Here is a 60,948-nt window from a genome sequence, read left to right as displayed (position 1 = left end):
GCAGGAGACGGGACTCCGGGCGACACTTATCAGGTGTCGCTCTGTATGTTAAGACCGACCGTGGTGTTTGCGAAGGGAGATCGTAACAAATCCCATTAAATGTTCCTTCCTTTAACAAATCATTTTACTTCTTAAAATATGTAATATCTAAAAGTATTTCATTCCATATTTTCATTCTTCTCTATTATAGTCCATTGTTGTGCAGTGGTTTTCAAAACAAAATGCACAACTGTCTGTGCACAGTTTAAAACAGGAGGAAGCTCATTGGTAAAATAATGTTGATAATAATAGTCCTAAACAACTTCCTAGGAACACCACATTACTCTTTAAAATCTGAATAACTTCTTTAATAACATAACATTGTCACATATTAAACAGATAACTTTTAAACCAATGCACACAGTAACAAGTACATTTCTGACATTTCAATTTATCCAGCAATTATTTATAATCCTTTACATAAAATGCTGAGCTAAAATTTAACAATACGACTTACAGTAACTTAATTTTAATCAATTTGTACACATACTACTGCCTAATATTGATCTGTAATTAATATGTATACATTATATATGTAAAATGCGTCACATCCTTTCTATTGAAGTATTGGTATTGCCAATTGTGCCACATGATGAGTAATGTGAATCTGTATCTACAACAACATGTGTGTTTGTGTGTGTGAGCATGTTTAGTCTATATAAAAAAATATTGTTTAAAAATTATTGTTTACGTATTAATTTTCAGCCATATTTTCTGGTCTCAGTGATATATTTCAGGTTGACAAAACTCAGTATGGGTCATCAACACGATGCCCTGAGGTAGCCTGAGTAGTTTCGAAACAGCGCCCCCTTGTGGAGAATCTTTTTTTCCCCCAAATGCATTTAACGCTGGGTGTAGTTGACTTGATTTCATTTTTTTTGTCTCCTGAATCCTTTGCCAAGTCCAATGATACGAAACTTGCCAGGTTTCAATGTATGGTTTGTGCAGCATTGTAAAAAAAACATTAGCTGATGTCTTCAAAAACGCTAGTTCGGAAACATAGGTCGTATACATGTGGTGAAGCCCAATTGGAAAAATATCCAATCAAAGTCAGGTGTCAGTAATTTTTTTAAATATTTTTTTTATTTAAATGTCTGTAACTCCAAAACAAAATGAGATATTGTCACCAAACTTGACACACACATGTATGGGTTCACTCCGAGGACTCTCGGTGGTGCTATAATATAAAAAACATGAAATTCCCGTTGACTTTAATACAGTATTAAGATAAAAAATAGATGATTCCTTTGTTTTAATAACACTTTGGCATATCATTCCAAAACTCTGTGTGTGTCTTCGGAACAAGTTTCTGACCACTCTGACCACACACCTCATTAATTCGGTCACAGCAAAACCTATTGGTCAAAAGTGATACATTATAATATATAGATTTTTAGATTTAGATTTTTACTTTATGTATAATTCTTATATCTATTTTGTCTAAGTTTATGTTTATAGGTTTTTAATGGTTCAGTGTTGCAGCTGGTTTCTCCCAGCCATGTTGGCATTTCTTATTTTCTTCTTTGCGCTTGGCACCGTAATTGCTGCTTGCAGCTATATTTTACATTTGAAACTCTTTCAACATTGATCTCATGCAAATGTCTTTTCTCCAGTGTGAATTCATACGTTTCTTTACGCTTAATTTTTCTGTGAAGCCATTACTGCAGTGTGAATTCTCATGTGGACTGTAAGTCTTTCTTTTCGAGTGAAACTCTTTCCACACTGTTGGCAGGTTAAAGGTTTCTCTCCAGTATGAACTCTCATGTGAACAATAAGGCTTCCTTTTTGACTGAAACTTTTTCCACACTGTTGGCAGGTGTAAGGCATCTCTCCAGTGTGAACTCTCGTGTGGTCTTTAAGGCTTCCTTGTTGACTGAAACTTTTTCCACACTGTTGGCAGGTGAAAGGCGTCTCTCCAGTATGAACTCTCATGTGGACGTTAAGGTTTCCTTTATGTCTGAAACTCTTTCCACACTGTTGGCAGGTGTAAGGCGTCTTTCCAGTGTGAACTCTCATGTGGATTTCAAGGTTTCCTTTATGTCTGAAACTCTTTCCACACCATTGGCAGGTGAATGGGGTTTCTCCAGTGTGAGTTCTCATGTGTTCATTAATGTTTCCTTTTTGACTGAAACTTTTTCCACACTGTTGGCAGGTATAAGGCTTCTCTCCAGTGTGAATTCTCATGTGGACTGTAAGTCTTTCTTTTCGAGTGAAACTCTTTCCACACTGTTGGCAGGTGAAAGGTTTCTCTCCAGTATGAACTCTCATGTGAACAATAAGGCTTCCTTTTTGACTGAAACTTTTTCCACACTGTTGGCAGGTGTAAGGCATATCTCCAGTGTGAACTCTCGTGTGGTCTTTAAGGCTTCCTTGTTGACTGAAACTTTTTCCACACTGTTGGCAGGTGAAAGGCTTCTCTCCGGTATGAACTCTCATGTGGACGTTAAGGTTTCCTTTATGTCTGAAACTCTTTCCACACTGTTGGCAGGTGTAAGGCGTCTTTCCAGTGTGAACTCTCATGTGGATTTCAAGGTTTCCTTTATGTCTGAAACTCTTTCCACACCGTTGGCAGGTGAATGGGGTTTCTCCAGTGTGAGTTCTCATGTGTTCATTAATGTTTCCTTTTTGACTGAAACTTTTTCCACACTGTTGGCAGGTATAAGGCTTCTCTCCAGTGTGAATTCTCATGTGGACTGTAAGTCTTTCTTTTCGAGTGAAACTCTTTCCACACTGTTGGCAGGTGAAAGGTTTCTCTCCAGTATGAACTCTCATGTGAACAATAAGGCTTCCTTTTTGACTGAAACTTTTTCCACACTGTTGGCAGGTGTAAGGCATATCTCCAGTGTGAACTCTCGTGTGGTCTTTAAGGCTTCCTTGTTGACTGAAACTTTTTCCACACTGTTGGCAGGTGAAAGGCTTCTCTCCGGTATGAACTCTCATGTGGACGTTAAGGTTTCCTTTATGTCTGAAACTCTTTCCACACTGTTGGCAGGTGTAAGGCGTCTTTCCAGTGTGAACTCTCATGTGGATTTCAAGGTTTCCTTTATGTCTGAAACTCTTTCCACACCGTTGGCAGGTGAATGGGGTTTCTCCAGTGTGAGTTCTCATGTGTTCATTAATGTTTCCTTTTTGACTGAAACTTTTTCCACACTGTTGGCAGGTATAAGGCTTCTCTCCAGTGTGAATTCTCATGTGGTCTTTAAGGCTTCCTGAATGAGTGAAACTCTTTCCACACTGTTGGCAGGTTAAAGGTTTCTCTCCAGTATGAATTCTCATGTGGACAATAAGGCTTCCTTTTTGACTGAAACTTTTTCCACACTGTTGGCAGATGTAGGGCTTCTCTCCAGTGTGAACTCTCATGTGGTCTTTAAGGCTTCCTCTGTGAGTGAAACTCTTTCCACACCGTTGGCAGGTGAAATAACTTTTAGTTCCTGTCTTTTGAGCTCTTTTTTGTGAGGAACTCTTTTTAGCCTGAGTCGATCTTTCTCCATTCATGAAGTCATGATGTTTATCATAATGGTCTTCCTCTTCTTCCCTTTCATAAAGTTCATGATTTGCTTCTTTCAGTGCCATGAGATCTAGGGCAAAAACAGACATAAACAATTTAGACATTTAAAGCATCATTACTAGAGTATAGGGTAGTGTGTTAGATAACCTAAGGATCAAGGGTGGGCAGCTTTGGTCCTGGATGGCCACAGTCTTGTAAGACGGTCAAAGAATATTCAAAAGTCTAATATATATTTGATTAGTTTTAAAAAACAAATTTCGAAGGTGAAAATGAAAATTCACTTTTTTTTAAAAAGTGGAAAAAAACGCCCGCGGTATTAGAGGCGTGGCTGTCTGCTTTGCTAGTGGGTGCGCGCTAGTGCACTTGATGGGACTTTCACACAAAACGCGGAAACGACACCGCTGCGCATTCATTTCAATGGCTTGCGCCATGCAACGACGGTTTGTTGCAGTGTCGAACAAAGTGCATGCGCAGCGGAGCGCACTATTAACGGGCTTGCGCGCATGCGGCGGTCAAAGTTCAAAATATCCGTTGCCGCTACTCTCTGTGACGATTACCTGCGCGGACAATAGAAACGATACATCGAAATGAGCACGGAAAGCAAAATGGAAGGACAGCTTGTAGTGTGCCCAACAAACTGTCGGACAAACTGGCGGACACCGCCTCTGCAGAAGATGATCAACACTTACTTCTTCACTGCCCGTTTAGCCCCGCTCACCGATTTGCACATGTAACATAGGCCTAATGTTAAATAAGATCAAGCTATAAACGAGCAATAAATGCCATTGAGGATTACTATTATTCTGCAGAGCATGAGCTCAACAGAAATGCTACATGTAAGTAAGTGTTCATTCTAATGCCTAATCTGGCACCTTTGAATATAAGGAATATAAGGGACACTCAAAATATTTGTAATGTACCACACAATGTATGTTATATTCAGTGTCTGCAGTTATGTATGTGTATGAAAGGTTCTCAGACAAACATATTTGGGTCATTCTGTGTTTGCATGTTTGCATGGCTGCAACTCAATTTGAAGATAACTTAATAGATTCTAATTCTTCAAACACTTTTTACTTTTGGTTCCTTAACTTTAAAAGCCCATTCATTTCCAGAGATATAGGATCTCAATGTTAGCCTGACAAGCCAGACCCACATCAAGATGTTTGGTCTGGAAACTCACCATAGACAGGGCTCAATCCGAGGGGCGGGATAAACGGTTGTCTTTCAAACTCCCTCTGCACGCGATAGGATAGCGCTACACCAACCGGAGCAACGACGGTGAAGGGGAGCTCGCTGACTGATTAAACATTCGCCGTATCCGGTCGGCTAAACTCCGAACACATCTTCCCTTTTTAAGAATGACTTCAGTGCCGCTCTTTGTTCTTTTCTCAGAGGAAAGCTTAACTCCAAGTCTTCCGGAGGCGCGGGCAGAGCTGATTCGAAAGACCGCCGCCGTTCGCCAGTTTCTCTGTTGACTAGAAGACTGTGTTACTAGAAGCACGCAAACGCAACTCGGTCGCCGTCATTATGGCCCCGCCCGCCAACTCTATAGCCTACACGATGTGATTGGGCCGTCCAGATTCTGAGGAATACAGCTCAGATAGGAATTGAGAGTTCCTAGACGACACTTGCGGGCAAATTAAATTTGCTGCCGCTAGGGTGCATCTAGATTTCTAGGCTATCTCAATGTGGCTCCACGAGTAAATCTGTAAACATTTTCAATGGTGTCATATTTTATGAACAACAAATAATGTTGAAACTAGAAATTTATCTTTTTTTTTCTCTGTCATCGCAATTGAGTATTCCTGTCTAAATGTGCCATCAATACTATCTTTCCCATATTGGGTATAAGTATTAAATATATTTCAATATTCTCATTCTTAATAAACTTTTCTTTTGTGACATTAATTTTAAAGGCCCTATATGGTTCAGTCCCATAGATATAATGTGGCTCCATGATCAAATTATTGATATATTTATTTTCTACACCAAGGTATATTAAATATCATCTACCTCTATTCAAAATTATAAACTTGAAAGTATTTTTTTTCCAATCTTTTTTTATTTTGTCAGGAAGATACATAGATAGCATATAAAATTTTAAAGCATATAATTGAACGTCTTTGAAATTTCAGCCAATCATTTTTTTTAAACAATGGCAATTACATTTTTTTTAACTAAAATGTTGTTGCAACCATGTATGAATAAATGAAAATGCATATTTTTCAATTAAACGTTTGAATACGCTACAAGTTACTTTAATATCAAATGTTTATTTCTCTATTTAATTGCATTAACATACAAAAGTGTAAGACGACATCCCTTTTTTTAATCACGTCTTCCCTCAGGGAGATCGAGTACATGCTTTTTTGCATGGCTGAATGTTGGACTCATGAACAATAATCACGTTGTTTGCATCGCCCAAACTGATGGGTCTTAAAGCCCTCCGCGAATGACTATGTCCACAAATCAAACAATGATTTGTTTCAAAGGAAGCTGATGTCAAAGTTAACGGCCAAATGTATCACTACAAAAGTTCACAATGCTGCAGGTGAAATATAATGTGGATATCAATGGATAAATATCTTTTCGTCAGGTTAAATACTGATAATTGATCCCTCAAACCCCTTTACTCTCTACTAAACTGTCAGACTCGCACATCTGTCATGTTTGTAGTATTTTTTAAACGTTTTTAATGCTTTTTCCTCACGTTTGTAGTTCTAAACGAATACTTGTCCAAGTCGCAATGGGATGTGGGCAATATCAGCCGTTAGAGTGGGTGTCGATACGCACTTTAAATTCTGACCGCAAATAGTAAATCATCCGGGTATCTTTGGAATACTCTTTTCAGCATACTATGATTTGGGACATACTAATTCTATTTTCGAATACTATTTAGGATGGATAGTGTGTAAATTGGGACACAGGGTTTGTTTATGCCAGAGACTTCCTAGTTCCTAGAATGTCACATGGTCTGCCTGTTCTTTGTTTGTGCGCCAAACAGGTGCTGGTCATAAAATTAGAATATCATCAAAAAGTTTATTTATTTCACTTATTCTATTCAGAAAGTGAAACTTGTACATTACATTCATTCATCACACACAGACTGATATATTTAAAATCTTTATTCACAGAAATCAATCGGCCTTAAAGGGATACTTCAGCGCTGGGAAGATGAATCTGTATTTAAACTGGGTCATCAATGTAGTAGAAATGTGAAAATATTTTTGAATTTGGTGCTTTCTAGACTGAGAAAAGACAGAAAATGTATTTTTGTCTCATGGGGATGAAAGACTACAATTCCCAGAATATTTCGTTGCCCTTTGAGGCCATTCACAAAGCCACCAACTTGATTACTGTTACTGAGTTGGAGAAGACACTACAATTAAAAACTGAACGTGTCTGTTCAATATAATGAGTGAGTCACCGCGCGAGTATCACAGCACTGAGCACTAACTCCAGGAGTCAGATAAATGAGCTGATGAGCTCTCGTGATGAGAGCTGAGGTAATCGCGACTACACTCACGGCATACATTCACAACGCGAGTTCAGTCTGGCGCGTTTCAGTTCATGCCTTTGCAAGCTTAACTTTTATAGAAATTAATTTGAGAAGTTAAAAGACTTGCATTGCTCACCATATCTCCGTTTAAATGAGTGCCTGTAGCTGCGAGCTGAGCTCTGAGTGTGATCTCCATCCCCCATGTGAGGGTTCAAAACATGAGGAAATGGCTCCCTCTGCTGGCTGTAGTCTTTACCTTTGGCCAAACATTTCTCCTATGATGCAAATATCGTCAATTTGCATCATAGGAGGAATTTTTCCAGAAATAAAATGCAATAATCTCTTGTCTCACGGGGATTTGAGGGGGGAAAGCACAATCATTTGAATATACTCCAGGGTTTCTACTGATACAAAGCCATATGCTAATCGCTGAAGTAACCCTTTACGTAATAAACATACCTTCATCTGCACAGATGGATGTGTTCCAGAACATGTTCTATGTGTTTCTTCATTTGCATCCACATTTTGTGCAAATTTGATATCCTCCAGGACGACAATACGTTATTTTTTTCTATATTCAAAGTATTTCCATATTGGCCAGTGTTTCACAAAGGCGTTTTGCTTTCACCTGGGTCTGCTTCACTGATGTCTGTCTTGTTCGTCTCCATCTGATATTTGCGCGCTTGTTCTCTCCCGCATCCTCTATTCAATAGAGTCGTTTCCGAAAAGCGTTTTTTTTTCACCCCTTTGCATTTTTTATTTATTTTTACTCAGTAATGGGTGTGGTTAAAAATGTACCAAAGTACAATAGTTTAATCAAAATGTACTTAAGTGGACGTAAAATAACAGATTTTTCAAAACTACTTAAAAAAGTAGAAGTACACAGAAAAACTACTTAATTACAGTAACACGAGTAAATGTAATTCGTTACTTTCCACCTCTGTTGGCCAACAATCTCACCGGAGCTTAAACCCATAGAAAATCTATGGGGTATTATGAAGAAGAGGAAGATGCGATATGCCAGACCCAACAATGCAGAAGAGCTGAAGGCCACTATCAGAGTAACCTGGGCTCTCATAACACCTGAGCAGTGCCACAGACTGATCAACTCGTGGCATGCTGCATTGCTGCAGTAATTCAGGCAAAAGGTATTGCCAAATAGGTATTTAGTGCTGTACATGCTCATACTTTTCAGTATGTTTTCCTTAGTTGCCAGTTATAATCATCAAAATTAAAAGAAATAAACAGAAATATATCAGTCTGTGTGTAATGAATGAATATAATATGCTAGTTTCACTTTGTGAATGGAATTAGTGTAATAAATCAACTTTTAGATGATGACTTTTATATGATCAGCACCTGTTTATGGACTACATGTGCGCACCACCCTCCGGCTGCCAGTATGAACTAAAAACAGCACAGCAGCGTATCCAGCGCTCATAATGATACATCTGCGGATTGTTGGTAAAGATTAAATAAATAATGCTTCTCTGTATAGAAATTTGACAGACATGTTTTTTATTCATGGGAGCAGATGATGCGCATATTACAATCAAAAGGTACTGACGGTACCGGTTTTCATATTCATAACTCCTGACACTTTAACAAACTATGGTCACTATAAGACTAGTAAGAAAAATACTACTATTATTTATTATTTATAAGAAATCTTGGTATCTTGGTGGTGTCAGTGGGCCTTGCAGTATTGATTCGGAGAGGAGGAGGGCGGGAACTAGGGCTGTAAACAAATATTCTAAATTCAAATATATATTCGAATAGTTTAAAAAAATGAATTCCGAAGGTGAAAATTAATATTCGAATAATAATAAATAAATAAAAGTTGGAGGGGAAAAAACGCCCGCAGTAGAAGAGGCGTGGCTGTCTGCTTTGTGAGTGGGTGCGCTAGTGCGCCAGAGTTCAGGGACACGTCACACAGGAGTCACACTATCAGGCACAGCGTCACTGCTGGAAGATGGCAGAAAGTGCAGAGCCCAAATCGCCCGCAGCAGCGAAAACGATTTTAACCCCCCAAAATCTAAAAAGCCATGTCTGGAAGTACTTTGGATTTTGGTCGGTAGGAGGTAAAATTGTTGAGCCGCAAGAGTTGTATGCAAGCTACAGTTAGCATAACATTCGACCATGAGGTAATTTCTTGTGAATTGTGTGCCTCATGTCAAGGAAAAGTTCCATGTTTACCACAGCACAGCTCGCTCGGAGCGTTCAATATGCTATAGAACAATATTTGTTTCAATGAAGCGTGCTATATTTGGGACAAGAGTTGTGACCTTAAATTGCTTGCACAAAACCCTAGATCAGCACTCAAAATGTGTTTGTTCATTTAAACAGTTATGCGCAGAGAGCGTGAAGGGGGTCACACACCAGACGTGCACATTATATATGTGCAAGCTCAATTTTGAATCGACTTCTGACAGACTAGCTGCATGATGGGTGTATCTTGTAGCGACCCCCTTTCCTAAGTCACTGCGGACAGGCACCGAATGCTGTCACCGGTGTGCGTACACTCATTGAAAACAACGTGTTTGGATTTTAAAGATGTGGCGCGGCGCTGAGCTTCACGTCCGGTGTACGACCCTCTTGAGGGAGAGGGCGAGAGTGAGGTCTGCGGTCTTAGCAATTAGTTGATTTTTTTGTGTGTCTGTAATACGGTAATATGTGTAAACTTAAAGAGACTATCTATAAAAATAGTTGTCTCATTTGTCCTGTTATTGATGTAATGCACGTTATTGACAAAAAGCGCACCCAGATGTTTGTTTATTCGTTTTGTTGTTTTTTTTAGAGGGAATATTCTAACGTCCTTTTTGAGCAATTTTGACAACCCTAGCGGGAACCACTGGCCTAAGATATTAATGATTACGAATGTGTGTTAAACTGATTTGCCTTAGATGTTTATCAGATGTTTGTACACTGTTTTCCAGATCAAGTGTTCTCATACAGACGTACCTGTGCTATGTGGGAGAAGTCTAATAAAAAATAAATCAATAAAAACTTCAAATTGCAAATGAATTCAACCGAAAGCAAGTAAAGCTCATTTTATAATCACTGAAGCAGTCAGTTCAGTATGGTACTATAAATGAACAATGATACATTTAATAACAGTAGAATATTTAAATCGCATTACTGTATAAAAAATACATTTCTAAATTATATTTGAGTTTCAAATCTTACAATCTGACCACAATCACTCAACACCTGTGGTTTCATGTGCCTGTGTTTATTAATTTATTATTGGTTTAGTTATTTTATATAATAAATTAAAATGAAGTAAACTTCACTAGTTTATAGGAGTGGCTGTTAATAATAGATTTGCATAAGTGAACAGAGAACTCTACACAAGTATCTCTCTCTTACCTGACGCTGATATTAAAATGGCCAGTCTTTACAGTTTCAGCGATTTGGATCTATATATTGATTGTATATGTCATTTTTTCATCGGACACCATCCATATTGAAACTAAATGAAAGCATGCTGAAGACTGGTGTGTCAACAGTAGCTCAGGTAGGTCAAAAAACGCATGAGGAGAAGTGTTAGGATAATACATTCAGCAATCACAGACACACACATTCTGACAGGATTAGATTTTAGGCATTAGATAGAAGGCACCACGCCTTTAAAATTCAAACACGTTCAATGAGTGTACACACACCGGCGGCAGCATTCAGCGCCTGTCCGCGGCCACTCAGGAAGTTGTTTAAAATCCTGCTGCACCACAGAGAGCTTTTTCAAGGTTTTATATTAAATTTATATTATATTTCCCTCAAATCGTCAATGTACATACTGATTTAACCCTGTGCTTTTTTAAGCATGTCTTTTTGTTTGTTTATTTTGCTCTCGTAGAATTGTTATCCATTCACACCATTATATGACTGGCACACAGCAACGGTTGAAGTTAAAAAAAACTTCATTTGTGTTCTACTGAAGAAACACTCCTACATGTTGGATGTACTGGGGGTAAGCAGATAAAATCATTTTCATTTTTGAGTCAACTAACCCTTTAATGTTTTATTTCTAAGACTAAAAGCTACTTAAATGTTTTAACTGAACTAGGGCCTAATCCTGGTTTAGTCTAAGCCCTGGGGCCTATTGCACAAAACCAGGATAAAGGATTATTATATCTTGGGGATCCTGGCTTAATGTATACGCTAATATAGTGTTATTTTTCGTTATTGTAATTATTCTTGGTTTGAGTGTGCCTACAGGGTATGTACCACGACAGCGGTGTACTAAATTTTGCATACAGATGACAAGATCCCCAAGATATCCTGGCTTAATCCCTTATCCTAGTTTTGTGCAATAGGCCCCTGTCTGTGAAACTAGGCTGTGATATTATTAGTAATTGTACTAATCAATGCAACACAATAATAGTTTCATGATTAAGTGGCCTTTATGATAATAAAAATCCCACCTCTCAGGGCTAGCTAGTGGCACCAGTGCTATTGTTCTCAAATATTAGTTTAGAGCCCCAAATTATGACTTATTTATTGCTTGTTTTACCATTTATTTACTGCCATTTATGTTCAGGGATGTTAAAATGTTTAGAGTAAGGAGATATTGGGTTTAATTTTAAGCAAAATAATTTTGTTTGCGCTACTTCAGTTTCAGTGGACACCTTTAATAATGATGAAATGACTGAGTTCAGTTTTGAGAATGAAACCAACCTGTTTGTTCCTCAGTTTCTTCATCTTTCACACTGAATATTTCTTCAATCTTTATGTCTTGACTTTCCTCTTTAATAAATGCCATCTTTATTTCTTCAGTCTCCTCTTTAAAAAACTCCATCTTTATAATAGTGTCACGTGAATCTCAGTCACTTCTCCAGGAGTTTTTCCTGTGGTTGTCCTGTTTAAGATGAGAATAATTAACAGAAAACACTCAAAACTAAATCCAAATCAGCTCTAGTTCAGTCACTGGTAAAAGAGTCAGAGAGAGTTAATAGACTTAAATCATCTGATTAGCACTACTAAAACTAGCACTAAAAATTAATAAAAGACAAACTATACACTCTTCATATTTAAGCATTTATGATCTACATTTAAAGAACTGCAGATTAAATTTAAATGATTACACTGTCATGCTAACATTAGCAGTTTTAAAGTTTTCATTACAAATGTTAGTGATTGTTTTGTTTGAGCAGCACGAGTCCCAATTCTATTCACTGAATCATTTCGCAAGTATTTGATTCAATTGACTCGGAGATTCAAAAAGCTCAATTTCTCTATCATTACTATCCAGAGACCGAACTCGTGTTTATGATGAACTTAATTCACGATAGAGAGAGAGATGAGAATGAGCTTTTCTGTTACTGGTGTGGGTGCAATTTACTCACACAAAACAGCCTTCGTTAAAGTTAGATAAAGCATTACAACGTTACATTCTACAGTTAATAAACAAATTTAACGTTGATTGTAAAAACTCTTAAACATTGAACGATTTCTAATAATTTAACAGCTTAAATTCTTATAACAAACCTTTCTTCAGCGGATTCACAGCAGATGCAGGAGCGCGCTGCATCCTTATGACGTCACACCACCGCACCAAAATAAAAGTCCCGCTCACGCTCTGCTGTTTTATAAGAGGTGCAGAGAAATATACTACTATTTTCTTTTTTTTACCATGATAATCCCTGTATTAAAACCGTGACAAATGTAATAAAAACAAACATGTTAAAAAGTGTATGATTTAATGAAGCAGAGTTCATATGTGTCTTAATTTAAACATACAGTCAGTGTGTTTTGCCAATATTAAAAATGTGGACATATAAAGTTAATTTAAGTCTAAAATATGTGTAAAATGTTTTTTTTTTTAAATTATTAAATAAAAAGAATCAGCATTAGTAAATTAAGCAATATTAATTTTCAAATGTTTGTGTATAATTTATTCAATACCTAATAGTATTGATACAAGGTTCAGTCCAAATACAAAATGTAAAATTTCAAAGATTTTGAATGAAATCAAAAGTAAGTCTTAAATGTCAAGGGTCATTTGTGAGAGTTGCTGCCTATGGCCCTGTTCTTCCCCCACGGTCTTCCTCTGAGTGCGCACTTTCACAATGTAATGTCACTTTGACTGCCGGGTAGTCCTCTGCGTAACCTGAATATATATTTTGAAGATTAAGTTATGAATTAGCAAACACAAAATAAAAATTATAGTGAAATAGAGTTTGAGTTCATTTTGACAGATCATCTGCTGTAAGTAAATGTGTTCATGGTTTATTATTCACTCTGTTTACATTCATCACTTTTTGACCCTAGTTTTAAAAAAGGAAAATCAAAACCTAATGGTTAACATTTCGGCTGATATTAAGAGCAAATTGTATTTAGTTTCGAGATGCAATGATCAGTTTATTGGAAACACTGTAGAAGCACATTCAGTGCGGCAGCAAATGATTCGGCTGAAGAAAGGTTTGTTTTAAACATTTAAAGAGAAGCAGAATGAATGGCATATTGATAGATATAACACTGTATTGCTTAATCTAACATTGATCAGTGTCTCATTTCGCTCTTTATCGTGAATCAGTTCAAACATGAATTCAGTCTCTGGCGAGTGACGAGAGAACCGTTGACTCAAAAAGCAAAACAAAATGAGCAGACAGTGAGAGAGGAAAAAATTCAGGAATGGAATGGAAATGCTTTAGATCAGAGGAAAATAAATGAGGATAGATTGGTGATCGGAAAATGGAATTTGTTTCGTTTATGGCTGAAGTAATAAACTGTTCTGCTCAAACAGAAAGTAGAACGGAGAGAATTAAAACAATAATAAGGGCCGCTGAGAAATACTTGAATATAGTCAGTGTAACCGTGGAAAAAATAAATGACATGCTAAAGACTTAAACAACATGTGGAAGTTCATAATAACAGCAATGGTTTTAACGATTCTACAATGGAATGCCAGAAGTCTTATTGCAAATGGTGCCGAGTTCAAGCATTTCATAGATCAGCAGGATAATAAACCAAATATAATTTGTGTACAAGAAATATGGTTAAAACCTCAATTAAATGTTGTATTGCAAGGTTATAATGTTGTAAGGAAAGATAGAAAGGCAATGGAGGTGAGGTGGCCACTTTTATTAAAAATGATTTAGAATATAGAATCATTAATGAGATCGAAGAATATGCAATTATGGTTATAGATATTAATGCAGAGAATCAAAATAATAGAATATTAAATTATTATAATCCTGTAGTAGATTAACTAAAGAATTAGAAAATGTTATTGGTTCAGGAAATAAAATAATTTGGTGTGGAGATTTTAACGCACACAGCAAGGCAAGTTTATTTATATAGCGCATTTCATACACAATGGCAATTCAAAGTGCTTTACATAGAAAGGAATTAAAATAGGGATAAAAAATGTATAAGAAAAAGAATACAATGTAAAGAGAATTAAAAATAATAAAATTATGATAAATTATGCATAGATAAGGTGCAATCAGTCGGACATACAGTGCTCAGAGATCATTCAGTAAATGCACAGCTGAACAGATGTGTTTTGAGTCTGGATTTGAATGTGGCGACTGTTGGAGCACATCTGATCTGTTCAGGAAGCTGGTTCCAACTACGGCTGGCATAATAGCTAAAGGCAGACTCTCCTTGCTTTGATTGAACTCTTGGTATTTCTAACTGATTTGATCCTGCTGATCTGAGTGATCTGTTGGGTTTGTATTTAATCAGCATATCTGCGATGGTTACATTTTAAGATTTAAATGTTGAATTGCCAATTATCATAATTTGCAATATATTCTGTTCGTAACTATGCTTGGTACAAGTTCAATAAATTATGACATTATGAATTTTTATATATTTCTTTCATTGGAAACATGCCTATGGTGACATTTCTGCAAAATTATATCGTGCTGCTTCTTGCACATCCCATAACAGCAGTTTGGAAATTAAATCACCAGTAAGTGGCACAGAAATGTTGATGAAAATAATGTAACATAAAACCATACACTGAACTTAACTGACAGTAACCATGCTAATTATACGTTTACGGATATTGCTCTTTGATAACATTGTATTGTGGAAGTAACACATGATGAAAATGTCTTTATTAATCAAAAATAGTTTTATTCTTAAATTTAAACATATATAGATTGGTTTAGTTACCCTGCTAGTTAGATGTGAAATTGCAAAATTACGGTAAGAATTCTACATCATCTTGTGTTTTGTGATCCTTTTTTACATAAAGAACTGTGAATGCAAGAACCCAAAGTCAAAGTGTTTTATTTTCCAAGGTTTAGTACAATGGGAACGAATAGCTATAAAGCTGTGATACAAAATTACCAAAAATAGTAAATAGAAAACAAAAATATTTAAAAGCGAAATAGATTTGTGCGATAACTATACAAAATAAATGCCTTAAATATGACAACATTACTGACTGACAGATGCATCATCCAGTGCATGGTTGTGGCCCACTGAATATTTGAAAATGCACGTATCAACCTCGTGCTGGAAATGTGGCAGTACATGTGGTGGCAAAGTCCGCATTCTGTGCTCTACATTTTTGCAGTAAGCCGAGATGGCATCACTGGTGTTTTCATTTGATGCCAGCTTTTCTAGACTTTTGCCGATGATCCGCATCAAGTTTGCGGACTCCTCTGTGGAGGATTCATCTTGCACCTTCCTGCGCTTTCCCGGAGGCCTTGATTGAACGTTGATGCTGTGCTCCCTTTTCTTGGCTGTGGACTCAGCTCCACAGATGGTAGATTCAGCCAAAGGTGTACTGGGCCGTAGCTCAGCCTCAATGAAGCTGGGCTCCTCATGGGTGCCAATCCAGTTGTTGGTACCATCAGTACTTTCAGACAAAGGTTCCTTAAAGAAACGATCAAGATGTGAACAATGGGATACAATAGATTTTTATACTTTATCACCCATAACAATAACAGGGCATTGCTAAAACAATACCCAGCAAATTGGCTAAATGGATCTATTCAGATGCACAATGTGGAAGTTAATGTGTTGAGTTACTTGTAAATAGATCCATCTGGACATTCAGTGGCCACTTTACCAAAAGCAAAATGTTCATTTTTATTCTTTAAAAAACAAAACAAGATTTGTTGTATATATATATATATATATTATAGAAAGGGTGATTCTGAAATCCACTGCCGCTTCAATATACCTGTATATATTTATATCCTAACTAGCTTCATAATCAAAACATTAATCAATAATTATCTTCCTATATTATTAGAATGATTCTTTCCATGATTTTGCTTTATGTTTCTTGTTTTCTTAAGTGTCTTCCCTTTAATTTATTATATTTTATTTCTTTTAGATTTCCTTTTACTGAAACACTAAAGACTCAAGATGAATATTGCCTGTACTATTATGTGTCCCTCTCACTGCGAGAAAGCACATGCTATCAGTATGTTTTGGAGAAATGTTTTGTTTATAATTAGTTAAGATGTTCTCAACCTTGGAGGAAACCAGTATACTCTGGAGTTTTTGTGTGTGTGTACCAGATCTGTGCAGGCCTAATGTTGGAGATGGACATTTGTGCACAAAACGCCAGACTTGAAGACGCTTTTCAGTGGCCTATGAGGTCACTGTGATGTAATTCTGGTTATGGGGCGACAACTGAAAGTTGCTTACAATTGCATTTTATCTGAGCCAATCAGAATGACGTGGATAGTGGACAATTGTATGTACTATAGGGCGAGGCAACGAGACGGTGAGAGAGGCCCTACGAACTCCTTGTGAGACTTCTGCTTTTGAAACTGCAAACTATTCTTAAGTAAATTTCTCTTTTAATTAATTACAATCCTGACTCTGTCTTCATTTCTTCACTACTGGTATATATATGTGTGTGTGTGTGTGTGTGTGTGTGTGTGTGTGTGTGTGTGTGTGTGTGTGTGTGTGTGTGTGTGTGTGTGTGTGTATTTACCCTGATAGTTAGACTTGAGGTGCTCTCCTTCCTCTTTGTGTGAGGCTCTAGAAACTGCAGGCGGGTCAGGATCCATTGCTGCCTGCCAGTCTTCTGAGCTCCAGAACTTCCTAAGGGTCCAGGTTTCTTGTAACGCATGTACTGGGTTCGCAATGAATCCCATCGCTTCTTGAGCTCTTTCTCTGAGGGACAAAGTAAAAAACGTAAGCATTAAGTTGAGTTATGTCAATCTCATGGCTATCTGTAATGTTAATTTTTGTTCTACTGTTAACTGGATGTATTCTAGCACATTTCATTTTTATACAGTCACTAGAACACATTCCTCAATACTTTTAGGTCACTTTTGCAAAACTCTCCACACAGTTAGTACAACAGAAATCTGTGTGGGCTAAACTGAAGATCATTTATCATTGCTTTTGGACATGAAGACATGAATTAAGTGTTTTGATATCTTTAGTGCATTTTGAATGTGAAATTATCTGCTGTGCAAAGATGAAAGTTGGATAATAGAACTGTGTGAAGAACTTTGCAAAGTGACCAAAGTAATGATGCGTCCAAGCGATTATAATTAAAAAATATATTATTATTGCACTGCCTGCTTCCATAAACCAACTTATTTTGGCACACACACAACCTAACACATGCAGTTTTTTTATTTTAGTTTTTTTTAAATATGGACTACTGAAGAAAGAAAAAAAACTATTGCTAAAAGGGAAATCTTACCTGATATGACAAGTTTATTTGCCATCTCACGCCACAGTTCAGCTTTTGCCACACGGTTGACATAACATTTTTCCGTAATGTCATACAAAGCCGGCCTTTGCTGGATCATGCTGATCAATTCGTCTTCACTTGCCTCGGTCCACACAGCCATACCTTTTTAAAATATTCATGTGTATCAAAATGAGGAATATAAACAAATGAGACAGGCGTTCTGTGTGTTCCCTCTTGACTCCGTCGTTTACTTGCTTCGTCCCTTCCGCCCCCCCCCCCCCCCCCCGTGCTCTGGTTCGCTAGCTGAACAGCCAATCAGACCTATCATATGTCCCGACTGATCGACAAGCGGCGACGCAAATTCAACATGTCGAATAGGCTAAAAACAGCAGACGAGGACCAACGCCAGCCAACGGTGTGGAACCCACCGAGGAAACTGCCCGACGGAGCAGTTTTAAAGTAAGATAATATTTACATTGTTTACCATTATTGCCGTATTCTCTGATAAAATTAGTGAGTTGACAGAAGTAAGACAGCACACCCATAGATATATATAGACACTTCATTTGACCTCATTTCACACATGCATGCGTATAACTACGATTGCAGAGAAACAGACAACATCTGAATGTTCACAAAGCGCGTTCACAACCGGCTTTGAACGTTTGAAAATGGCGGACAGCTAACGTATAGCGACCCATAGAAACAGTCGCTGGGGATGGGCCAAGATGGCCGTAGGTGAAGACGATCTTTTTTAAGTGGAGTTGCATTTTCCGTTTTTTTCCCCTTCGACCATAATTTTTTTATTATGAACTGGAGACAAACAATATATTTTATGAATTTTGTTTCTAATTGTTGGACTCTTATCTACTTTTACGCCGTATATCAACAAGTTTCAAGTGAACTGAACTGGCCTTTACCTTAGCCATGGCGGGGAAAGGAGAAAAATGCGTACAAAGTGATGTATATTCCTACACACAGGTTACTAAAGCGGAGAAGAGCAAGATCAATGGAACAAGTAGCCCCGTAAGTAAGATTTTTTTTTTTCATTGATTCATTTGCATAACTTAATTATTGAGAGACCGGACAGAATTGAATCAAAAGTCTCAGAAAATGCGGTGCTCAAAGATTTGCGGGAGAAAGTGGACTGGATATAAAACGAAGTGGGCGGCTTTCGCATTGAAATGGACATTCTCAACCAGAAACATGAAGCTCATCAACAGAAAAATCACCTGGTAATGATGGGCTCACGAATAATTTCTTTAAAACTTTCAGAGATGCCCTTTGCCCATTTATTTAAGCTATGTTTAATGAATCTATAAAGATTCCTCCATCTCTTAGACAGGGTGTAATTTAGAGCCCTGCATGGGCCTCAAATCTAGGCCCTAGCCCGGCCTTGGCCCGAGACGCTGAGGCCCTAGCCCGGCCCGTGTCCGACAGCTTATCAAAATTCTCGGCCCGAGTCTGAATGTAGCCCGTGCTTTTTTTTTTTTTTTTTTACATTGTTGCAGCCATTAAAATACTTCTGCTTTGTTTTTAATGTCAAAGTAGTTATACTTCGTTTCGTTTCTTTATTAAGTTCATTTAGAAAAATGTTTAGAGCATTTTTTTGTTTGTTAAATTAAAGTTTTAATATTTTTAAGTGACGACCAAGCGGCCAGCGGCCGACAGTGAGTTACCGCATATTTAATCGATTTAGTCTCTCAAATCAACTCTTGACTTGTCTTGCCTATAATAAAATTCATAGATATAAAACACTTCAAGAATCACAATGTTAGTTAATTTTGCCAACTATTACCACCAGAAGCCTAAAAGGCATTTTTGACGAGCTGAGGCAGGCTGATTCTGCTCGCGGCTCTCGCAAACGGAGTTAAACAATCAAAAAACAAATAATAAAAAAAAAAGAACATGCAGGTTGTCTTATAGCCTACCTTACACCTACGCAAATGAATATAAATCCGATCTTCAATTCCCGGGGTATATGCTCATTTAACAGAGTTTACAGCAACGGAAGCAAAAGATTCAAGATGCATTTTATTCAGCAGCTTATTTCAGATTCAAAGACCACATAAGAGAGAGAGCGCGACCTAAGCGCACTGGAAAGATCATTTAGTCTCATTCATTTTTATTGAAGATGATTGTGTTTTTGAGCATCTAAGACTTATTTTAAGTTTAATTTAAGGCCATTTGCGTTGGCTTGCATTAGTCATTTGCGGCGATGCGTTTTGCAGCGCCATCATATCTATCTGTCTACAACATAACACGCTCTCACACATTTATCTTTTAACCGTTTGCCAGGAGTAAAATGTATACATGTGGTTTAAACAACCAGATTGGCTACATTTACATTTGTCCGGTTTCGACTGAAATGCTCTTATCCTTCTGAATTGGTTTGTTTAGTGATCGGACTACATTGATAGCCCTGTACATTAATAGCAGCAGACGCCCCGCGGATGACACGCAACAGAAACACCACGCTCACGCCACGCTTGCAGTGTGTCTCCGGCCTTGACTCTAGCAGCTGTGCTGAAGAAACACGCGCTGCTGCTGGCACGGACTCTGAACCTATGCTCTGAACACTGTGCGAGCCATTTTGACAGTCGCGTTAGCTATTATGGTCTCGTGTTGTTTCCACCAGCGCAGAACATCTCATTGTTCCTTTTAATTAATAAAATAAATATAAAACGAAGCGAAGCCAAAAAATAGGCCCGAAGCCCGGCCCGCGTTTTAGGTATGGCATGAAAATTGGCCTGAAGCCCGGCCCTAGGGGCGTAAAAAAGTCGGGGCCCGTCGGGCTCGGGCATAAATGCAGGGCTTTAGTGTAATTACCTTAATACTGAAGCCAAATAAGCCAAACTCTATCTCTAGATGGGTGGAGACCTATAACATTATTAAACACTGATGCCAAACTGTGTTCTTATTTTAGCCAGCAGGCTGAAATTAGGTTTGAACTCCCTAATTGATAAGTCTCAGTCAGGTGTCATGAAAGGGAGGCATATTCACAACAATATTCATCTTATTCTTGATTTTATTGATTACGGTAACCTTCTTGATGATGACAAACTAATACTATTTATTGACTTTAATAAAGCCTTTGATACAGTGGAGCACAGATTCATGTTAAATTCAACATGAGAATACTTTAAATTTGGAGTCTTTTTAGAAAGGCAACTACAACCCTGTAAACAGAATATAGCAGCTCTGTTAAAGTGATTAATGAGACTTCTGGTAGGTTTTTCTCTCTCTGGGGCATCAGACAGGGTTGTCCAATCTCTCCGATTCTCTGAATTTCTTTCAAGATATTAACATTTTTTTGGAAATTAATGACAAATTTGTCAGCTGGCTGGTGAAATGACGCTCTTTTTAAAAAATGCTGGAGAGGTTAGCAAAGCGATTGGTACCATAAATAATTTCTCTTCTCTCAACCTTAATGTTAGAAAATGTGAGATATTTCCACAAAAGTGTTAAATCTGAGGAAATTGATGGAATTCCTTTTAAGAAGGTAGTCACATATCTTGGTGTAAAACTTGTAAAGATGAATCCTATCGTAATTCTCCTAACTTTCTTCCAATTCTCAACAGTACAAAAAGAAAATGTAACTCTTGGTTGCAGAGATTTGTGCATTTATGGTCGTGTCTTATTGTCCAAATCTGAATGTTTGTCAAGATCTGCAGATCTCTCAAGCTTTTTTTGTAAATAAATACGTTCGTTGACTTATTACACATAAAACACGCTTTTTCACCTGCTGTCATATTTGTGTAATATTTAAAAAAATAGTTGCTGAACGAATAATTTTGGTGAACAAACTGAAAATGAACGATTCCCTTTGAAAGAATGAACATTTCCACCACTATCTCCAGCTGACACACTTATTGCTTGATTCAATTAATAATTGCTACTATTTATGCCATTTATGTTCAGGTATGTTAATGTGAAAATATATTTTTACAACAGATTTTTACTCAATTTAATGTGTGACATCATAATAATGAATGTCCAACTTGAAAGTCAGTTCTTCTCAGGTTGAAGGCAGTTTTTGTCTGGACATGTGATCTCAACATGTCTGACCCCCTCCATATCAAATAAAACCACTTGACGCTCGTACGACATTCTTCATAATATCCCTCATTTCTGAAGAGATGGACATTGTAATAAGGATCAAATGACTGAGTTCAGCTTTGAGAATGAAACCAACCTGTTTCTTCACATTTGACTGTTTCTTCAATCTTCACGTCTTCATGCTTGACTCTGAATGTTTCTTCAATCTTCACGTCTTCATGCTTGACTCTGAATGTTTCTTCAATCTTCACATCTTCATGCTTGACTCTGAATGTTTCTTCAATCTTCACATCTTCATGCTTGACTCTGAATGTTTCTTCAGTCTTCACATCTTCATGCTTGACTCTGAATGTATCTTCAATCTTCAGGTCTTCCCTCTCCTCTTTGGTAAACACCATCTTTATAATGTATCATGTGAATCTCAGTCAGTTCACCAGCAGTGCTGCATTCATCAAGTGTGACTAAACCTGAGAAACATTGTGTTTTTATAGAGATTTCAGGAGGCCGTCCTTACAGGTGAAGATAAAGCAAACAAAGCATGTAAAGGATGTGAGCAGTTATAGAAACAGCTCTAATCCAATCAGCACAACTATAGCCCTGATTATCATAGACATCAGGAAGGTCACACCTTCACCCATTCATTCACACTTAACTCAGATATTGATTAGCATCAACAATCACAGCAATTAAAGTCATGATGAGGCAGAATCACCAACAGCCATTAAAGACAAAAGGTGAAACGACACACTTACCATGATTTTACATTTGTATTCCCACACACCTGAAACGAAAGAGATTCATTTTAAACATTTGTCCCTCTGATGGCTTTCTAAGGTTTATTAATTTTACCAAAATAGTATAAGTGTGTCTTGTCACTGTAAAACCTTATGTGGTACCTGCCAAGCAGTACCATCTTTTTAATCTGACTATGCCCCACCCCGATGATGGGCAGGAGGAATCCACAAATCTTTCCGTGAATAAAGTTTGGCCAACTCAAGTTTTTCCCCACACAGGGACAGTCAACAAGAGGCAGATATGAAAATGTACCACAATTGATTACACTTTGGTATAAAAAGATGTAACAGGTTATTAAGAACAGATCTTAAAAACACTGCAATAAATGACTGGTGTAGAAGAGTATATTATTTAAGAATGATTAAGTTTAAGGCTAAAAAGCAGTATGAAAATACACTATTATTTATTCTGTATCAGTGTGCTGTATCAGTGTGCTAAGGTTGGTTTGTCCCTGTATAGCATGTGTGTAGACTTGAAGGGTATGTTCAAAGAGAGACTGTGGCGGAGGGGGCGTGGTTTCGCGAGGTCTATAGCGGGAGAGAAGGTATGGGACAGAGCTGGGAGTAAGTAGGTCAAGTGCAAATGATTAACACCTGTGTCTAATTGCAGTAATTGGCGTGGAGAGACAGCACAAAAGAGAGAGGAGGAGAGAGAGTTTGGACTGGGACTAGACACAGCCTGAGCCTGAGAGAGGAAATAATTTCTGAGCTGTGAGAGTTTTGAGAGACGGAGTTTTACGCCCTCGTGCGTGTTTATGTTTACCAGTTGCATTGTGAAAATAAAAGTTTCTAGTCCCAGTCATACCGACCCCGCCTTCTTCCTTCCCCACAAGAAATATAAGAGCCACAAACCTCATTACACTGGTGCCGAAACCCGGGAGGGAAGAAGAACCCCGCCGCCGTTATGGAGACCCCGTCAAGAACCCCACTTGCGGACCTGGTACAATGGCTCGCCGGTCTTCATCAGGAAACGCACCAAGATCTGCGGGCCGTAAGGGAGGAGCAGAACAAGAGGTTCGAGGTGCTCCTCCAGGCCCAACATGAAGACCGCAAGCTGTTCCGGAGCTGGATGGACCGGGAGATTCGGGCCATCCCCTCCCGCACCACAGACTCGGCGGCCGCCGTACCACTGAGCAAAATGGGGCCTCAAGATGATCCGGAGGCCTTCGTGGATCTCTTTGAGCGGACCGCCGAGCTCCGGGGATGGCCCAAGGCAGACTGGCCAATGCGGCTCCTGCCGCTGCTGTCCGGAGAGGCGCAGGTAGCCGCCCACCAACTGCCAGTCCAGAATCTCCTGGACTATAAAGACCTGAGGCGGGCGATTCTCCAGCGGGTCGGCCGGACCCCGGAACAACATCGCCAGCGGTTCCGGACCCTGGCCCTCGAAGAGTCCGGTCGGCCCTTCATCTTCGCCCAACAGCTCCGGGACTCATGCCGCAAGTGGCTGATGGCCGGCAACAGCGACGTCGCGGAAGTCATCGATCGAGTGGTACTGGAGCAGTTCGTCGCGCGGCTTCCCCGGGAGACCGCGCAGTGGGTCCAGTGCCACCGCCCGGCGTCGCTGGATCAGGCCATCCAATTGGCGGAGGACCAGATGGTGGCGTGCGGCGGGGTCGGCGAGCCCTTACCAGCGGCATCTCTCTCTCTCTCTTCTCTCTCTCTCTCTTCCCCTGTCTCTACCCCGCCCCTCTCTAAACCTGTCCCCCTTCCTAGGTCCAGAGGTGGGCTGTCGCCCCGGCCAGCGCCACGCTGAAGGACGGGGGGCGCGGCCGAGACTCCAGCCACTCCCAGGCCAGCACCTAGGGGCGGGGCCACCGACCACCTCCCCGCTTCCGCATCCCAGCCTCTCTCTCCACGCCAATTGTCTGACCTACTTCCAGCCACTAGGGTGGCGGGGAAGTCTGGGCCGGCTTGTTGGCGCTGCGGGGACCCAGGGCATTTCATTGACCGGTGTCCCGTTATGGAGGTGGGGACGCTGATCCGGGTCCCCGATGCGCCACAAGCCGCCCCCGATCAAGCTGGCCTGTACCAGATACCACTGAGTATCAAGGGGGGTACGTATCAGGCTTTGGTGGATTAAGGTTGCAACCAGACCTCGATACATCAAAGCCTGATCCATCCTAGGGCATTGGGTAATAGCCGCATGGTTAAGGTGAGGTGTGTGCACGGGGAAGTGGTGAACTATCCATTGGTGCCCGTGGATATTCAATTTCGGGGACAAACGCATAGTGTAGAGGTAGCAGTTAACCCGCACCTCCGGCATCCGGTAATTTTGGGAAGGAATTGGCCTGCGTTTAATAAATTATTGGAACACTTGTGTACGGATGCCTCTTGGGAGAAGGGGGGAGGGAAGGTGACGACGGTGCAGGTGGGGGAGGTGGATTCGGGACCTCCGGGAAACCTTCAGGGGGAACAGAGTGGTCTGAGTGGTCCCATTCTCTCGGACCATGATGACTTTCCCCTGGAGCAGTCCCGGGACGAGACGCTCAAAAACGCGTTCAATCAAGTCCGGTCCATCGACGGCCACCTCCTCCATCCGGACTGGCCGCTCACCTATCCACATTTTGCAGTGATAAGAGACCGGTTGTATCGGGTGACCCAAGACGCCCAGTCAAAACAGGATACAACCCAGTTGTTAGTACCAAAAAGCCGCCGGGAAATGCTTTTCCAGGCGGCTCATGTGAATCCAATGGCCTGGCACTTAGGACAAACGGCAACATTAAACCATCTAATGGCCCGTTTTTTTTGGTCGGGCATTCACGAGACTGTACGCAGGTGGTGTGCGTCGTGTCGGGAATGTCAGTTGGTGAACCCACCGGCCACCCCAAAAGCACCATTGTGCCCCCTTCCACTGATGGAGGTCCCCTTCGCGCGAATTGGGATGGACCTCATCGGGCCATTAGAGCGGTCAGCACGGGGACATCGCTTTGCATTAGTCCTGGTGGACTATGCAACGCGATATCCCGAGGCAGTTCCGCTCCGCACTATTTCGGCGAAAAGTGTAGCGGGCGCGATGTTCTCGTTAATCTCCCGGGTGGGAATTCCGAAAGAAATTCTCACCGATCAAGGCACGGCGTTTATGTCACGGACAATCCGCGAACTCTACGAATTGTTGGGCATTAAATCGATTCGCACCAGCGTCTATCACCCACAAACAGACGGGCTGGTGGAACGCTTTAATCGCACGTTGAAAGCCATGATTCGTAAGTTTGTGCACGAGGACGCCAAAAATTGGGATAAATGGCTAGAGCCCGTTATTCGCTGTCCGCGAGGTCCCCCAAGCCTCCACGGGGTTTTCCCCCTTCGAGGTGCTCTATGGGCGCCAGCCGCGGGGGGTGCTGGACGTCCTTAGGGAAGCTTGGGAGGACGGACCTTCTGCGAGCAAGAACGAAATTCAGTATGTCCTGGAGCTGAGAGCAAAACTCCACACTTTGGGCCGGCTGTCACGGGAGAATTTGCTCCAGGCTCAGGACAGACAGAGACAGCTATATAACAGAGGCGCTAGGCTCCGTAAATTTACACCGGGAGAGAAGGTGCTTGTATTACTCCCTACCTCGAGCTCTAAATTACTAGCTAAGTGGCAAGGGCCGTTCGTGGTCACACGGCGAGTGGGAGATCTCGACTATGAGGTCATTCGGTCGGATAGGGACGGGGCACGTCATATTTACCATCTCAACCTGTTAAAAAAGTGGGTGGAGGCGGATGCAGTGATGCTAGCGACGGTGGTGAGTGGGGAGGAGGATCTCGGGCCAGAGGCGATCCAAAAAGTGCAATCTATCGCGCTGGCCCCTGGGGGAGATCACCTCTCACCCTCGCAGCTCACTGACGTGAAACACTTACAAGCAGAGTTTGCAGACGTGTTCTCGCCCCTACCGGGTCGAACGGACCTCATTCAACACCACGTCGAGACCGAGCCGGGTGTGGTAGTTCGCAGCCGGCCGTACCGTTTACCTGAGCACAAAAAAAAGTGGTGCAGGAGGAATTAGCAGCAATGCTCGATATGGGAGTAATAGAAGAGTCCAACAGCGACTGGGCGAGCCCGATAGTTTTAGTGCCTAAAACGGACGGCTCCGTACGGTTCTGCGTGGACTATCGTAAGGTGAACGCGGTGTCTAAATTTGATGCTTGACTTAACCAAGGGATATTGGCAGATCCCCTTGTCTCCCATGTCCAAAGAGAAAACAGCTTTCACCACGCCGTTCGGTTTACACCAATTCGTCACACTTCCGTTCGGCTTGTTCGGGGCTCCCGCGACCTTCCAGCGTCTGATGGACAGAATTCTCCGGCCGCATGCTGCGTATGCCGCCGCATATCTGGATGACATCATCATCTACAGTGCGGATTGGCAGCGGCATATGCAGCACTTGCGGGCTGTCCTGAAGTCGCTGAGAAGAGCGGGGCTCACGGCCAACCCGAAGAAGTGTGCAATTGGGCGGGTGGAAGTAAGATATCTGGGCTTCCACTTGGGTCATGGACAGGTGCGTCCCCAAATTGATAAGACGGCGGCAGTTGCGACCTGTCCGAGACCCAAGACCAAAAAGGAGGTACCAGATACGGTTGCAGGCCGGATGGCTCCCCGGCCTGAGTCGGGCGGTGGGGGTATGTGGCGTGGTTTCGCGAGGTCTGTAGCGGGAGAGAAGGTATGGGACAGAGCGGGGAGTAAGTAGGTCAAGTGCAAATGATTAACACCTGTGTCTAATTGCAGTAATTGGCGTGGAGAGACAGCACAAAAGCCGCTGCGTGAGGAGAGAGGGGGAGAGAGAGTTTGGACTGGGACTAGACACAGCCTGAGCCTGAGCCTGAGAGAGGAAATAATTTCTGAGGTGTGAGAGTTTTGAGAGACAGAGTTTTACGCCCTTGTGCGTGTTTATGTTTACCAGTTGCATTGTGAAAATAAAAGTTTCTAGTCCCAGTCATACCGACCCCGCCTTCTTCCTTCCCCACAAGAAATATAAGAGCCACAAACCTCATTACAGAGACATACAAGAAGTGTATGATCGACAGAAAGAGAACCTGAAAGGTGGTGATATGTGAGCCAGAAGAACAGCTAGAAAGAACTAAAGGTTAACTACCATTTTGGGAAGATTACTGGAGTATATATGTCAGACAGGCCAAGGAACAGGAGTGTCTTTTTTTGCAAAAAACAGTCCGGCTTTGTTGGTTGGTTAATGTGAATAAAGCTGTTTCTGAAACCAATAATTCTTTGGGAAATCATTTTTCCAAGAAGAAAATTTCCAACCTAGTAGCCTAAATACAACCCTATTCCAGACTTGGCAACAATCATCGAACCAAGCGTCGTTAATGGGTTATAGGCCTAGCAGGTTTGTGACTTACAGCGGGTGTTCGTGAAGGGATTTTAAAAAGAAAAATGGAGCAGAATTTTTATTTATGTATTTATTTTTAGAGCTTTGTATTAGATTTTGACATGCTTCAAAGCCTGTGACGACGGGAGACCGGGCCATAAGCATGTAAATCTGTAGCCGGTTAAATATCGTCAAATTGCCAATTTGTTTTTATTCAGCTCATCATCTCAATGCATCTACTTTTTATGACATGATGCCAGCCGTCAACCGATTCAGCCCCGCAAAGCTGCGGACAGTGGAAATATGCCCTTATCGCATCCCAGAAGATGACGTCCCAATCAGACATTACCAGGGTCTCTATTGTGCATTATTCCCCATCCCAGTCCAGCTCCACCCTAGTGAAAAAAAAGTATACTAAGTATACTTACGGCCAGACTAATTTTCAGTATACTTGAAGTGTGTTAATGACTAGTTAACTTGAAGTGTGCTATTTTGACACAACTAATTTTGTACTAAGTATATTTAAGTTGTAATTAAATTGTGTTAAAGCACAACTTTAAGTGTATTTAGTATACTTTTGTGTGCTAAATTGGAACAACTTTAAGTATACTTAGTACACTTTAAGTATAGGGACTAATTACATCCTTAGTGATATTAAATGTGCTTTATTTGTATTATAAGTATATTTTATTTGTGCTAAGTATATTTTATTTGTATTATAAGTATATTTTATTCGTGTTATAGTACACTTTATTTGTATTATAAGTACACTTTGTGTTATAGCATACTTGATTTGTGTTTTAATAAATTACAAATTAATTACCAGTATACACGAACAGAACACACAAACAATATACTTCGAATATAATGTATATTTTATTTACCTTGACTCATTCAAATGACTAAAAATATACACTTTGTAGTGAAGGGGGGATTTTGAAATCCACTGCCGCTTCAATATACCTGTATATATTTATATCCTAATTAACTTCATAATCAAAACTTTAATCAATATTTATCCTGTATTATTATAATGATTCTATCCAGTTATTTATGATTTTGTTTTAGTTTCTTGTTTTCTAAAGTGTGTATTTGGTCTCTGAGGAGTGACTGAGGGTCTGGCCTAGAGATGTGTGATGTGTCACTAAACACTGGCAACAAAGTCGTGTGTTTGGATTTGAGGTATCACACACCCCTAACATGTCAGGAGTGCAGTAACAGCGTTTGCTCACTTAGCCCGGCTTCCAGATATGGAATATGGATTTGTCTTTCATTTAATTTATTATGTTTTATTCCTTTTATATTTCCTTTTACTGAAACACTAAAGACTCAAGATGAATATTGCCTGCACTATTGTGTGTTCCTCTCACTAAAGGAAAGCACATGTTATCAGTATGTTTTGGTAAGAACTGGTTAGAACCGGAGCTTAATCAGCTCCAACCTTGGAGAGACTGTGTATCTGTGTATGTGCGCAATATTCTATGCTACAGATCAGAATGGTGTACAATGGGCACCCTAAGAGATGGGTGGACTTGTTGTTCTGGGCAAGCTGGCGCCTGCTCCAGATCTGGAAGGTCACTACAGGCCTGATTCTGGGTGAAAGCATCAACATGTGACACGTCAGTGGAAACGTGCATCAGATTAACCGACTCGAGTGGAAATTTACCATGACTGTGCATTGTCTCTGAGCCAATCAGAAGCATCCACATTGCAGTAATGACGTGGATAAGACCTTGAAAACGGTATAACTGATGGGACAATTGTATGTGCGATAGGGCGAGGCAACGAGACGGTGAGAGAGGGAGCGCGGCCTACGAACTCCTTGTGAGACTTGAAGCTGGCTTCTGCTTTTGAAACTGCAAACTATTCTTAAGTAAATGTTTCTTTTATTTATTTGGAATCCTGACTCTGTCTTCATTTCTTCACTACTGGTCCTGGGTCATAAGCTGTTAACCCCTAACAGTAGTCAATAACAATACAATGTGTTATTACTTAGCTATACATTGTACAATATACTTTGAATTACATAATGTCACACAATACAGTATTTTAAATGTGCTACCTTACATTTTAATGAATTACTTACTGACTTACTTTCCCAATGTTGAAAGCATTTGTTTTCAAGGACATTACAATAAATGAATCAAATCTAACACACATAACTAATGAAGAGACATTTCATTAAACAAGCCCAGCGATTTTTATAAATGGTTTCACATGGTTTCAGCAAAGCTAAACAAAATTAACTTACTATGTTTTTCATTAAATTAACACTGAAAGATGTTGGAAAACATATAATTGAACTAATTCCACTGACCATCTCTATACATAAATATAAATTACACATTAGCCTATATTCAATTTTCTGGTGAGCTGCTCATTACACTTGTGTCTGATGACCGCTTACACATCATCAGGGAGTTGACAGCACTCGTGAAGAACGCAATCTGTTAACAGAATATACAAGAGATAAGGTCAGGTTCATGTTCAATCAACTTTTTATTCACGTTTAGTGACATTACATATTAACTTACCTCCAAACAGAAGGACTTTATTCCAAAACAGTTTATCGTCCCCATCAAGGTCAGGCAGCGATGTGGCGTAATTGAACTGGTCCGAAGAATGAGCCATGTACTTTCCGCTCTCAGTGTTTTATTAAATAATTAATGTAACGCAACATTGTACTTCACCTGCAAGGCTGCAAACCTCCCGCAAGTGAGCGTCATAAGGACGAGTACCGTCAGCAGCTCTGCCTCTGATTGGCTGCAGGCATTGAGCAACACAATCTGATTGGTCACAGATCAATGAAGAGACATTTGAATTCCGATAAGAAACAACTATTTAACTCATATTTTCTTGCGTTGTATTTTAAGTGTGCTGTTGGATTCTTCTTTGCCAGTGTAAACTTATTAAACATATTTACACTTAAATCACAACTAAATTAGGGCTTATAGTGCATATATTTAAAAATGGGCTTTTAGTCCATATAATAATTTATTTATATAATAATAATTTATTATCACTTATTTATTCATGCTTAAGCTTGAACAGTTAAGCATGAATAAATAACCTTAAACAGTATTTATAACTTTTTATACAGCTTAATGATATTAATTATGTATTTTTAAAATATGCTTTTAGTGCATTGTTAACAATGACAATTTTGAGCATAAGTTTAAAAAATATATAAAAAATATATTTTAAAGTAGTGTTCAAATAAGTACACTTTACAAAAGTACACTGAACTTTCATTTAAAGTATATTTTTCTAAAATATATTTTTAGAAAATATACTAAAATACAATTATTTTAAAGTGTGTTAAAAGTTGTATTGTGAAATATGATGCTAATATATTTTTTATATATTTAGAAATGGTACATTTTTTGTAAGTATATTTCTAATATATTATCGGAAAAGAGAATATATTTGAAATACAATAAAGTATACTTTTTTTTCACTAGGGTTGGTTCGTTTCAACTGGTTCGGACCAAAGCAATCAGTGTGGTGTGAAAAGAAACAAAAAAAGCTGAAAAATGCAACAATGTATAATTGTTTGCCCTTGGTTCGGACCAAATTAACCGAACTAGAGACGTGAAACCACCCTTATACTTATATTCTGAATTCTTTTACCGTGGGATTTGTTGATATATCATTCATATCCTGAGTAATATGTCCTTTAACTCTAAACAACAAAATAAACAAAAAGAATATATATTTTTAAGGCTATTGCCAATATTCTCTAATTTACTAAAGCCCAAAATAAGATATCCAGAATCCCATCTGTAAAAGCCCTTTCATCTAATATGTCAACAAATACAACCAAGAATTTTAAACCTGGACCTTTCCAATTTCCAAATTTAGTTTTTGGAAATGTATGCAAATGAGAGTATACTTAAGTATATAAACCCTAATTTGCATATTAAAACATACATTTACACGAAACTTGTAAAAAAAAAAAAATCTTATGGTTATGCCAGTTATAAACTCGAGAAGTTTTGCAGTGATATCTTCTAATTTAAAAAAAATCCTTATTCATCTGTAGTGTCTCACCTTAAAAAATAAAAGAACAACTACAATTGAGAAAAATAACAATAGGAGGATTACGTCTCAATCACTCAAAGGTGAAAAACGATCATTGAGTGAGCACATTGTAGTATTAATTGAGCCATTCTCCTCGCCAGACATTAGACAAAAGACAGCAAAAGGGTGTTTGCAGGCCAACATGTTTGATAGCATCTTCTCAAAAAAAAAAAAAAAACCTGACATGGTCTTAAAAAATGTTTCAGACACAAACTAGTTATCACTGTATCACTTTTTTATTGTAAAACTGGTAAAACGTTCAATCAGCACATTATACAGTCTCTCAAACATGAGGCATTTCCTTTCTTTGAAATTAAATTCCACATTGATGACATATAAAACTAGTTCCATTTCATGCCAAGTTACGTCAGTGTAGAACACCTTAGAGTTCTACAACACGAGCCAATGGCAAAACAATGGCATGGGTCTATGGAAGCAGTTGGGTGTTATACAGTCTGTGGTTTAAACCGAACACAAAGCCATGAATCTTGGATGTAAATAAATAAATATATAAATATCGATAATGTGTTTTTGAGAATCGATACAGTATTGCCAAACATAATATTGCGATATTCACGTGTATCGATATTTTCTGACATCCCTACTTTGACCACGACTCTAGAAGACTTGGAGTTAAGCTTTTCTCTGAGAAAAGGACAAAGAACGGCACTGAAGTCATTCTTAAAAAGGGAAGATGTGTTCTGAGTTTAGCCGACCGGATACGGCGAATGTTTAATCTATCAACAAGCTCTGCTTCACCTTCATTTCCCTGGTTGGTTGTAGCGCTATCCTATCGCGTGCAGAGGGAGTTTGAAAGACAACCGTTTATCCGCCCCTCGGATTGAGCCCTGTCTATGGTGAGTTTCCAGACCAAACATCTTGATGTGGGTCTGGCTTGTCAGGCTAACAAAGGGGGTATTGATATCCTGTCCATACCAATGTCCTACAAAATACCTGGGGTCTCATTTATAAAACCCGCGTACACACATTCTGGTGACAAAGGGAATTGGCGACACAGATGGTGAGGTCATGAACTGAAATTAAATCGTGAACTGAAGTTAGATTGTAGAAAATAAATGTGAGAAGAAAGATTATAAGAATTAATGACATTTAATTTTCACTCCATTTCATATGTTATATCCACATTATCATCAATATTAAATCCAACAGTGTTATTTGTGCTGATTGTTGTAGGCTATATGCATCTAGTAAAATCCATCCCCACATTTTCCCCCACAAATACATTCTGTGATTTTGTCATGGTGTTAACGATCAGTCTATTTGTTAAAAACATAAATCCTCCGGTGACCCAGGTATGTAATGCTTGATGGCACTGCTGGCACTGTTGGAGGATTACGCCAATGGCTGAATAAGAAGAGAACGAGTTTTCATCTGGGGATATTATCAGCAAAACTGCATACATTTTGTTCGATTTAAAGTGTTTAAAATTCACTATATATTTTGTAATTAGCCTAAAGTAACACAATTTATTTATGGTTTTATGGCTATTTTGATATATTTATTCCAAAACATAAAAAGGATATTGAATGATATTCAACAATGTAATGTGCAAGGCACAAATGGCATTTATAGTCCGTATCTAATATTTTTCGATGTCTTTTACCTTTGACAGTGTAAAACATGGTGTCACGTGGATGGGAATATGCATGCAAATGATATGCAGATGAGGTCATGCATAGTCATGCATAGAGGTCATAACTCCATATATGGTGATTTCGGGGAGGAGACAGGGTGGAGAACCACATACATACAATCTGCTGCTGGCTGTGATTTATAAAGGGATTTTTGCGCAGCTTCTGCCGCACGCATGGTTTTATAAATCTGAAGCTTATATCTAGCTTTTGAAATAAAGAAAATCTAGCTTTTGTACGTATGTACACTTTTAGGATGAAATCTACTCAAAGTTTTATAAAGGAGACCCCTGGAGAAAACCCCTAAATGATGACCGAAAACACACACACACACATATATATATATATATATATATATATATATATATATATATATATATATATATATATATATATATATTTATTTTTAAAAAAAAATTTTTATTTATTTATTTATTTTTTAACACAATGGAGTACACATCAGACTTTTATGCCTGTGGGGTCACTTTTAGTGTTTTCATTTAAAGAAACACGAAACTAGAATAACAAAACATACAAACATCTCCTTTATATTTTCATTTAAACAGTTAGACACAGAAAGAAAGGTTATCTTACTGTCAAACATATCCCAAACTCTCGGTTGATTAACCCTTTAGGCGCCAGAGTTTTTTTCCTAAAACGTTCGATTTTGACATCTTTATTTCAAAAGGCTATATCTAAAGATAGAGACTTTATGTAAATTAGAGAAATATTAAGGATGACCTAAAGTTTATGTAGGGATTACATTCTTTATAGGACAATAATAAGGGACATTCAAAATATTTGCACTGTACCACACTGTATATGTTATTTCAGTGACTGCACTTAAGTGTGTGTATAAAGGCTCTCAGACACACATTTGGGTCATTTTTGGACAAAATCAGCCACATTTCAGAACATTTCCCAGATTTTGTTAATTTTGTTTCTGAAGAAAGACATATCGTTCATGTCTGTGAGGCCAAACATTACGGAGTATTTTAAGTTGTTTTACACTGTCATGAGGAAAAATACAGCAAACCGCAGGCGCGTTCTTCGGGTCCAGGGGGTTAAGTTAAGGGTTTTTTATATCTTAAATTCTTTCCACACTGACTACATATAAATGGCTTCTCTCCAGTGTGAATGTTCATTTGCCCATTAAGGCTTCCTTTTAGAGTGAAACTTATTGGTGAATAGGCTTCTCTCTAGAGTGAGTTGTCATGTGAGCATTAAGGTTTCCTTTTAGGGTGAAACTCTTTCCACAATAAGGGCACGCATAAGGTTTCTCTCCAGTGTGAGTTCTCATGTGACTGTTTAGATGTCCTTTTTGATTAAAACTCTTTTTACACTGAGCGCATGCGTAAGGCTTCTCTCCAGTGTGAACTCTCATGTGGTCTTTAAAGTTTCCTTTTCTACTGAAACACTTTCCACAGTGAGAGCATCTGTAGGGCTTCTCTCCATTGTGAATTGTTATGTGGTCTTCAAGGTGTCTTTTCAGTTTGAAACACTTTCCACACTGTTGGCAGATAAAAAGGCTTTCTCCAGTGTGAACCACCATGTTCTCTCTAGTGTGAACTCTCATGTGCCTGTTAAGGTTTCCTTTTAGAGTGAAACTCTTTCCACACTGAGAGCAGGTGTAAGGCGTCTCTCCAGTGTGATTTCTCATGTGGCTGTTAAGGTTTGCTTTTACAATGAAACTCATTCCACACTGAGAGCATGTGTAAGGCTTCTCTCCAGTGTGAGTTCTCATGTGGCTGTTAAGGTTTGCTTTTATAGAGAATCTCTTTCCACACTGTTGGCAGGTATAAGGCTTCTCTCCAGTGTGAACTCTCATGTGCTTTTTAAGGTTTCCTTTTATAGAGAATCTCTTTCCACACTGTTGGCAGGTGAAAGGACTCTCTCCTGTGTGAGATCTTATGTGGATGTTAAGGTGTCCTTTAACACTAAAACTCTTTCCACACTGAGGGCAGGTGTAAGGCTTCTCTCCTGTGTGAATTCTCATGTGGATGTTAAGGTGTCCTTTTTCAGCAAAACTCTTTCCACACTGTTGGCAGTTGTAAGGCTTCTCTCCAGTGTGAACTCTCATGTGTCTTTCAAGGTTTACTCCTGAAGTAAAACTCTTTCCACACTGAGGGCAGGGGAAATTACTTCTAGTTCCCTTATTTTTAGCCTTTTTTCGTGACAAAGTCTTTTCAGCCTGTGAGGAACTAAAAGTTTTTTCTCTTGTTATGAATTTTTTTTTCTTTAATGTATCTTTTTCTTTCATTTCATTCAGTACTTTACTCTCCTCTTTCAGCACCGTCAGGTCTAAGGCAAAAAGAGAAAAATGTAAATTAAATTAAATGTTGGGTCACTTAGTGTGTTTTTATTTGAAGAGACAGAAACCAGAACAGCAAAAGAACAAACAAGCATCTTTTTTTCATTCTCAACAGTCAGACCCATACAGAGCCCCTAAAGCAGGGGTGTCAAACTCAGTTCCTGGAGGGCCACAGCCCTGAAGAGTTTGGCTTCAACCCTAATTAAATACAACTGATCCAGCTAATCCCTGATCCTTACCCTAACCCTAAATCCTTCAGGGGGTATTGCAGAAAGCAAGGTTATCTTACTGTCAAACATACAATCAATTCTCGGTTGATTAACCCAAACCTTGCTTACTCAAGGTATGCTGGTTACAAAGACATGTATGAGAGTAAGTTCATTATGTTAACTGAGTATGTTAACACACAAGACATTTTCAACAGAGCAACAAATCAACGAATCATAGAAAGGACATTAAGAAAAAGTGTGCCATACTGATTCAATTTGAATGGGAAGGAGAAATTGGGATCAATCTGAAGGCTCACTACACAGAAACTCTTTAATATTGTCAAATGCTGTTTAACATTTGGATGAGGAAACAAAGACCTGAAGGACTACGTAAAGTAGTTAACAGTGCTGAAACAGAGGAGAAATTGCGGCATTTATAAAATTTTAGCCATCACCAGGCGTACCTGACCATATCCGTCTTTCGGATGAGACGTTAAACCGAGGTCCTGACTCTCTGTGGTCATTAAAAATCCCAGGATGTCTTTCGGAAAAAGAGTAGGGGTGTAACCCTGGCATCCTGGCCAGATTTGCCCATTGGCTTCTGTCCATCATGGCCTCCTAATAATCCCCATATCCTGATTGGCTTCATCACTCGGTCTCCTCTCCACCATTAGCTGGTATGTGGTGAGCGTTCTGGCGCAATATGGCTGCCGTCGCATCATCCAGGTGGGTGCTGCACATTGGTGGTGGTTGAGGAGATTCCCCCCTTCTATGTAAAGCGCTTTGAGTGCCTTGAAAAGCGCTATATAAATCAAACGCATTATTATATCCCTCCTACTTGCCTAGGTAAGTCAAAGAAGCCTTACCGATTTCACATTTAGCGAGATTCAAAGTCAATTAAGGTCAATATCCTTTAAAGGGTAACTAAACCCTAAACTAACTTTTTTTCGTTAATGATCTGCAAGACTGGGGATTTATTAATGCTGTTTATTGACTCAAGTAAATGTTTTGACATTTGGGTATAAGTGTTTTAATTCTATAATATATGCTGTAAAAACGTCTTAGTGCTGCCCTCTTAAAGTTGAACGGTGGCTACTGCAATCGAATTTTCCTATTGGACGTTGTGGTGCACCATGACGTAGGATGGTACTTCCAACGGCTCCCTATCCACGCCCCTGGCACGAACTCACCACGCCCTTAGAAATGTTTTCCCATGATAACATGATGAAAACGGCTTCACTCCAGTATGAGCGCTCATATTACATGAAGTAGAAACATTATGAATTAAACTTTCTCGTCACTTGCTTTCAACATCCTAATGAAGAAAATACAGATAAATAATGCAGTTGGAAGTACATGTTAAGCTTTTCTTGTGATATTTTTGCCGCCCGTCATGCCACAGATAATTTTCATACTTCAGACGCTTTCAGACAGACACGCAAATGGTTGCCGTGGTAATGAACAACGATACTGTAACGTGCTGGCGTATAGTCTAACTTTTATTTGAGGAAATCTGTTGTAATAGGCTATTAGGATTGAACTTATTGGTCCTGCGCTTTTTTAGTGGCATTCAGTATAAGGATATGGCTGTTCAGTGTTCATAGATTAGTTAGTGGTCTCATTCTCTCTTGTGCTGCTGCTTCGCTAGCATGAATGAATGAATGAATGAATGAATGAATGAAAGCATCGTCGGCATCGGGAGGTAACGAAGTTTGAGCCAGCGGCTCTGTGTCTACAGACATTTCACCCTCCTCCACTTTAGGTGAAGGTGGTGGAGAAAAGTCCTCTACTTTAGATGAGCGCTCTGTTGCAAAGCTACTGTCCTCACTCCAGTCACTATCCATCTTTGCGAGTCTAACAGCTGTCAAACAATCCGTCACTGCGGGTCTCTCAGGTGCACAGGAAGTAAAACCAGTTCTTGGTCGCCAACTGCAAAATATCTGTCCTCAGCAGATTTATCATACCACATTTTCATTTTCCATAACCAACGTATCATGTGCTAGCACACATGTTTTCTGAAGCTGATCATGGCATTAACTGACATAATTGAACACATTTGTCTTCTTATAGTCCTCAATGCCTAACATTCGCTCTTGTCGAACCTTCAGTGGTCCTCTCACAGTATGGCCAAAGACCAGCTCTGATGGGCTGAACTTGAGAGACCTGCACCATTTCACGGATTGAGAATAAAAGCAAACACCTTCACCCCACTCAGACCATGTCTCAAATCAGCTAAGCATTGCTTTTAAGGTCTGATGGAACCTTTCCAATGACCCCTGACTCTGGGTGAAGAACTGGGTAACTTGAGCATTCAATTTAAATAGAAAATAAGATCTCTGATCAGTCTGGACAATTCTCAGTAAACCAAAAGTGGTAAAGAACTTTGTTAAAGGTTATCTGGTAGCTGTGGACCAATAATCGTCAATAAAAATTGGTTACCAAATAGTGGCATGGATTAGCAATGATGCTGAAACAGAATGGGTAGAACAGAATTGCCAACACTAGCCTTTATGACACTCCAATCTCGGAAAAATAGGAAAATATAAATAAGCAAACAGAGTTTGGACAAAAAAACAGAGGAGTGGCAATCTTATCAAGAGCCATGTCTATAGCAGATAACCCTGAGTTTCTGCCCTCCAGATGGGATGGTACTTTTAGAGGGACTGAGAAGGGTCTTATCATAATTGATCAGTTATTTAAGGTAAGTACGTTTCATTTATTCTCTGATCTTAAAGAAACATTGGTTATCACGAAGTGATTTCATTCGGTATCTACAAATAAGAAACTATTTCAACAAAAAAAACAAGGAAATAAGTATGAAAGCCCCAACTAATGCAGAACAGTATATCATTGATATAAAGAAGCAATATCTTTTACATAAAAGACATGTCACAGTGTGGAAGTGGGAGACTGAGCTAAACGAAACTGAGGATGAGACATGGGAAAGTATATGTGCAGAATGTCGTAAGGGAATCAATAGTCACAACAGGAAAGAGTTTGACTGGAAAACAAAAATTCGTTTTTTTAGTACATAGGTGATATCAAAATTTGCTGATGGTCCAGAAGCAGGAAACCACACGTATATATTCTGGAACTGTCCGAAAATATCCACATTTTGGCAAGGGTTAAAAGGCTGAGATCATTAATATTCTGACGTGCCTTCTACTTCTCTGTTTTTCTTGCATGAAGAGAGTGTTGGTGTTGAAAAAACAAGAGATATTTTGCACATACTTTAAGTGGACGAAAATCTATTACAATTAATTGGATGAAGCCACATGCATTAAAAACTAATTGATCAGTACAGAACTTTTTCTTATTTGCTGTTGGATTGTTTGATTTTCACATAATGCTGTATGCTTTCTTTCCATTCTTTGTACTTATTTACGTAATTTATATCCTTTCTTTACTTGAGTCAATGCAGTTGGTTTGTTCATTTTTTGCGAATTGTTTTGATGTATACAAGTAAAGTAAAAAAAATTGACAGGACCTGGGCTTAAAGGGGTTATTGGAATCACCTGTTGTAGTCGCAAACATGAAACGTCTTGCAATACTGTACCTCACACATACTGTAAGTACATCACACTTCAAACCATACCAAAAAAATGCTGTAAAACATGGTTGTATGTTTTCATCACCACTAAGTGTCCCGACAGCAAATAATCGTCTGCCAATGACAGTACAGGTTTGTCAGCCAAATTAAAGCCTTTTACAAGTGAAGCGTCAGTTTTGAGCTTCAACAAGTTTTTCACTTCCATGTGCATCTGTGGGATGTGCCGAACAAACAAGTCAGATCCATGGAGGCCCCACCTTGCAACAGAGCTCTCAAGTCTCACGCTTTGGGCGCATTTCAACCCGTTCACACGCTCACACGCCACACCTTGTATTTCTCACGCAGAGAAATCTCCAGGGTAACAAACACTAAGTTGCGCGCTATTAGAGGAATCAAGCGAGTTCCCCATAGAGTTCTGACGGCCCTGCTGCCACGCACCAGTTAATCTAATAAAATATATATATAGATACTGAACAGTCAATCATAAAATAAACACTTTGTGTTTTCTGTTCTTAAACCTCAACAAAACTTAAAGGAAGCCTTGTCTCAATCATGATTTGCATGAAATGCATTTTGCTATTGTACGATATTGCGCTCTCACTCAGTGAACATCTGTGCTCTTCTGCGCTCGTGAATGCAGTGATGGACAGCTGTCCTCATTCCACTGGTGTTTGGATGGGATTTTTTTTTTTTTAACTCACTTTCATTAATTCATTTTATTAAAAGTAACTCCCTTCTGTAAGATCATTTTCATCTAAGTAATTCCAAACATCACGAGGCAGACGACATTAGTGATCAAATACAGTCGAGTTATTAACACGCTTCACAGCACCACCCAGTGGTGACATATTAGCAGTGTTGTGCAAGTTACTTCCAAACTGTAATATATTATAGATTACTTATTACTGCTATTTAAAAGTAATTCATTACATTACAATATTACTGTCTCAGAATTGTAATGCGTTACATTACTCCTGTATTACTTTTGAGTTACTTTCACCAAAATAACTTCAGGAAGTAGCTCTTAACATTCTAAAATGTAGGCAGAGGGCATTTTACATCCAGTAGAAGGCGATATGATGAAGCATAATGACATGGGCCATCCAGGCTAACAATAGAGAATTGGCAAAAAAGTGAATGCTCAAGACAATGCAAGAAATCATGACGATCCAACTATGTTATAAGTATTATTTTAGAGGTAAAGTGATTATCTGGCAATATCTGGGAATAGCTTCTGTTCATAGACACAACAGAACTGTGTAAACTCTAAGTTATGACAATATGCGCATTTGTTATTTTCTTATTGTTGCGACATAGTTATTTCGGTTTTAGAAAAAGGTTGTATTATACTGCATTTGCGTTTGACTAGCCTACGTTCTCTGATAAACTAAGCAATGCGCATCCATTTCGCGAATGTACAGTAGGGATTAGACGGTGGGGACATTTTCCCCCAGTTAATCAAAGTGTGATGACATCACCAGTATCTGGGCTTTTAAATCACTATTCTATCTAACCGAAAGGAACATGAACACTGCCGCTTGGTCATTAATAACGGGAGCGGATGCAAAGCGAGTGCTTTCAATGAATTCCTATAAAAGTTAAGCTTCCATGAACTGAAAACGCGCCAGTGCGCGCACACCGTGAATGACAGCTCGTTAGTAAATGCGCGCTCTGTGCGGCCAAGCAGATTTTTAGTTTCGGTTTAAAATTAGCCTATTATTCTTAATGAAATACACAACACAATGACAAACCCCCTTTAATAGGCGCTTTTACATTTTACTTTGAAACCAAATCTTCCGCGATCATCTGTCAGCTCAAGATCACATGTTCGGTTCATGCTTCCGTTTTTATTTGAACGGCCTGTTCTCTAACTGAACTAAATGACTGTATTACTATAAAAAAATCTAAACGACGGTGTCACGGTGTGCAGTAGTCTTATTCTGTCATCTTCACCCAAGTGTTGTTTATAGGCCTATAGTTTGGCTCTGCAGCGCGCGCCTCGTCTCTCGTCCGTTCTTCGACGCGCTCGCCGTTGTGCTATTCTTTGAAACGACAGAGCCTTTAAACCTTCTTTAGCCACTTTTCCGCTGGCCAGCGCGAGCACAGAGGCTGAAATCATGCCTGCGGCACTTCTGTAAAATCAGCAATAAACGCGTAGGCCTACGCCTTCACTGGACTATGTCACACAATATCCAAATGTACACCAGCAAGAGGGAGATGAATTGAAGTAAGTTACTGAATTGAAGGAAAATGAAGTAAATCGCTATACAAAAATATATCAGAAGCTGTCATTTAGTATTTAATTACTAACCTGGACACCACACGCGGCTATTGAATGACCACGAACAGGTAATAACTTGCATTTTTCATGCGTTAATGTATCACGGCTTTTTTACCTTTTCCTTTTTCGTTTTATTGTATTTGGGGGGGGGGGGGGGGTAACGCAAGCGTTACTTGAAATGTACCGAGTAAAATATTACTGAAAATTGATTAGTAATGCCTTACACTACTGCGTTACAGCAAAAAGTAATAAGTTACTGTAATGTATTACTTTTGTAATGCGTTACTCCCAACACTGCATATTAGTCAGCTAAACAAATGTATTTAAACACACACCATACATCGCATGCTCCATTGATAAATGAACTATACATGATCGTGTTGTTTACTGATGTTTACTTTCGCGACGATAGCCAACAACATAGACATTTGAAGCAGTTTTACTCACCGCCTCCTTCCAAAGCACGACTGTGAACCTTTACCGCTGGGACCGCTCCGTCAAAAACACACCTCTTGTTGATTTGGTGATGTCCTGTGACAGCAGTGACCGTGGAGATCCACTTTTGCGACGCGACTGAAGCGTGATGTGACGCTTCCCATCATTTCTGCGTTCAAATCGGTTCAAATGCAGCGCTGCCTTCCTGGAATGCTGTGCTGAAGCATTAAAGTCGTTTGACGTCACCCACATAGGAATAAAGTGGAGCGCGGCGCGTCAGAAGTGTTCACGGACGACTGGATCTGCACCTGAGAGTGTTTATGGGTGTGCATTTCCTCTCTCCCTACCGGGAGAAGAGCCCGTACGGCCCATACAAGGACCTTCCGGTCTATTAACGTCAAGCCGACCCATACTCGAAAAAAACTCTCCGAAACTTGTGAGAAACCGGAAGGAGTATTTTTAACACAGAAATACTCCATCAAACGTCCAAATTAGTGTTTGAAACTTTGTCTATGTTTAGGATGGGAATCCAAGTCTTTAACAGTGTAAAAAGCTCAGTATGCATGAAACAGCATTTCACCCCCCCTTTAATATAATTCTTAATTTCACCCTTTAAGGTGCCACCAACCCTCTGGGCTGAAGGCCTCAAAAACCTGCTACCAACCCCAATAAACAACACTAACCATTCTCTCTCTCTCTCTCTCTCTCTCTCTCTCTCTCTCTCTCTCAATACATATTTTTTTATTTGTACGAATGTGTGTCATTTTTCATATCAGACCCCCGTACCCAGCCAAACCCCCGTTGCTGCCGCCACGGCCGAAATCTCACTCTGAACTCAGTTCAAAACTTGAGCCCTGTTGCAACTAACAGGACTTAAAGGATCTGCTGCTAAATTCTTGGCCAGATACCGAAGCACATCTTCAGGGGTCTAGTGGAGTCAATGCCTTGACGGGTCAGGGCTGTTTTGGCAGCAAAAGAGGGACCAAGACAATATTAATCATAATTCAGCTTTGAGAATGAAACCAACCTGTTTGCTCCTCAGTTTCTTCATCTTTCACTCTCAGTGTTTCTTCAATCTTCACGTCTTCACTCTCCTCTTTAATAAACTCCATCTTCATTTCTTCACTCTCCTCTTTAATAAACTCCATCTTCATGTCTTCACTCTCCTCTTTAATAAACTTTAAATCTTTATAATAGTGTCACGTGGATCTCAGTCGCTTCTCCAGGAGTTTTTCTGTGTTTGTCCTGTTTAAGATGAGAATAATTAACAGAAAGAAAAATAGATCCAAACTCAATCTCTCCTAGTTCAGTAGTTCAGCGCACTGGCCAGAGAGTGATAGTTTGTTTTATTTGTATTTAATTTTCTAAATTATAGAATTCGACAGCGAGATTCTTGCCACATTTTCACATTTTGTAAGTATAAACTTAAATTTAAATAAAAAAAAGAAAGTTGGAACTAAAAACAAAAGGGCATCACAAATGTTAAATTAATTTCAGAATTTTTTGAAAATGAGCAAAATTGTGGTTTAAATTACTCCACTTGGTTTGATGAATATAACATTTTCCTAATAATGACAAAAACAAATCAATATCTTTTTTTTTAAAGCCATATTCATTTGAATTAAGAATAACAGATTTAAAACGAGGTTTAAGTTAATTTTAACACTTATACATCGAGACATCTCATACTAATGTGTGTTTCTCAGGATATATTCTGAGAACAATGTTAAATGACACTTCTTTGGTTTTATTTGTTACACAATCCACACTAAGAAATCCCCAAAAATCTTCCCACTCAAATGAAGGAAACATATGAACCCAAACTAATTTAGATGAAGGAGAAGAGATTTAACAAAAAGATCTAATCGATTGGTTTCTGCATTTATCATCAATTCAATCAAGTTTATCTGAAAACAAAAGTTTGGAGACTTTTAATTATTAAAAATAATTGCTGTTAAATATTTTCCCTCACCACTTATTTCATCAATCGGCAGTATCAATTTTTTTCTTAGATGCAGTTTTGATATTAGCAAAACACTTCTTCGGTTATCTAACTTTGTGCAATATCTAGGTCTAGGATCTAAAGTCCTTTTGACACCGTTTTTGATTTTTAAACATAACTCCTCTTCTCACTCCTTTTTTATCTGAAATAATAAGTACATCTCAGACCAAAACAAAATATTTTTTAGACATTGTTTGAGTATATTATATTATTAGTTGGTCACTTGTTGAATTCTGATGGTCAGCTTTTGAGTATTACCTGAACTATGAATTAAATTTCGGTCATATTTCTGTTAAAGAATATTGTTTTGTCATTAATTATATTTCTGCCAAAATAGGATAAATATTTATCAGTCGAGTGATAGACCTAAATTACCTGATTAGACAAATAAAACAAAAAAAAACACTCAAAACTAACACTACAGATTCATATAATAATGCAAATTATACAGAGCCTTAATATATTAGTCAGTTTTTATTTAATGATTTGTAGAAGTCGAGAAAGCAGCGCTTCGAATCACTGAATCATTTGTTGTAAATAAATCGGTTGAATTGACTCGGAGAGTCTAAAGCTCCGGTTCTCTCTTCACTCGCCAGAGACTGAATTCATGTTTGAACTGATTCAGGATAAAAAAAGAGCGAAACATTATGTTACTTTACTCACACAACGCTGATAAATGTTAAATAAAGCAATGCAGAGTTACATTTAATCATACATTATTCATTCTACAAAGCCTTGCAGGGTTTATATTACTTTAAACGATTAAAACACAAACCTTTCTCCAGCCGAATCACAACAGATGCAGGAGCGCGGCACAGCAGCCGTATGACGTCATATATAAAAAACAAAATAAAAGTCCGGTTCCCACTCTGATGAGTTTAAAATCACAAAAGTGCATATAAAAATACATTTACGTAGAAAAAATGTCAACATTCAGAGTTGAACAAATTGGTGGAATCCATTTACTAACACAATGGTAAGTTAATAATACAGTTCACATTGCTAGTAAAATAAATAAATAAATATAAAGTTATTTAATTTCTTTGTTTCTATATTTAATGTTATAATAATTTGATTAGTTATTTGATGTATCACTTATTCATTTTTTGTTTTAATATTTAATATTACTTATTGTTGTTTAATCTTATGATTGTGTAGTTTGAAGGGATGTTTGTCTTTACGGACAGGAGATCAGAGAGTGTCTCCATTTCAAGGTTTTTATCATCACAGCACGATGTGAAGCAGTGATTTTTCATTGTCAAACATACAATGAATTCGCTGCAGAGATCAGATATGGTGTGCTTATTCTGAATTGATGCACAACACCCGTAAAATTAACAACATATTGTATGTATACAGCTGCAAAGTTACTTGAGCCTCTGTGAAAGCAGCGATCTGATCGAGGCTCCACTGCGCACGCACACGTGATGTCACAGGCCTCATGATGTCACAGAACTCATGATGTCACAGAACTCATGATGCCACAGGCCTCATGATGTCACAGGCCTCATGATGTCACAGGGCCCATTATGTCACAATGCTACATTCCGAGCTCCGCCACAGTATAAGGCCGGGACACACTGCAAGAGTGCCATGAGCGTCTCGGCTGTGTGGTGTGTCCGTTTTAATTTCGGCTCCGTTTTAATTTTGGCTCCCATGTTAACCGGTTAGAGCGGAAAACGCGTGCATGATTCACATAGAAGAGATGCCTATTTTTCACGCGACACGCGAGCATGTTGGAAGCGTTTCCAGGCAAAATAGAATAGGAAAAGATGTTTATATGTAATTTTGACACGAATACATATTAATAAATTACATTTTCATGTTAGAAAGTCTGTAGGTTAACATAAATGCAGATATAGGCCTAATTGTAATAATAAAAAACAACATAATTATTGATTTTGAATATTAAAATATTAAACCTGTCAATACAGAATTAAATATTCTGTAGCCTATTTTGCCATCAATACCATAGATGTGTATGGTCAATAGGCTACTGCTGACGTTGTCTTTGCTGTATCTATATTTATATTTAACATGAAGTACAGTGCTTCCCCGTACATCAATAGCAGCAGCAGCACCACGTCAGACACGCTTCTCTCCTACTGTAGCAGCTATGAAGAAGAGCTCAACAGGTCAATATATCTCATATATTCATGACAAACAGTAAAGTGAATTCATTTTCTAGATATTATTTTCACACATAAGGTTTCAAACAGAAGACATATATAGACATACATAGCCAAAAGTCACAATATTTGCTATAAATGACATAATAAATCCATTAAATAATGTTAAAACGTTACATTAGGGAGATTAAAACATTAAACTTCTAATGTTCTTCTAATAAACTTCTAATATTCTGTGTGTCCAGGAGACCAGGTGGAAAGGGAGCAAGGCTAGAAGCATTGGAGCAGGGCTTAAACTGTTTTATAATGGTGTGGACAGGAAGAAAAATGGAGTTGGAGTGATCCTGAAGGAGGAGTTTGTGAAGGTAAAGAGAGTGTCAGATAGGTTGATGAGTCTGAAGCTGTATATTGAAGGTGTGATGTTGAATGTTGTTAGTAACTATGCTCCACAAGTAGGTTGTAAGAAAGATGAGAAAGATTCTGGAGCGAGTTGGATGAAGTGATGCAGACTGTTCCTAGAGGTGAGAGAGTAGTGATAGGGGCAGATTTGAATGGACATGTTGGGGAAGGGAATAGTGGGGACGAGGAAGTGATCGGCAGGTTTGGTCTTCAGGAAAGGAACCCAGAAGGACAGCGGTTGGTAGACCTTAGTAAAGTATGGAGATGGCTGTGGTGAACATGTACTTTCTGAAGAGGCAGGAACAAAGGGTGACATATAAGAGTGGTGGCAGGAGCACACAAGTGGACTATATCTTATGTAGACACTGTAATCTGATGGAGATTAGCGATTGTAAAGTAGTGGTAGGTGAGAGTGTAGCTAGACAGCATAGGATGGTGGCGTGTAAGATGACTCTGGTGATGAGGAAGATGAAGAGAGTTAAGGCAGAGCAGAAGACAAAGTGGTGGAAGTTGGAAAAGTAAGAGTGCTGTGTGGTTTTCAGGGAGGAGTTGAGACCTCTTTAGGTGTTTAGGAAGGGCTTCCAGATGACTGGACCTCTACAGCCAAAGTGATCAGGCAGACAGGTAGAAAGGTGCTAGGTGTGTCATCTGGAAGGAGGAAACAAGACAAGGAGACTTGGTGGTGGAATGAGGAAGTCCAGGAGAGTATCCAGAGGAAGAGGTTAGCTAGGAAGAAGTGGGACAGTGAGAGGACGGAGGAAAGTAGACAGGAATATAGGGTGATGCAGCGTGAGGTTAAGGTAGAGGTGGCAAAGGCCAAACAGAAAGCTTATGAGAACTAGAGTGCGGATTGGGCCGCATTTTTCTGTCCGAGCCCGGCCCGCGTCCGGCAGAGCAGTAACTGAACCCGACCCGAGCCCGACAGGCATTAAAATATTTATGTTCGAGCCCGACAGTTAAAATCTATTTTTTCCCTTATATACTAATGACACGTATGTTTGTTTGTGTGGCAAGCCCGCTTTTATTAAGCAACTGTACGAAGGCATTCTGAAATGTTTAACAGACGAGCGTATCAGCACGCGCATGGGGCATCAAACGTTAGACAGAGCCCAATCAAATAGCCAACTGAAATGAAATGAACAAAGGTCTGCTAAAAATGGCCCAAGCTAACAGAACGAAACATTAACGTAACACAATTGAAATGCTTATTGAAATGAAATAAGTCGTCTTACCAATTTTCTCAAACTGTATGGTTCCTAAACTGCAACATAGGATCTATTTACATAATCTAAACCATCAAAGTTTAGGCTAATCGAGGTTTTATGCAGAAAAAGGATTGCATCAACTGTGGATGGCTTCAAGGCTGTCCTGCTGCCCGCAGCGCTGAACATGCGGTCACTGGAATGACAAGGATGCCGCGGGCAATATGCAATGCGCACGTGTTGCGCGTTGTCGTCACGGCGACATGAAACAAATTTCCGCATGCAGGAAGACGGATGTTAGGGTAATATTTTACATTTATTTTAATCACAAAAACAAACCATTGCATCAAGTTAAACAGGCCCATTGGCTACTTACATAATAAGCAGTTTTAAATTCAAAAGGTTTAATGCCTTATCGCACTGACGTGACCGAGCCCGACCCGAACTCGAACGTCATTTCTAAATATCTGTCCGAACCCGGCCCGACCCGACCCGTCAGGTACTGTCGGAACCCATCGGGCTCGGGTCGGATATCCATCCTCTAATGAGAACATGTATGCAAGGTTAGATAGAAGGTGAGAGGGATGTGTATCGGTTGGTGAGGCAGAGGGATAGAGATGGAAAAGATGTGTAGCAGGTTAGAGTGATTAAAGATAGAGATGGAAATGTTTTGACAGGTGACAGGAGGGTGAGGGAAAGATGGAGGGAGTACTTTGAGGAACTGATGAATGAGGAAAATGACAGGGAGAGAAGAGTTGTAGAGGCAAACATTGTTGACCAGGAAGTAGAAAGTATTAGCAAGGGTGAAGTTAGGAGAGCTTTGACGAGGATGAAGAGAGGAAAGGCAGTTGGTCCTGATGACATACCAGTGGAGTTATGGAAGTCTCTAGGAGAAATGGCAGTAGAGTTGTTAACTAGGTTGTTATCAGAGCATGTGAGCGTAGCGGTAATATTTCCTTCAGAGCGGTGAGCGCCTTTCTGAAGATTCCGCTCAACTCGCTCAGTCCGCTCAGCGCCGCTCGCTCAACCCAGAATGCCCTTTGGTGATTTGCTAGTTCGAGAATCTGTGAAATAGCTAAGCAATAGTGGAGCAATAGGTTATGGAGTTCAAATATTGTTTTAATGAAGTTGCAAGCCTTATACATAAATGCACAGTAAAAAATTAAGAACGAGCAACGAGAAGAAATTGAAAAAGAGTGTGGATTGTGAATTGTGAGACTTAGCAAAGATTCATATTGGAATCTAAAGCGGCACATTGGCAGAAAGCACGAGGATGTGCTACGCAAACATGGTAGCGCAGCAAAAGGTGAGCATTGAGCAATACCATTCGATAATAAATGAATAGATAAATAGGTAAGTTACGGTAGGTCGTGTTGTACAGAGCCCTGCTCTCATGCCATGCAGACAAAAATATGATGACCATTGGACACAAATTAAAATTTAGTTCCCATGAATTAAGAATTTGTTCTCTCATTTCTAAATAGGCACAAATTAAATTAGTTCCCACAACTTCTTAATTCGTTGTCCCTGGTTAAGTAAATCGTGGCCACATTGAAATAATTTGTTCTCCCATTTTATTAAAACTAGGCAACGGACTATTTACAGTCTTGTTCAAAATAATAGCAGTACAATGTGACTAACCAGAATAATCAAGGTTTTTAGTATATTTTTTATTGCTACGTGGCAAACAAGTTACCAGTAGGTTCAGTAGATTGTCAGAAAACAAACAAGACCCAGCATTCATGATATGCACGCTCTTAAGGCTGTGCAATTGGGCAATTAGTTGAAAGGGGTGTGTTCAAAAAAATAGCAGTGTCTACCTTTGACTGTACAAACTCAAAACTATTTTGTACAAACATTTTTTTTTTCTGGGATTTAGCAATCCTGTGAATCACTAAACTAATATTTAGTTGTATGACCACAGTTTTTTAAAACTGCTTGACATCTGTTTGGCATGGAGTCAACCAACTTGTGGCACCTCTCAGCTGTTATTCCACTCCATGATTCTTTAACAACATTCCACAATTCATTCACATTTCTTGGTTTTGCTTCAGAAACAGCATTTTTGATATCACCCCACAAGTTCTCAATTGGATTAAGGTCTGGAGATTGGGCTGGCCACTCCATAACATTAATTTTGTTGGTTTGGAACCAAGACTTTGCCCGTTTACTAGTGTGTTTTGGGTCATTGTCTTGTTGAAACAACCGCATGTCCTCTTCAGCATAGGGCAACATGACCTCTTCAAGTATTTTAACATATGCAAACTGATCCATGATCCCTGGTATGCGATAAATAGGCCCAACACCATAGTAGGAGAAACATGCTCATATGATGCTTGCACCTTCATGCTTCACTGTCTTCACTGTGTACTGTGGCTTGAATTCAGAGTTTGGGGGTCGTCTCACAAACTGCCTGTGGCCCTTGGACCCAAAAAGAACAATTTTACTCTCATCAGTCCACAAAATGTTCCTCCATTTCTCTTTAGGACAGTTGATGTGTTCTTTGGCAAATTGTAACCTCTTCTGCACATGCCTTTTTTTTAACAGAGGGACTTTGCGGGGGATTCTTGAAAATAGATTAGCTTCACACAGACGTCTTCTAACTGTCACAGTACTTACAGGTAACTCCAGACTGTCTTTGATCATCCTGGAGGTGATCATTGGCTGAGCCTTTGCCATTCTGGTTATTCTTCTATCCATTTTGATGGTTGTCTTCCGTTTTCTTCCACGTCTCTCTGGTTTTGCTCTCCATTTTAAGGCATTGGAGATCATTTTAGCTGAACAGCCTATCATTTTTTGCACCTCTTTATAGGTTTTCCCCTCTCTAATCAACTTTTTAATCAAAGTACGCTGTTCTTCTGAACAATGTCTTGAACGACCCATTTTCCTCAGCTTTCAAATGCATGTTCAACAAGTGTTGGCTTCATCCTTAAATAGGGGCCACCTGATTCACACCTGTTTCTTCACAAAATTGATGACCTCAGTGATTGAATGCCACACTGCTATTTTTTTGAACACACCCCTTTCAACTAATTCAACTAATTGCCCAATTGCACAGCCTTAAGAGCGTGCATATCATGAATGCTGGGTCTCATTTGTTTTCTGATAATCTACTGAACCTACTGGTAACTTGTTTGCCACGTAGCAATAAAAAAATATACGAAAAACCTTGATTATTCTGGTTAGTCACATTGTACTGCTATTATTTTGAACAAGACTGTAGGTACAATGTGGCCACAGTCTAATTAAATTATTAAAATATGTTGAAGGGTGGGAACAAATTGTTAATTCGTTATGCAATCATCATATCAGTAGACTATAACTAAAAATAACCTATAGCCAACACAATATGAATTGAACAAAATTGTAGCTCATGTTTTTTTTTTTGTTTTTTGTTTTTTTTTAGACAGCATTTTCCCCGCAGTTTTGGTCTACTTAAATTTAGAATGCTTGTAAACGCCAGTAAACAATCCGGTACTTTGATACGCTTTTGTTAAGTGCATTTCATCTATGTGTGCTTTTCATGCATGATCATTCAGATGTTTTGTGAAGTTCTACATGCATTTCTTCTTGTGTGTATTTGTTTAATGTGCCTGCATGTTTTGCAACAGCGAATGTTCACGGAAATAAATTAAAACAAATCAAATATACTTTTTCAGTTATTGCACTTTGTAGCCAAGTTTGCCAAAGGGCTGGCATATATTTTTTTTAATTGATGAAGTTAATTTAATGCGTTTAAATTAATAAAAAAAGGATTGATGACTGTCACCCGAAAATAACTGCTTGTCTATTATAACCGCTGCCTTTGAATACATTTATTCAAGAAATTAATTACAAACAGAAACCAATAAGTCTACTACAGATCACTTTCATGTCGGAGCAGGATCTGAGGGATTACTTTCACCGGTGAGCGGTTCATGAGTGATTGAGTGGAGCGCGCTGGCATAGAGCAGAATATTGAGCGGAGCGTCACACCGCTCTGATGAGCCATACAATGAAGTTGTGGGAAAGATTAGTGGAAGCAAGGCTAAGGGGAGAAGTGGACATTTGTGAGCAGCAGTATGGTTTCATGCCAAGAAAGAGCACTACAGATGCATTATTTGCTTTGAGCATTTTAATGGAGAAGTACAAAGAGGGTCAGAAAGAGCTGCATTGTATCTTTGTAGATTTAGAGAAAGCATATGACAGAGTGCCAAGAGAGGAGCTGTGGTATTGTATGAGGAGGTCCGGAGTGGCAGAGAAGTATGTTAGAGTGGTACAGGATATGTATGAGAGCAGTAGGACAGTGGTATGGTGTGCCGTAGGTGAGACAGAGGACTTCACGGTGAGGGTGGGACTGCATCAAGGATCAGCTCTGAGCCCCTTCTTGTTTGCGGTGGTGATGGACAGGCTGACAGATGAGGTCAGACAGGAATCTCCATGGACTATGATGTTTGCGGATGACATTGTGATCTATAATGAGAGCAGGGAGCAGGCGGAGGAAAGTCTAGAGAGGTGGAGGTTTGCTCTGGAGAGAAGAGGAATGAAGGTTAGTCGCAGCAAGACAGAATACATGTGTGTGAATGAGAGAGAACCAAGTGTAACAGTGAGATTACAGGGAGAAGAGGTAAAGAAGGTGCAGCATTTTAAGTATTTAGGGTCAACAGTCCAGAGAAATGGGGAGTGTGAAAAAGAGGTGAAGAAGCGTGTGCAGGCAGGTTGGAATGGGTGGAAAACAGTGTATGGTTGTATGGTTTAGAGACAGTTTCACTGCGGAAAAGACAGGAGGAAGAGCTAGAGGTAGCAGAGCTGAAGAGGTTGAGGTTCTCTTTGGGAGTGACGAGGATGGATAGGATCAGGAATGAGAACATCAGAGGGACAGCACATGTGAGATTTTTTGGAGACAAAGTTAGAGAGGCCAGGTTGAGATGGTTTGGACATCTTCAGAGGAGGGAGAGTGAATATATCGGTATAAGGATGCTGAGATTAGAGCTGCCAGGCAGGAGGTCAAGAGGAAGACCAAAGAGGAGGTTTATGGATGTAGTGAAGGAGGACATGAAGGTAGTCGGTCTGAGAGAAGAGGATACAGGGGATAGGACTAGATGGAGGGAACAGCCGAAAGGAAAAGAAGATATCAATTTGAACAAAGTGCCTATTAATGAGTGATTAGCTAAAATTATAAATGTGTAAATAATTAAGGGTATAATTAAGGGTATTTTTTTTATTTATTATTATGCAAACAGACAAGTACAATATTTAGAAAAGAGAAGTTAGATGCAAAATACAAATACAAGGGCCAACAAAACATAACATGCCAGTACGATGTGTGCGTGTGTGTGTGTGTGTGTGTGTGTGTGTGTGTGTGTGTGTGTGTGTGTGTGTGTGTGTGTGTGTGTGTGTGTGTGTGTGTGTGTAACTGGTGTGGGAGTGTTAATGTATGAATAAAGAATCATGTAGGGAAGTACAACAGACATAACCAAAAAATATATGTGTATAAATAAGGAAATAAAATGGGGTATGAAGAAGGTGCCAACAGCAATAGTAATAGCAATATTAATAATAATAACAATAATAATGATAAATCCAATTAATTAGAAATGACAAATAGTATTAATAGTATTATCAGTAGTAGTAATGACAAACATATTAACAAATATACTCATTTCATCCGGAATGAGGGGAAGGTTAAAGGGTCAGGAAGAGGACAAATAAAAACAATAGTAGTAATAGTAATAATAATATTAATAATGGTAGATATTGATAAAGCCATTAATAGTGATAATAATAGTAGTAGTAACAATGATTTTAATAATAATAACAATAAAAATAATTATAATAATGGTAATATTGATCAGCTATTGGTAACAAGGTATTATAAAGCTTTGATACCCCTCATGGCCATGGCATAGGATAGACCTCCGCCAGAGTCGTAATGCAATGGGCTATCAAGGTGAGGTGCTGCCAGGGTCCCGAGATCCATGCCCATCCCCCAGCTGTTCCATAGATGCCACGCTGACCCTATCTTTGTGTTTTTTGTTGTTGTTGTTGTCTGATGTGTTTGTCAACTAGTGTATAATGCATTAAAACAAACATGGCGTGTAGCATGGAACCTGCCCAGTGCAAAGCCCATGCAGGCCGCCATGTCCACGCCACATTTACCCTATATATGTGCCTTTTTTTCCCCCTGATTTAAACTAGTTTTATGCTCCAAATGAATGTGTGTGCACCTCACCTAATATGTAAAGCATTAAAACAGCAAGACAACTACTAGCTGGAGGGCGAAAGACCAAGGCCCCCGGCCCCCGGTCCTGCGCTAGTTTGAGTTGTAGTTCAGTAATGGCGGCGGAGAAAGATAGGAACAAAACCATTCATTCCGTTGTGGCACTGCTGCCGAATATCCAGAAGTTAAAGCCGGAGGAAGAACAGTCTTTGCTGGGGTTTGTTGGTGGCCATGATGTGGCCCTCCTCCCTAACAGGGGGAATTCGGGAAAAATTAGATTTTCCAGCTCGCTCTGTTAGTGGTGAAGGAGTTGGCTGAAACCCTATTCAGACGGTAATTGTTTCTCGTGGGGTCGGAAGGTATTGCCATCATTTACAGGGGCTAGTCAGTGATTTTATTGCCGTCCATTTCCCACCACCCGCGTAAAAATCTCCGGCCGAGTTACCTACTGCTTTTGACAAACACCAAGGTCATGTGGTGATGTAATATCTGTCCGAATCCACATATCTGAGTTTTCAAGAATATATCACTTCAAAATTCACTGTTTATAATCATTTTTGACCACTGCAGAGCACCGTACGGTTGCGCTTTAACCTTTTTTTTTTACGGTTGTGCCAAATTTCTGTTATTTGGATGCATTTCTAGTATTTCTTTAAAATGCTGGCAAGTATTTACAAGAGCAGTATATTTCATCACCGTAAACATTTGAATTGGTCTGTTATTTATAGCTGCATTTATTATCATACCAAGCATATAACATTTTATTTACAGCATACAATCATGTTACGGACCACTTGAGCGGCGCGTTCCCAAACACTACACTCTCCCCTCCACCGTGGTGTGAATAAATCACAATCCAAATGCACAAGTTTTATGTTTTATCCTATAGTTTTCGGGAGGCAGACACACTCTGTTTAAATCTAGACTAAAAACGCATCTCTTTACTATGGCATACACATAGAACATTTTTAACTTTCTTTATTCAAATCAATTGACTGATTGTTAGGCTGCATTAACTAGGTCCGCCGGAACCGGGAACACTTCCCATAACACCTGATGTACTCGTTACATCATAAAAAGAGTGGCATCCACACTAATGTTAGTCTCTCTGTTTATCCCGAGGTTTACTGCAGTCGGCCGGATCCAGGCCGTGTTTGGATCGGATGGTGGACGGCCGGATCCAGGCCGTGTTTGGATCGGATGGTGGACCTGCGTCTGGACCAGCTCATCCTGGAGTGTCTGCTGAGACCGTGTCAATTGATGTCTCCACTGAATTTGCCTCACCGGCACGTCACCTTCAATAAACCCGTCTCCGGCGCAATAACTCCAATCTTTCAAGTATTCATATTCTTGTGTATTCGGCGCAGCATCCTAAATGAATCCGTCTCTCGCGTGATACCCAAAATTTCAAATATTCCTATCTAATATGATTTATGACCTACAAAGTTGCCATAGTAATAATTATACCCCGACTGAGTCTGGTTTCTCCCAAGGTTTATTTTTCTCCATCATGCCCTGATGGAGTTTTGGTTCCTTGCCACTGTCGCCTTTGGCCTGGCTTGCTCAGTTGGGGACACTAAAATGATGATCCAAGTTATTCAACTAAATATACAAATAAAATTAATTAGGTCATATTTAATTCTATAAACTATCCAAATGAAACTAGCCAAATCAAATTTTGTTGCAATGTTGTCCTGTTTAACACTGTAAAGCTGCTTTGAAACAATCGTCATTGTGAAAGCACTATATAAATAAAGTTGATAGATTGAGATTTATCACTGAGGTGGCCTGCACAAGTGTACATTTATTTTGACGGATTTGTGCAAAACAGGCAAAGGGCGCATGACATACGTCACGACCAAACGTTAGCGATTGGTTGTGGCAGATCCAGAGTGGCTCAGGGCAGATCCAGTAGTTTTAAACTTCAGAGTACCCACCTTCACAGAAATAAACACTTGTCAATGGAGAGTGGCCTGACTATGTACAAATGAAATGTACAAGAGTCTGGGAAGACCAGGCTATCATGGTATACGCCCCAGCGCTTCTTAGAGTAGGTAATGACGTTTTTGAAAACTGACAGCGTTGTTGCCTTAGTTTTATTGGATCTTAGGACATTGACGATGTTATCCTTATGGAACATAAGGCAGCATGCGGCCACCATGATGGCTACAGTGTGATTGACCACACATTCCTCCATGACACCCACTGTAAGAGCTGAACCACTCAAAAGCTGAAGAATTTCTGCATAAAAATCTGCTTTTTTTAGGAGGTCTAGATACAAGGGCACATACAGGACTAGGCAAAGCAATTAAAATGGAGGCTTGCCACTTGACAGTGTATAAGATAATGCACTAGAGTCTATTGTGGAAAGAGATGTGACTACACCATCAAAACCCACACGGACACAAAAAGCGGTCCACTGTTGTGACCAATGTGTGAAAGGTGAAGTGAGTGTTACTACATGAAATGAGTTGGTCATGCTGCCATGACTAGCATTCTAGGCTCACTATTGGCAGATACAGAGGTTGAGGGCTGATGTCTCGGTAGTCTTTAGTAGCACTAAAGAGTCAGACTTAAACTTGCATAAATAAAACCAGAAAAGACATTTTGTTAAACATTAGATTTATTTGGCGTTCAGGTTTTTACGGTTTTACTTGGTGCAGGCTTTGGGGGCTCTGCTACAGGCGTCAGAAGTTTGGCTTCAGGCTTTGGCAGTTTGACTCCAGGCTCTGGCAGTTTAGCTGTGGGCTTTGGCGTTTCCACTTCAGCTGTGGGCGTTGACGGTTCCACATCCGGCACTTCAGCTGTGGGCATTGGCGTTTCCACTTCAGGCACTTCAGCTGTGGGTGTTGGCGGTTCCACATCAGGCACTTCAGCTGTGGGAATTGGCGGTTCCACATCAGGCACTTCAGCTGTGGGCATTGGCGGTTCCACATCAGGCACTTCATCTGTGGGTGTTGGCGGTTCCACATCAGCTGTGGGCGTTGGCGGGTCCACATCAGGCACATCAGCTGTAGGCTTTGGCGGTTCCGCTTCAGGGACTCCAGCTGTGGGCTTTGGCGGTTCCACGTCAGGCAGTTTAGCTTCAGGCAGTTTAGCGGTGGGCTTTGGCGGTTCCGCTTTAGGCAGTTTAGCGGCGGGCTTTGGCGGTTCCGCTTCAGGCAGTTTGGCTGTGGGCTTTGGCGGTTCCGCTTTAGACAGTTTAGCTTCAGGCAGTTTGGCTGTGGGCTTTGGCGGTTCCGCTTCAGGCAGTTTGGCTGTGGGCTTTGGCGGTTCAGGAGTCACTGCATGGATATAGATAGTCAGCTTTAGTCCGTCCTTTCAGCCACATTCAGTCTCAGATAAACAGCACAAAATATTCAAATAATGAATAGCAAGCTTATCTTGGAGCGAGTGAGCGAGAACTAGTCCCCTGTTAATTTTGTAAAGCTAGTCTGTGCTTCAAACAATACCATGCACTGAATTTAGGTACTAGTGTCAAGGAGTACAATACAAGAGTACGATAACAGAATAAAATTAAAAAAAAAAAAACATGTTCCAGACACTACATAACCCAATATAAGTACAGTTACCTGTATATGGAGCCATACACTGATGTCCACATCCATTGCTGCAGCATTTCTCATTGTTCGGACAGTCATGGTCAGAAGCACACAACTCTCCACACTTTCCAGCTCCAGATTTTGTGCTGAGACACACTCCTGGCTTTGCTGTTTAGCAGACACATGACAGAAAATAGATCACTGAATGCTGAAGGGCTTGTTCACGGAGTAGTTTTTACTGGAGTATTCAGTCTTTCTACTTCATAGTTTCATGTTTTAGTTCAATGTGTTACTTGCTGTTTCTTCGCAGTTTGTGAAATTTACTATGACTTTCTGAATGAAAACTTTTCATGTTTCTTTTGAGACCTCTAGCGGCGATCATTAATTGAAACTCACTAAAAACAGGTGGCACACACACACGGCCACTGCCAAAGCGACAGCATTTGTGTCCTCCAGAGCAGCCTCTATCAGAAGTGCATCCTCGACTGGACGGCACAACCATCAGCGTCACCGGACACTGACCAGACACTACAGAAGAGGATTTAAGAGGAATGTTAGGGGAGACCAGGGAGTGCTGTAGTAGTTTTACAAGTCAGGGGTTTTACAATGAATCACAAATGTAGTATTAATATTGAGCTGATTCACATAAAGTATAAAATATTTTATCACTAATCTGTGCCAATCAGTTTTAAAGACAAAGAGTACTGCAACCTAGCCCAGTATAGTAGAGTGTGTAACAAGTACAATGCTGATAGAGGACAGTCAATATGTTGTTCATAAGTTTAGTATTGCAACTAAATGTACTGCGCTTCATAGCCATATTTTGTAAGGCACTTATATATGCATTTCCTCAGGGTGTGTAATGAAGCTCAAAGACCTTCTCACCTACGACTCCAGCATCTATTGTGCTCAAATAGTCAGATAGACACAATAACACAGCGCTCAACGAGCAGAACACTCTGGCTGTCATCCTCTTGACCTGCAATCTCACAATGAAAGCTCCTGGAAACTGCGAGGCTCACAAAACTACACTAAAAACACGTGCTGCTGAATCCCACAACATAAGCCGCTGTTTAAAGCTTCTTTAAAACCACCTTTTTAAAGATCCAAACTCTGGGTAACTCCAACCCTGATGAACCGCAGCTGGCTGTAGTTTTAGCCTAATCTTGCCGGCCTTGATTAGCTTGTTCAGGTGTGTTTGATAAGAGTTGGAGGAGCGGAGCATGCATTCACGGGGTGCTTCCCAATTCTTATTTATGCATCATCATGACACCTAAATTAGTCTGGAGTGGTCACGTGGTACAGATGGACATTTGATACATTGAGCTAAATTATTGACTTCAGATTTCAAGAGCTAATAGACTCTTTTCTATTTTCTTTCTTAAGCTGCAATGGGAAGAAGTCTTGTCAACTTGACGCTTCAAATTCTGTCTTCTCTGATCCATGTGTGGGTGTCCATAAGTATCTGGAAGTGACATACAGCTGTAAATGTGGATGTAATGATGGCACATAACAATGGGAAGCAAAATAAAGTTCATTTAAAAAAAGAAATCCAGATTCTTTCCAAATGGTTTCATGAATGTTACTGCAAAAATTGGTTTCTAAAAATTCTTGAAACTGGTCAATGGTTGTCGTGTTTTAAGTCCTTGCCTCCCTCCCATAGTCCCTATACCTCCCTGTGGAGGAGTCAATTCATTCAAGGTGCTGATGCCGACGTTAATGAGACTAAGGCTTAATGTTTCTACAACCTTCCTGTCTTACACTTTCAATGTGTCACTAGCCACTGCTTTAGGGTGTTTACTGATATCATTCCCTAGTGAAAAAAAAGTATACTAAGTATACTTGCGGCCAGACTATTTTTCAGTATACTTGAAGTGTGTTAAAGACTAGTTAACTTGAAGTGTACTATTTTGACACAACTAATTTTGTACTAAGTATATTTAAGTTGTAATTAAATTGTGTTAAAGCACAACTTTAAGTGTATTTAGTATACTTTTGTGTGCTAAATTGGAACAACTTGAAGTATACTTAGTACACTTTAAGTATAATGACTAATTACATGCTTTAGTGATATTAAATGTGCTTTATTTGTATTATAAGTATATTTTATTTGAGTTAAGTATATTTTATTTGTATTATAAGTATACTTTATTCGTGTTGTAGTACACTTTATTTGTATTATACGTACACTTTGTGTTATTGCATACTTTATTTGTGTTTTAATAAATTACAAATTAATTACCAGTATATTCAGAACACACAAGCAATATAATATGAATATAATATATATATATTTTAGTGAAGGGGGGATTTTGAAATCCACTGCCGCTTCAATATACCTGTATATATTTATATCCTAATTAACTTCATAATCAAAACCTTAATTAATATTTATCTTCCTATATTACCTATATTATTATAATGATTCTATCCAGTTATGATTTTGCTTTGTTTCTTGTTTTCTAAAGTGTGTATTTGGTCTCTGAGGAGTGACTGAGGGTCTGGCCTAGAGATGTGTGATGTGTCACTAAACACTGGCAACAAGGTCGTGTGTTTAGATTTTTGAGGTATCACACACCCCTAACATGTCAGGAGTGCAGTAACAGGGTTTGCTCACTTAGCCCGGCTTCCAGATATGAAATATGGAATTGTCTTTCATTTAATTTATTATGTTTTATTCCTTTTATATTTCCTTTTACTGAAACACTAAAGACTCAAGATGAATATTGCCTGTACTATTGTGTGTCCCTCTCACTAAAGGAAAGCACATGCTATCAGTATGTTTTGGTAAGAACTAGTTAGAACTGGAGCTTAATCAGCTCCAACCTTGGAGAGACTGTGTATCTGTGTATGTGCGCAATATTCTATGTTACAGATCAGAATGGTGTTCAATGGGCACCCTAAGAGATGGGTGGACTTGTTGTTCTGGGCAAGCTGGCGCCTGCTCCAGATCTGGAAGGTCACTACGGGCCTGATTCTGGGTGAAAGCATCAACAAGTGACACGTCAGTGGAAACGTGCATCAGATTAACTGACTCGAGTGGAAATTTACCATGACTGTGCATTGTCTTTGAGCCAATCAGAACCATCCACATTGCAGTAATGACGTGGATAGACCTTGAAAACGGTATA

General features: G+C 39.5%; 3 protein-coding genes across 3 annotated transcripts; all 3 read right to left on the bottom strand.

Moving 5' to 3' along the window:
• Positions 1-332: 332 nt before the first annotated feature.
• On the bottom strand, positions 333-43,518 carry LOC137049020 (zinc finger protein 91-like). Its single transcript, XM_067427415.1, has 11 exons — positions 43,372-43,518; positions 34,752-35,859; positions 30,517-30,589; positions 30,211-30,273; positions 27,252-27,322; positions 26,746-27,146; positions 24,846-25,076; positions 23,461-23,951; positions 21,862-22,127; positions 12,537-12,691; positions 333-3,617 (listed from the first exon to the last, which is right to left on the bottom strand). The coding sequence occupies exons 1-11, from the start codon at positions 43,496-43,498 to the stop codon at positions 1,678-1,680; spliced, it is 4,926 nt and encodes a 1,641-aa protein (XP_067283516.1). The 5' UTR covers positions 43,499-43,518; the 3' UTR covers positions 333-1,677.
• LOC137049370 (uncharacterized) lies at positions 15,418-17,932 on the bottom strand. The gene is made up of 3 exons (XM_067427918.1): positions 17,680-17,932; positions 16,957-17,138; positions 15,418-15,881 (listed from the first exon to the last, which is right to left on the bottom strand). The coding sequence occupies exons 1-3, from the start codon at positions 17,828-17,830 to the stop codon at positions 15,441-15,443; spliced, it is 774 nt and encodes a 257-aa protein (XP_067284019.1). The 5' UTR covers positions 17,831-17,932; the 3' UTR covers positions 15,418-15,440.
• Positions 43,519-56,880: 13,362 nt separating the features above from the next.
• LOC137049329 (uncharacterized) lies at positions 56,881-58,898 on the bottom strand. Its single transcript, XM_067427849.1, has 4 exons — positions 58,703-58,898; positions 58,214-58,345; positions 57,848-57,985; positions 56,881-57,559 (listed from the first exon to the last, which is right to left on the bottom strand). Exons 1-4 carry the CDS (start codon positions 58,785-58,787, stop codon positions 56,910-56,912), a joined length of 1,005 nt encoding a protein of 334 aa, XP_067283950.1. The 5' UTR covers positions 58,788-58,898; the 3' UTR covers positions 56,881-56,909.
• Between the last annotated feature and the right edge of the window lie 2,050 nt (positions 58,899-60,948).

This window comes from Pseudorasbora parva, chromosome 20 (assembly GCF_024679245.1).
Source record: "Pseudorasbora parva isolate DD20220531a chromosome 20, ASM2467924v1, whole genome shotgun sequence".
NCBI classification, from domain to species: Eukaryota; Metazoa; Chordata; class Actinopteri; order Cypriniformes; family Gobionidae; genus Pseudorasbora; species Pseudorasbora parva.
The sequence above is the reverse complement of the archived record's forward strand: the minus strand, read 5'-3'. Positions and strand labels throughout refer to the sequence as shown.

Coding starts and splice junctions, on each gene's coding strand:
- LOC137049370 (XM_067427918.1), bottom strand. CDS start 17,830: ATGGCTGTGTGGACCGAGGCAAGTGAAGACGAATTGATCAGCATGATC. Junction 17,139..17,679: donor AAATAAACTTGTCATATCAG/GTAAGATTTCCC, acceptor TTTGTCCCTCAG/AGAAAGAGCTCAAGAAGCGA. Junction 15,882..16,956: donor CCTCAAGTCTAACTATCAGG/GTAAATACACAC, acceptor CGTTTCTTTAAG/GAACCTTTGTCTGAAAGTAC.
- LOC137049020 (XM_067427415.1), bottom strand. CDS start 43,498: ATGAAGATGGAGTTTATTAAAGAGGAGAGTGAAGAAATGAAGATGGAG. Junction 27,323..30,210: donor AGCGGTCATCAGACACAAGT/GTAATGAGCAGC, acceptor TTCCTCTCTCAG/GCTCAGGCTCAGGCTGTGTC. Junction 12,692..21,861: donor AAATGTGAAGAAACAGGTTG/GTTTCATTCTCA, acceptor GTTTTAATACAG/GGATTATCATGGTAAAAAAA.
- LOC137049329 (XM_067427849.1), bottom strand. CDS start 58,787: ATGACAGCCAGAGTGTTCTGCTCGTTGAGCGCTGTGTTATTGTGTCTA. Junction 58,346..58,702: donor AATAGATGCTGGAGTCGTAG/GTGAGAAGGTCT, acceptor CCTCTTCTGTAG/TGTCTGGTCAGTGTCCGGTG. Junction 57,560..57,847: donor GTGTATGGCTCCATATACAG/GTAACTGTACTT, acceptor ATATCCATGCAG/TGACTCCTGAACCGCCAAAG.